Source organism: Zingiber officinale, chromosome 2A (assembly GCF_018446385.1).
Source record: "Zingiber officinale cultivar Zhangliang chromosome 2A, Zo_v1.1, whole genome shotgun sequence".
NCBI classification, from domain to species: domain Eukaryota; kingdom Viridiplantae; phylum Streptophyta; class Magnoliopsida; order Zingiberales; family Zingiberaceae; genus Zingiber; species Zingiber officinale.
In genome coordinates, this window is record NC_055988.1 from 173,814,496 (window position 1) to 173,883,722 (window position 69,227).

The 69,227-nt window shown below is 38.4% G+C and overlaps 8 protein-coding genes across 13 annotated transcripts in view; 4 read left to right on the forward strand and 4 right to left on the reverse strand.

Annotated features, from left to right (window-relative positions):
- The first annotated feature begins 5,064 nt into the window (after positions 1 to 5,064).
- Positions 5,065 to 6,079, forward strand: LOC122040300 (protein LURP-one-related 5-like). Its single transcript, XM_042599627.1, has 2 exons — positions 5,065 to 5,502; positions 5,571 to 6,079. The coding sequence occupies exons 1-2, from the start codon at positions 5,239 to 5,241 to the stop codon at positions 5,988 to 5,990; spliced, it is 684 nt and encodes a 227-aa protein (XP_042455561.1). The 5' UTR covers positions 5,065 to 5,238; the 3' UTR covers positions 5,991 to 6,079.
- Positions 6,080 to 7,984: 1,905 nt separating this feature from the next.
- On the forward strand, positions 7,985 to 19,586 carry LOC122043364. 2 transcript variants are annotated; one of them, XM_042603940.1, is made up of 10 exons: positions 7,985 to 8,199; positions 8,418 to 8,584; positions 8,694 to 8,758; positions 9,072 to 9,112; positions 9,433 to 9,521; positions 9,597 to 9,710; positions 10,463 to 10,540; positions 10,629 to 10,694; positions 18,982 to 19,062; positions 19,165 to 19,586. In XM_042603940.1, the coding sequence occupies exons 1-10, from the start codon at positions 8,055 to 8,057 to the stop codon at positions 19,270 to 19,272; spliced, it is 954 nt and encodes a 317-aa protein (XP_042459874.1). In that variant the 5' UTR covers positions 7,985 to 8,054; the 3' UTR covers positions 19,273 to 19,586. The 2 variants fall into 2 exon arrangements, with proteins under 2 accessions (XP_042459874.1, XP_042459875.1); XM_042603941.1 differs by having other exon boundaries at positions 7,988 to 8,199; positions 18,985 to 19,062.
- A 22,374-nt stretch (positions 19,587 to 41,960) lies between these two features.
- On the forward strand, positions 41,961 to 47,011 carry LOC122043362 (membrane-embedded CAAX protease MroQ-like). Of its 4 annotated transcripts, none has more exons than XM_042603936.1 (10): positions 41,961 to 42,256; positions 42,486 to 42,577; positions 42,968 to 43,075; positions 43,172 to 43,254; positions 43,738 to 43,871; positions 44,756 to 44,805; positions 44,882 to 44,974; positions 45,741 to 45,832; positions 46,181 to 46,287; positions 46,797 to 47,011. In XM_042603936.1, the coding sequence occupies exons 1-10, from the start codon at positions 42,014 to 42,016 to the stop codon at positions 46,836 to 46,838; spliced, it is 1,044 nt and encodes a 347-aa protein (XP_042459870.1). In that variant the 5' UTR covers positions 41,961 to 42,013; the 3' UTR covers positions 46,839 to 47,011. The 4 variants fall into 4 exon arrangements, with proteins under 4 accessions (XP_042459870.1, XP_042459872.1, XP_042459873.1 ...); XM_042603938.1 differs by having other exon boundaries at positions 42,114 to 42,256; positions 42,477 to 42,577; positions 42,942 to 43,075; XM_042603939.1 differs by having other exon boundaries at positions 42,114 to 42,256; positions 42,477 to 42,577.
- Positions 47,012 to 50,274: 3,263 nt separating this feature from the next.
- LOC122043365 lies at positions 50,275 to 53,068 on the forward strand. Its single transcript, XM_042603943.1, has 9 exons — positions 50,275 to 50,599; positions 50,687 to 50,874; positions 50,952 to 51,133; positions 51,209 to 51,493; positions 51,567 to 51,625; positions 51,707 to 51,743; positions 51,854 to 51,925; positions 52,126 to 52,450; positions 52,527 to 53,068. The coding sequence occupies exons 1-9, from the start codon at positions 50,488 to 50,490 to the stop codon at positions 52,911 to 52,913; spliced, it is 1,647 nt and encodes a 548-aa protein (XP_042459877.1). The 5' UTR covers positions 50,275 to 50,487; the 3' UTR covers positions 52,914 to 53,068.
- Positions 53,069 to 53,374: 306 nt separating this feature from the next.
- LOC122044285 lies at positions 53,375 to 53,851 on the reverse strand. The gene has a single exon (XM_042604798.1). The coding sequence runs from the start codon at positions 53,849 to 53,851 to the stop codon at positions 53,375 to 53,377; it is 477 nt and encodes a 158-aa protein (XP_042460732.1).
- Positions 53,852 to 55,922: 2,071 nt separating this feature from the next.
- Positions 55,923 to 59,475, reverse strand: LOC122043366 (probable monogalactosyldiacylglycerol synthase 3, chloroplastic). Its single transcript, XM_042603944.1, has 8 exons — positions 58,962 to 59,475; positions 58,365 to 58,537; positions 57,670 to 57,831; positions 57,441 to 57,582; positions 57,144 to 57,368; positions 56,984 to 57,046; positions 56,817 to 56,891; positions 55,923 to 56,436 (listed from the first exon to the last, which is right to left on the reverse strand). The coding sequence occupies exons 1-8, from the start codon at positions 59,289 to 59,291 to the stop codon at positions 56,176 to 56,178; spliced, it is 1,431 nt and encodes a 476-aa protein (XP_042459878.1). The 5' UTR covers positions 59,292 to 59,475; the 3' UTR covers positions 55,923 to 56,175.
- Positions 59,476 to 65,525: 6,050 nt separating this feature from the next.
- On the reverse strand, positions 65,526 to 67,798 carry LOC122043367 (glycerol kinase-like). The gene is made up of 3 exons (XM_042603945.1): positions 67,470 to 67,798; positions 66,204 to 67,398; positions 65,526 to 65,996 (listed from the first exon to the last, which is right to left on the reverse strand). Exons 1-3 carry the CDS (start codon positions 67,604 to 67,606, stop codon positions 65,751 to 65,753), a joined length of 1,578 nt encoding a protein of 525 aa, XP_042459879.1. The 5' UTR covers positions 67,607 to 67,798; the 3' UTR covers positions 65,526 to 65,750.
- Positions 67,799 to 68,307: 509 nt separating this feature from the next.
- Positions 68,308 to 69,227, reverse strand: part of LOC122043368 (probable glycosyltransferase At5g25310) — a 1,901-nt gene continuing 981 nt past the window's right edge. For both annotated transcript variants that reach the window (XM_042603947.1, XM_042603946.1), the window contains exons 3-4: positions 69,146 to 69,227; positions 68,308 to 69,078 (exon numbers count right to left, since the gene is read on the reverse strand). The exon at positions 69,146 to 69,227 is cut by the window's right edge and continues 264 nt beyond it. In XM_042603947.1, coding sequence (XP_042459881.1) covers positions 68,401 to 69,078; positions 69,146 to 69,227 — 760 coding nt within the window. In that variant the 3' untranslated portion in view covers positions 68,308 to 68,400. The remainder of the gene's footprint in view (positions 69,079 to 69,145) is intronic.

The window sequence follows — 69,227 nt, forward strand, 5'->3', positions numbered from 1 at the left end:
TGAAGAGAGGACTTATACAAGTATTCCTAGATTGAAAAGCCCTTTTGAATCCGAATTTTCTTAAATTTGTTTCTAGCTTTAAAAATCCTCATAAAAAAAATCTGAAAATACATAAGAAGCCTTATACCACAGGTGAGGGGAAGCTTACCTTCTTTGCTTAAGTTTCCTAGAGTTGAGAACTTGCTTGTGGACCTTTCTTCCTTGCTTGCTTTGCTCGGCACCAATGGAGGAAGAAGTGGCTAGGTCTTTTGGTGGAGGGGAGGAGGAAGAAGAGGAGGCTTCTTCCTCTTGTGTTGCTCGGCAACAAAAAGAAAGAAAGAAGGGGGAGAGTTGTTGCTCTCGGCAACAAGAGGAAAGAGGGAGGGAGAGTGCTCGGCACAAATGGAGGAGAGGAGGAGAGTGAGTTGAGGATGAAGCCCCCCCCCCCCCCCCCCTCCATGCCTATTTATACTAAAGTGAGGGGAGGAAAACTTGACTTGATTCATCCTCCTCATTTACTTCTCCTCTTAATGAGAAAGAATATGCTAGAGAAATGTTTCTTGAGTTTCTCTCTTTTCTTTCTCTTAATTTCTCTCCTTTCTTTCCTTTAATTATAATTCCCATCTCTCCTCTTACAATATTCACTCCTATCACACTTGGTTAACACATGCATGCATCCACAAGAGAACCAAGGATCAAATCCTTCTCCTAACATATTTTTGTACAAAATAATTCATGTATATGCATTATGCATACATGCATATATAATATCTCATATTTCTTTTGTTTACATTAATTCCTTGCATTATAAATCATGTATAGAACTTTATATTCTCAACTTTATTTTCTTTCATAAAGTTTTTTAATCATCTAAATCCTTCCCATCTTAATATTTAACTTAGAATATCTACACATTCTTTTCACTACATTCGTACTCTCATTACCCTTACTTTCTTATCTAGGCTTTCTAGGGGTGTTACACTGGCATTGTTCTGCCGTTCGGCTAAACATGTAATATTTCGCCTACTTAATTTTCCGCTCTGATATTAGAGATCCTTCGCTATGTATCGAGCAAGTACTTTTTGGCTCTGGGCCGAGCGGAACGTAGAGACGATTTAATGACATTGAGGGTGAGTTTCTGGGGCAATTGTATTCTCTTTATAGGCATTCCCCGCTCGGACGTTTATAGACGTTGGCTCGTCTCTCGATATTTAACGTCGGAGCTCGACGGTCTTCCGCTCGGACGTTTATAGACGCCGGCTCGTCTCTCGATATTTAACGTCGGAGCTCGACGGTCTTCTGCTCGGAGGGTTTATAGACGCCGGCTCGTCTCTCGATATTTAACGTCGGAGCTCGACGGTCTTCCGCTCGGAGGGTTTATAGACGCCGGTTCGTCTCTCGATATTTAACGTCGGAGCTCGACGGTCTTCCGCTCGGAGGGTTTATAGACGCTCGTCTCGATATTTAACATCGGAGCTCGACGGTCTTCCGCCGGACGTTTATAGACGCCTGCTCGTCTCGATATTTAACGCCGGAGCTCGGCGATCTTCCGCCGGAGGGTTTATAGACGTCGGCTCGCCTCGATATTTTACCCCGGAGCTCGCCGGTCTTCCGCTCCGGGGGTTTATAGACGCCGGCTCGTCTCTCGATATTTAACGTCGAAGCTCGACGGTCTTCCGCTCGGAGGGTTTATAGACGCCGGCTCGTCTCTCGATATTTAACGTCGGAGCTCGACGGTCTTCCGCTCGGACGTTTATAGACGCCGGCTCGTCTCTCGATATTTAACGTCGGAGCTCGTCGATCTTCCGCTCGGAGGGTTTATAGGCGCCAGCTCGTCTCTCGATATTTAACGTCGGAGCTTGACGGTCTTCCGCTCGGAGGGTTTATAGACGTCGGCTCGTCTCTCGATATTTAACGTCGGAGCTCGAAGGTCTTCCGCTCGGACGTTTATAAACGCCGGCTCGTCTCTCGATATTTAACGTCGGAGCTCGACGGTCTTCCGCTCGGACGTTTATAGACGCCGGCTCGTCTCTCGATATTTAACGTCGGAGCTCGACGACCTTTTTAAGGCTAACTTTAATACAGCCGCTCGGCAACGATATCTTTCTCCCAACTCGGATAAAGTACTCCCGGTCGAGCGGCTTGGGGCCTTCGTCCTCGAGCGTTTGGCTCGGATACTACACATTAGGGAGATAGGCCGCTCGGCAAACGCATTTCCCATCTTTTGAATTAATTTTGCTTCCTGCATTACAAGGGTACGGGCGACCAAAATATATGCAAAAATAAGTTACATTAGTGCACCTCTCACCCAGCTCGATAAGGCTGGAGATGATTCGCGCTCCATGACCGGTCCAGTTGACGTCCGTCTTCATCCTTCAAATAATAAGCGCCCGAGCGGAGCTATCAATAACCTTGAAGGGGCCCGCCCATGGTGCCTCTAGCTTGCCGACGTCGCGCGACCGGCTTGACTTTCTTCTAGACGAGATCGTCGACCTGTAATGATCTGGGGATTACGCGGCGGTTGTAGTTTTGCTTCATCGGCTGTCGGTACGCCATCAGCTGAACGGACGCCTTGGCTCTTTCTTTTTCGACCAAGTCCAGCTCCATGTTCCTCCGCTTGGCGTTGTCCTCATCATAGATTTGGATCCGAGCGGATTCAACTCCGACTTCAACAGGAACGACCGCTTCGCCGCTATACACCAAGGTGGAAAGGCGTGACGTCCGTCCCTTCCTTTGGAGTCGTTCGGATGGCCCATAAGACGCCCGGTACTTCATCTACCCAACTTCCTCCCAAATGATCGAGCCGAGCGCGTAAAATGCGAAGAATCTCCCGATTGGCTATTTCGGCTTGACCGTTGCTTTGGGGATAAGCCACGGACGTGAAGTGTTGCTCGATGCCGTAGCTTTTGCACCAATCCTCTAGCATCTTCCCTGTGAATTGTCGCCCATTGTCGGAAACCAATCGGCGAAGAATGCCGAACCGACAGATGATGTGTTGCCAGATGAATTTTTTGACCATCTGTTCGGTGATCTTTGCTAGCGGCTCGGCCTCTACCCACTTGGAAAAATAATCGACCACCACTAGCAAAAATTTCCTCTACCCGATCGCCATCGGAAATGAACCAACAATATCCATTCCCCATTGATCGAACGGACATGAAACGGTTGATGCCTTCATTTCCTCTGCCGGTCGATGGGAGAAGTTATGATACTTCTGGCATGAAAGGCACGTAGATACTGTCCGAGTGACGTCTGCTTGTAGGATTGACCAAAAATACCCGACCAAGAAAATCTTTTTAGCCAACGATCATCCGCCCGGATTGATCAATCCGCGATAATTTCTCATTAGTTAGAAGCGCTGGTAACGGACGTTCAACAACCCAACATTTCACGTTTGTTATCATATTAAAAAAAAATACTTTGTGGTTAGGAACACTTAATCACGAGAGGAGACGCCCTCTCGCTGATCAGGGCATGTGAAAAGGATAATAATGATATTTTGATAACGTGGTTCCCTAAATTGCCAATTATATATTTTTTTTGTCACGTGAAGTCTCATGTGAAGTATGGTGCGGGTACGTTTCGTGTTCTGGGTCCCATCAACCGGTGAAATTAGTTGGAGCGTCTCCCCTCATATTAAAAATATCATTAAAGAAAGAATATTTATGAAGACAATAAAAGGATATCTGTTTATTAAAATTATCAAAACGATTTTTCAAATGACAAAATTAGGAAATTTCTAAATCGCGCGTAATACTTGGAAAATGATGACATCCGTTCTACCACTTCGGTCAACTACATGTTCCAATTCTTACCCTGAGAGCCATATTTAAAAGATTAAATATAGAAATTATTTATATGGTTTTAAATTCGTACCATCTCAATATCTCATTATTATCTCCCCACCCCTTCTCTCTCTACCCATATCTTTCTCTTCCTTCCTCTCAAAATCCATATATTTAGACTCTTATCATTTTAAAAATCCTGATTAATTTTAAAAATTCATATGATGTGAAATTAATATAATATGAGTTTTTTTAAATTAATCAATAAATTTTGACTAAAATTTATTAATATATCTAAATTATTTAAATTTCTATGAATTTATAGACATATGATAGAGTTAAATGAAAGGGAGATAGATATGATATGAAATTTTGATTTTAATCAATAAACACTATGAGGCTAACAAGGAGGTCAATATCAACTTGATCTTAATCTACTTTCAAATTAGGTTAAACGTCTCTAGGAGTAAACTAGGACCAAGTTGAGCCTATGATATTCCTTGATAAGAAGCAAAGTTTAACATCATATATATTTTCCTCTCACTCAATCTTATTTGATGGGTGTAATTTTGTAGAAATATAAACAGTCTAGATCTATCAATGAGTTTCAATGAAAATTCACAGATCGATAGAGATTTTAGATTATATCATTTCAGATTCTGTAAATTTTTGATGTGATAAAGAATTTAAATATACTTTTTATTATTATTTTTGAGTTTTTCTAATAGTAATTTAAAGAAAAATGATAAACTCAACTAATACTTAGATCCATCTTGATCTGACTCTATAATTTTTTTTTATTGGTCATCAGAATTAATGATTAATGATAGTGGTGGTGTTGATTTAAAAGTTTTGTTTCACGGAGATGAGAGAAAGAGAGAGATTTTATTTTTACAAGTGGATATAGTGGAAAAGAGTGATACATAAATAAATTTTATATTCAATCATTTAAATATGAACCGAATGATGTAGAAATTAAACTCTGCAGTTGAATGGGTGCTGGTGATTCTCAAAATATAATGGGTGATTTAGAAATTTCCCAACGGTCATTTGGTAAATAATATTATATTTAGTTTTAATATAATCTTCTACTATATGAATACTGTTCCACTTATTAAGTAAATTAAGAATCATTTCGAAAATAGAAAGTATAATTGTCCACATCGAACAAACTTAAATAGGTGGAATATCGACGGATACTCGCATCCCTTCTTGCGGTTTCACCGTCCACAAATTTTCGACCCAGAATTGGTTCAACCCCGAACCGGTTTTAAAAAAAAAATCCGGTTGAAGTGGATTCAACACCACTACACTCGAAGACTAGCGACTCATTTCACAGCCTCATATCCCTCTGCTGCTGCGGCGGCGGCAGCATCGTCCTCTCTGCTTTCGATTGTGCTCTTGATCGGTGGCACAAGCTCCACCTTGCTCTTCCTGCGATCATCCGATCGACGCACCTCGCTTCCCTCCGGCCATGGAGAGTGATTTGAAAGCGTCTGAGGTGGCTGCGGGGGCTGTCGTCGGAGAGAAATTTTGCAGCCAGGCGGAGCGGGAGCTGACGGTCCGAAAGACCTCCATCTTCTTCTACGGAGATGGCTTCGCCGCCTACGACCACGCCACTGGAGATCTGGTCTTCCGCGTCGACACCTACGCCCGCAGCGGCTCTCCTGCTTTCGCCGATCGCCAGATCCTGCTCATGGATCCCTCCGGCGATCCTATCCTCACCCTCCGCCGCAAGGTCCGATCCACCTATCGATTGCGATTCTAGTTTCAAATCGATACGTATTTTCTTTCCCTTTTTTTCAGTGGCCGAGCTTGCATCAGCGGTGGGAGGCGTTCCTGGGGGAGAGGCAAGAGGGGCAGCGGCCCCTTTTCGCGGTGCGGAGGTCCTCCATCTTCGGCAGCGATCGTAGCGGATTCGTGGTGGAGGCGGACTCCAACGGGTACCGAATCGAGGGGTGCTTCGCGAAGCGGTGTTGCCGGGTGATCTACGAGGGCTGCAGCGGTGGCGGAGGAGGAGCGGCGGTGGTGGCTGAGATTAAGCGTAAAGTGGATACTTTGTCGCACGTGATGTTTGGGAGAGACGTGTTCTCGCTCTGCCTTCATCCGCACTGCGATTCTGCCTTCGCGATGGGTCTCGTCGTCGTCCTCGACCAGATCACCGGCGAGGAGTCCGAAGAAGAAGAGGAGCAGGTCGATTCTCCGATAGCAGAGGCCGCTTGTTAATGTTAATAGAGAATTATGGTAAATTACAGGGACTTAGTTGATAACTCAGACAATGTTTAATTATATTTGAATTTGAATGTTTTTCTAAATGATTTTTTAAATAATGTTTTAGGATTTAAATTTTCGGATTTGGTACAAAATTTTTGAATCCGAACCAAACAGAATTTGAGAAAAATAAATAGCTTTTTAAGTTAAAATTGATTCAAGGTTTTGAAGTAGAGAGTTAGATATGTGTTTCACCCACCTATTGCCTAACTCTTGTACTTAAGTAAGAATTTCAAGGACAAGCATCGAGCTCGATGATTGAACCTTGTTTATTGAGGTGCGAATTAATTAGTAATTTATTTATTTAATTTTTATTTTAGCTAATTGTTTGGACCCATTAATTCTTAGGATGAGTAGTCAATTATTAGGTTAAATCTAAAAACACTATTAATAGACGGTCAAACATAATTTGTTATAAGGAAAATGTAAATTGGAAATCGAATTAATTAGTACTTTCATAGGGCAAAAATCATATATTCAGATGCATTTTTCATATTATAAATATAATTTTATAATGGAAGAAAATTAAAAGTAATATATTTTTTTAAAGTTAGGTACTGATTATCTAACTTATTCTAATTCAATAGCTTGTTACTAGTGATAAGCTATTGACTCGATTCTTATCTGAGTAGCTAAAAACAGACCATTACATCATAGTCCAGAGCTAAAATATCACTTTTGATATCTTAAATATTTTTTAGTTTTGATTTAACGTGAAAATGTCTATACCAAGAGATAAAATTAATCTCGTGAAATTTTAAACTCCTCGTTTTATTTTCTACCAATATTGAGAAGTGTCAGATTTTATATTGTTCAAATTTATAAGGTAAGATTGTAAGTTAAATCGCATTTAAAATGAATTAAATCAGTAGAATAATTATTCAATTTGTTTTTTAAATGAGCTCGAGCTTATCCATTTAGATGTTATATTTGATTGTTTAAAATATTAATATTTTAAGATGTATTTGATTGGTGAGTGAGTTTAATATTATAAATTTATTTATTTTATTTTTTATTTGTAAGTTTATTTAATTTTATTCATGGATGAGTATGCTCTAAAGTTAAAAAAAGACGATAGAATGATTTTACGGTTGATTAGATGAAAACTCTTTGTTTAGTGTCAAGTTGGAAAGGAGTCCTCGCGTTGATTCTTCGACACGTAAGTCAGTCCTTGGTTTAAAAAAAATAGTAGAAAAACTATAGCAATGAGCGTGTTGAATAGTAAAATATCACATATTTCTATTTGTAGATGGAAACCTCATTTTATATTGTCATTGTAATGTCTATGCATGCATCACAAGGCATATGCATATTTTCCAAAGCTTCCTAAAAATAGATAAGTGAGCACGTAAATTTTTGACATAAAAAGGTAAAAATTTCTAAAGTACGATTTGCATACTAGACATATTCTGTTGTTGACGACGTAAACTTCCAAAAAATACGATGAAATATGTACATAGATCCCAGTGTAGACCGTACGAGAACTGCTCGATAGGGACACCCCAGCTTAGTTGTACTGAATAAAAATATCGCCTTGTCCTTGACTCAACTTTTCTGTTGTCGAAGGACTATATTTTGTCTGATCGGATATGCCGTCCGATCAACAAGGACGGTGCACTAGAAAATTTACTATCTATTTCTTAATCTCACAAGTTTTTGAACGGATGGCTACACAGACGATCACATCTCACCAAAGTTGAAAGTCCGTTCAGCCAGCTTCACCCAATGTGTGATCCTAACTCTTTAACTACTTTCACTTTAACTTTCATGTCGGCTAATCTTTCTTATTTCCACTCATGTTTTAGTGGAGCACTTCTTCGTTATCGTATCAATGGATATTATTTATTATTTATTAATAATTTATATGTTTTTAAAATCATAAACACTGATAAATTAAATATATATGTTTAAATTTATTTTGCAGAATATTTATATGACCGGTGGGGCCGGAACCTGTTCGACATTTCTCTTTTTTCTTCGAGGTATTTCTCTTTCCCTACGGAAGTAGATCCCAATCGAATGCCGAGAGTTCTAAGTTTCTGCCGATCCAAATCAATCGCAATCCTTATTTGGATCTTCACCACCATCCTCTTCTACCTCACCCTTCGAATCTCCATGGAGAACTCCAATTCCTCTCCGGCGCTCATTGCATCATCAGATTCCGGTAACTACTCCCGATCATTTGTTCTACGTTGGAGTGGAACTCATAATTTTATTTGGGGGTTTTTTACGGCGGATTTCAGTTCTGTTTGAGTGAGTTATTGGAATTGTTTGCATAATCTTATTAGTTTGTGATCCGAAGAAGTCAAAGTCCTCGCTTTTCCTCATTTCTACTAGGTTTCTTTGGGAGAATAATGGTACTTTTTGGTGTGCCTGGATTAGGATCTAGGATGTCGATCTCGGAGGGGCGGAAGCTTTTGTACGATAAGATGGCTCGAGATTTGGACGAGCACGGCGCGGCATTTTTGAAGGGCGGAGAGACTTCGCAATCACTTTCGATTTCGGAATTGTTTGAGCTGAAAAATGGTTCTGTTACTCCGGTTTTGAAGGTGCAGCCTCTACATTTGGGCCTTAGTTGAGCTGGCTTCTTGAAAAACAGTATTGACCTTTTTTCACCATCTATCTCAACGCCCTTTCGCATTCATTTTCTTTTAACAGAAGGCAGATCCACCAGTTCGAGCAACAGTGCTTTATCTCAGTAGTGAATACTCGATTCCGATCTCGTATGTACTTTTTTCCCTCATAAGGATTCCCATTCAAAAAAATATATTTCTTTCAAAAGAAATATATATATATATATTTTATCAAATTTGGAAAAATCAAGCAAGTCAAGATATTATGATTAATGATTAATGATGCAAGTTAAATTCTTTAGATTCTGGACTGACTTTACCATTCTGTTTACTAACAAGGGAATTATTTGTCTTTATTTGAATTTTCTCTGCTTTGATTCTTGATTTAAAGTGTGCCAAATTTAGTGCAAACAATAGGTTAGTTTCTTCCTAAACTAATTCTTTGGTGTATTGGTTCTGGCAGGAAAACTGTCAGAGAAGTCTTTCTTCCATACTTCGACAGTGGTAATTAACCTAATTTACAGCCATTTTGCAATGGTTAGAATTGATTTACGCAAGCTAAAAATATCCCTGAATCATGTTCAACTTTTTCACTCGTTGATTCCATTGCTTGTATCTAAATTCGAAGTGTCATTAGAAGGCTATGTTTACACTATTTGACTCCATAATTAATGTCACTATCCATCTGAAACACCACACTAAAAGCTGCAGGCGTTTGCTGTATATTATGGCCCTAATGTCTTGTCAAAACTGAATGTTTTATATTTTATAAAATTTACATTTCTTGGTGTCATGTAACCAACAATTAGCTTTAACTGTTTCAGTTATCTGGTTTCAAAATATGAGCATTTACCACTCGAGTATGTTTCATGCCTCTCATCATCTGAAACCTGTAATTGCAACAAATGACCAGGTACTAGAAACTTATTATGATCCTTGTGCATATCTGCAAAAATTCTTATATTGATATCATGCATATTTTCTTGAGATTGAAGCTGAGGCAAATAGTATTAAAAGTGTTGCGAAAGATGTATGTCCCCTGAAGATTATCTTGGATAGAGTTGTGTTGACATCAACTGGTGTGCTACTGGGATGCTGGCAGGTCTCTCTCATCCTTCTTGTTCTTCGCCTTTCATTATGAATCCTGACATATTTTTAAAATATTTTCATGGACAATGTTAATGCAATTTTTTGTGAGCTATGTAAACTTCATGATAATTCTGGTCATATGCATGTGGTGTTTCATCTAGAGCTGCTGCTTATACAGCTAGACATCGCTCCTTGCAATTTAGTTTGGGTGTTGCTCTTTATGCCTTAATGATGCATTCTCATTAATTACTGGTATTTACGTTTGATGTGTCTCAAGCCATTCTTCCTAAAGTGCTTAGGTCACAATGAAGCTTACCAAAATGTTTGTAGTGTTTTATATCAAAGTTTGATAAAATTATCTCTGTGTTATTGTTAACAGTATGCATACTTGCAAGAACAATCATCAAACAATTTAAAAAATAATGCAAAACTAAAAGGTGCAAAGGTAACTTCTGCCATAAATCACACAAACTCCCTTTTAGCAAAATAATTTGCAATCAGCCTATCATTCAACCTTCTAAAATTTAGTGCTTAATGCATTCTTTCTTTTTTTTCCAATTGTCAATCTCTATTTAATAGATTCTTGAAAGTCTCTATGAAGGATCTTGATAGATCAAGTGATGGATGGGAAAATTACTAATGCCTTATCGTTTTTCTTATAAAATGGACTACTTTCTGCGGCTGCAATTATTCCTTTTATTACTTATGAGCTAACCTTTTCTTTTGATTTATCTTATCTACCTTTCTGTTCTCGTAAACTGCTAGGTGGTCTCAGGCACTGATCCTATAGTCATTCGAGAAAAACTGAGAGCTGCTCTTCCGCGTGCACCTGAGAAACAACTTGTAAGAAGATAGGCGTTTGTTTTAGTCTAATGATTGGTTCATTCTATTTTATCATTCCGTCTTTTACATTTTTTTTTTCATCGTACAGTATGAGTCTCTTCTACTTCACACTTCATTTGCAAGAATTCTTGGGCACCCCAAAATCTTATATGAGGTAACACAATGTTGGTTTACGTATCAATCTTATGGAGTTACAGTGTTTTGTCCGTTCTCTGCTACATTGTATTCCAATGAAAGCCATCAGTCTGATCTGGACGTCTTTGTTGAACGCCACTATAATCGGAAGCAAATTATTAGCTTGAAACAAATCTGCTATTACCTAATTTGACAATTTGGAATAAATATGCTACTACCTAATTAACTACTAAATAAATCTGCTATTGCCTATTTGGTTACTGTCCAAATTCTGCTACTGCCCAAATTTGCTACTGTTATAAGTAGAAATAAATAAAGGTCATTTATTTATTTGATTTCTTGTTTCCTTTAGGGATTGTTTTTTTCCTTGTTCTCCTTGAATAGTCCATGTAATTAACTCCTTATAAAAGGAGTGCTATTATCAATGAAGAGGGGAGAAAAAATTGAGTAATTGGCATTCTGTTTAGGACGAGTCTTTCCTCCTCCCTTTCCCCCTTTCGTGTTGCATGGCCAAGTACGGATCCGGATCTCGACCTGTGACTCGATCCTATACTCGGGACCATATCAACTTGGTATCAGAGCTGATCATCGGTGACACGGATCCGATCGCATCCAAACTCAATGACTTCATGGAGAAATTGACCTCGCATTAGTAAGTTTTTATGGAGCAAATCACCTCCCGCCAGCAAGGACTAGAGGAGCAGATTGCCGAGATTTCCTGTACTGTTCAAGATGCTAGACGACGACCTTTGGCCACTGCCCTACCAGCGCAGAGTATGACCCTTCTAGAGGCTCGGGGGTCAGACCTGAACTGCCAACTAGCGGCACCATGGCTCTGCGATACTCAAAGATGGAGTTCCCCACTTATTCTGGAGAAGGGGATTCGCTGAGCTGGGTTAAAAAATGCAAAAAATTCTTTACCAACCAAAGGACTATAGAGGCTGACAAGGTTGGCCTTGCTGCCTTCCACTTGGTAGGGGAAGCCTAACTTTGGTTTGATCAGGTAGAGCAAAAAGAGCCAGAGATGACTTGGAAGCAGTTCAGAGACCATTGTCATATCCTCTTTGGCCCGCCTCTAAGTAACAACCCTTTGGAAGAGCTAGCAAATCTGAAGCAGGCTCTGTAGAAGACTACCAGCGTCAATTTCAATCCCTCCTCGCCCGAAACTCGGACCTCCGACCCCGACAACAGGTTGACTTGTTTATAGCAGGGCTAGTTGAAGATCTTCGTATTGACATTGAGCTACAGAAGCCTGGAAACCTTGGCATTGCAATGAATATGGCCAGGGCATTAGAACGGAAGCAATGCTTCCATCGAGGCGGGTGCCCACTGCGTACAAATTGGGGCGGAATCACATCCAAGTTCAACCCTAGCAGTAGAGGCCCTCCCGTAGCAAAGACCAAGGCTATGGGGGACAACAGCAAAGGGACTCCACCTACCTCATTCTTCAAGCGTCTATCCCACGCGGAGATGGCAGAACGAAGAGCTAAAGACCTCTGTTTTAATTGCGACGAGTCCTACTCCACGGGTCACAAGTGTAAGCACCTATTCTGGATTAAACTACCGGATGATGATAGTGAAGGTGAGGAAGAGGGGGAGATGCACCTAGAAATTTCCCTCCATGCTATCAGTGGGGTTAGAAACTCACAAACAATGCAGTTGTTGGCCGCATCACATGGGATACCTGTCTCGGTATTGGTGGATTCAGGAAGCACACACAACTTCGTGTGTGAAGGGCTAGTGTCGGACCTGAAGGTGGAGATCCAAAAGCAACCGGGCCTGAAGGTATGTGTTGCCAACGGAGAGTGCGTGCCAAGCTTAGGCCTTTGCAAGTCGGTACCCCTACAAGTGGGCAAAGATACCTTCTCTGTTGATCTCTATATGCTTCCGTTGGAGGGGTTTGACATGGTTTTGGGAATTAAATGGCTGCGCACCCTAGGCCCCATTATATGGGACTACTGTTCCCTGACGATGAAGTTTGCCTTGGCGGGCAAGGAGGTCCTTTGGCGTGGTCGCTTGTTGGAATCGAAGCTAGGTACAACCATGATACGTAGCGAGGAATTCATAGGGAACAAACCGGAGTCATTGCTTGAGGATTACGATGACTTATTTCAAGAACCTGCAGGCCTCCCTCCACCTCGTAACTGTGATTACCGTATCACGCTCTTGCCAGGACAAAAGGATGAGATCGAGCGACAATGCATCCAGATGCTCATCCAGGGTATCATCATCCGCCCTAGTAAGTCGCCTTTTTCGTCATCAGTTCTTCAGGTTAAAAAATAGGATGACTCGTGGCGTTTCTGTATCGATTATCGTGAGCTCAACAACCGTACGGTTAAAGACAAGTTTCCCATTCTAATAGTGAAGGAATTACTTGACGAGCTCCATAGGGCGCAGTACTTCACCAAACTAGACTTGCACTCCGGATACCACCAGATTCGGATGGACTCGAGGGATATCGAGAAGACAGCCTTTCGTACCCACCATGGACACTTTGAGTTCTTGGTCATGCCATTCGGCCTCACCAACGCCCCGTCAACCTTTCAAGCACTAATGAATGAAGTCTTCTAGCCATATCTCCGTAAGTTCGTTTTGGTTTTCTTTGATGACATCTTGATCTACAGCCCCACGAGGGATACTCACTTGGGGCATTGTCGGCTTGTCTTTGAATTGTTAAAGGCTAACCTTTTATTTCTAAAAAAAACCCAAGTGTTTCTTTGGTCAGTCCCAAGTATCCTACTTGAGTCATGTTATCCATTCCCGAGAGGTCAAGGTGGATCGCAACAAAATCCAGGCGATTGAGTGGCCAGACCTCAAACTTGCAAAGCTCTCAGGGGATTTCTCGGACTAACAGGTTACTACTGCAAATTCATCCAGGCTTACGGGCAAATCACAACCCCTCTCATGAGTCTTCTTAGGAAGAATACATTCCAATGGTCCCAAGAGGCTGAAGAGGTATTTGGGCAAATTAAAGAAGTCGCTATCAGAAGCACCAGTGCTTAGTCTGCCTAATTTTTCCGAAGAATTTGTAGTGGAGTGTGACGCTTTAGGGAATGGATTTGGAGCAGTTCTTCAACAACTAGGCACCCCATTGCTTTCTTCAGTCGAAAATTAGTAGAGCATCATCTCAAATTAGCAACATATGAACGAGAACTCATTGGTTTGGCCAAAGCCGTTATCCATTGGAGGCCGTACCTGTGGGGTCACCACTTTCTGATACGAACATACCATTATAATTTGAAGGCGGGCCATTGGATTAGCAAGCTGATGGGCTTCGACTTCCGGGTGGAATTTAAGGCGGGCCATTTGAATCGGGCCGCAGACGCTCTCTCCCGTTGTCACGAGGAGGAACCTATTATAATGACTCTTTCTATTCCCTGTGCAGAGATCTTTGATAAGATACGAAGCGAAGTGAACTCTAATTCTGAGTTGTTCAGGTTACTACGCCGAGTTCAAAGTGGAGAGGAGGGGCCCGAGTGGGAAACTCGGGATGGTTTAATTTACTACAAGGGTCGGGTTTTCCTTCCCGGCAAATCTCCGCTGCTTCCCACAGTGATCGCAGTTTTTCATGAGGCGGGGCATGAGGGGATACAGAAGACATTACACCGCCTTCGTGCCGGCTTCTATTGGCCAGGTATGAAGCGGGATATCTTGACCTTTGTGTTACCTGTCAGTGCAACAAATGGCAGAACTTGCTACTAGCAGGTCTACTTCAACCTCTTTCCATCCCTGAACAAGTATGGGCAGACATCTCCATGGACTTTATTGAGGGTCTTCCGAAGGTGAAGGGTAAATCAGTCTTGTTTGTAATTGTGGACCGTTTATCCAAGTATGCTCATTTCATTCCCCTAGCCCATTCGTATACAGCGATCTCAGTGGCTGTGATCTTCTTTACTGAGATATTCCGCCTCCATGGAATGCCTGAATCTATTGTTTCTGATCGTGACAAGGTTTTCCTTAGCTCCTTTTGGCGGGAATTGTTCTGACTTTGTGGAACCAAGCTATCTTTTTCTTCAGCCTACCACCCACAGACTGATGGACAAACGGAGGTGGTTAATCGTACCATTGAAATGTATTTGCGTTGCTTTGTTGGGGATCAACCGCATAAATGGCTTGAATGACTTTCATGGGCCGAGTATTGCTACAACACATCTTTCCATACTGCTTTGGGGGCTACACCATTTCAGCTAGTGTATGGACGAGAGCCCCCTCGTCTCCTATCTTATTCTGGAGGTTCTACTCGTGTTGCTGTAGTAGATCGCACCTTGATGGAGAGGGATGAGGTGCTTCAGGTGGCGAGGGCACGTTTACTGCAATCCCAACAGCGGACCAAATTGGCTTTTGACTCCTCTCACCGTGAATTGAGTTTTGCAGTGGGTGACTGGGTCTGGCTACGCCTACAACCGTATTTGTTAGTGTATACTAAAAGCCTAACTTTTTGTAAACATCTATTTTGAAATAAATGAATCGCATTGGTCAAATGTCTACAGTTATTTGCTAAGTGTAGTTGTTCAATTAATTTATATTGTAGATAACATGGTGTGTGGTGTCACACATAGAAGATCATGTTATCAGTTCTTTATAAATTATAAACAGTTGCTCACGACTAAGATGGAAAAGAACAAACCGTTGGAATAGTCGTAGTGTAATTAGGTATTAGTTTATCTTGACTAATAAATTACACTAGTACACTCTAAGTGTATTGAGTATGACCATTTAATTTAAGTTCTTTTTATACTGACTTAATAAAAGAACAAGACCTTAGTTATTATGGATGTGTGTGCTCTTAATCCTAATATAATAACAAACACATATATTTAGTATTTATTTCTTTGACTTATTAAAGGGTGAGATTTAGCTCGATAAATCAATAGGCCCGATAAGTTGGGAAATGATATTACTTATAGTGTGTGTTGTTGATTATAGAAGAAAACTGTGTCCTAGTAATCTAGGTTGATAATGCTCCCAAGAGGAGCTTATAAGGATTGTCATGTTAACTCTGTAGGTGGACTTAGTCCGACATGATGATAAAGTTGAGTGGTACTACTCTTGGACTAAGATATTAATTAAAGAGAGTTGTCAGTAACTCATTTAATTAGTGGGCATTCGACATCTTAAACACAGGGAGAATAACACACTCATAATAAGAAGAAGTCCAAAATGTAATTTGGGATTGGTGCGGTAGTTCACTAATAATTCTTTAGTGGTATGAATTATTATTGGTGAAATTAAGTTGGGTGTTCGGTGCGAACACGGGAAGCTTAATTTCATTGGGAGACCAAAACCAATTCCTCCTCTCGATCCCTATCGCAGCCTCTTATTTATAAAGTATTATACCCACCTATACCCACCTTTATACCCATCCTAAGGTGGCCGGCCAAGCAAGCTTGGAACCCAAGCTTGGGCCGGCCAAAGCAAATAGGATGAGCAAGTTGTGTGGCCGACCCTAGCTTGGAGCCTAAGCTTGGTGTGGCCGGCCACATCAAATTAGAATAATTTTAATTTTTTAAAATTTTCTTATGTGGATTCCATGGTTTTAAAAGAGAGTTTAAAATTTAAATATTTCCTTTTATAGCTTTCTACAAAAGATTAAGAAAAGATTTGATATCTTTCCTTATTTGTAGATTGAAAGGAAGATTTTAATTTTGAGAAAACTTTCCTTTTTTTAACCATGTTCATGTTTAAAAGAGAATTTTAAAATTATAAATTTTTCCTTTTATAAGTTTCTACAAAGGATTAAGAAAAGATTTGATATCTTTCCTTATTTGTAGATTGAAAGGAAGATTTTAATTTTGAAAAAACTTTCCTTTTTTATAACCATGTTCATGATTTAAAAGAGAGTTTTAAAATTATAAATTTTTTCTTTTATAAGTTTCTACAAAGGATTAAGAAAAGATTTGATATCTTTCCTTATTTGTAGATTGAAAGGAAAATTTTAATTTTGAAGAAAACTTTCTTTTTTGGAAATCATTCACATGTTTAAAAGAAATATTTTAATTTATAAAATTTCCTTTTATAACCAACTATGAAGGAAAAAATTAATAGAGAAATTTTTATTAAAAATTTCCGGAAACAAATTAGGAAGTTTTAATTCTCGTGTTATTAAAACTTTCCTTGTTTGGAGCTATGAGGTGGCCGACCATGATATTTAAGAAAAAGAAATTTGTTTTAATCAATTAAATTTTCCTTTTCATGGCAAAGAAAATAAGGAAGTTTTTATTTAAATTTTCCTTATTTGCCAAGACCAAGGAATATAAAAGAGGGGGTAGAGGTGTCTTTATGAGACACAACTCTATTCTATTTTCCTCCCTCTCTTCCTTGGTGGTGGCCGGCCCTGCACCTTGCTCTTCTCCTCTTCTCTTCTTCTTTAGTGGCCGGTTTCATCCCTCTCTTGGAGCTCTTGTTGGTGGCCGGTTCTAGCTAGGAGAAGGAGAGAACGGAGGTTTTGTTTCTAGCATCCCTTGGAACTTGGTGGTGGTGGCCAAAATTCTTCATCCCAAAGAGAAGTGCTTGGTCGAAACTTGCAAGGAGGAAGAAGAAGGACTTGGGTGGTTCTCATCTCGATAGATCGTTGCCCACACAACGTCCGAGATTAGAAGAGGAATATGGTAGAAGATCAAGAGGTCATTGCATACAAAGAAAGGTATAACTAGTAATTATTTTCCGCATTATACTAGTTTTTCTTTGTATGAATTTCAAATACAAGAGACATATGATTTTAGATTTTCGGATTTGTAATTCGAAGTTGTGTTTCGTTTCTTTTATTTTTCGATCTTGATTCGATTGTTCGTTTTGGTTAAACCTAGAGTTATATAAGGAAATTAAATATTAGATTTCATTGAAAGACTTTTTCTAGGAAGTGGTGGTTGCTCCCATATCCAAGAAGGTCTAGTGCCTTGCCATGTTTAACTTGGAAGTCAATTTCTGAAATTAATATTTAATTGAATTTATAACATAGGTGGATTTGGATTAATAATGTTAAGCATCGTTTGCGATCCAAGTTTAAACCATTAAGAACAGATAAGTTAAATTTAGAATTAATAATGTTAAGTTCTGTTTGCGATTCCGAATTTAATTTCTAAAGAATACAATACGTTGTTAGGAAAGGTTCAACACTTGTATAAAATTTTTGTACAGTGGAACCAGTACGATCTTCCTAGGACCAACCAACAGTATCGTCAACTATCGGTGGCTCGCCAACGTCATCACAAGTTGCTTCCCAAATATTTCGGTCCATTTCAAGTGGCGACACGCATTGGGTCTATTGCTTACAGACTTGATTTACCGCTTGATAGCCGCATCCTTGATATTTTTCACGTCTCATTGCTAAAGCCATATAAGGGCTCTCCACCAGATAATGCGGGAACCTTACCTTAGATGTGTGAAGGCCAAGCTCTACCTGTTCTCCAGACAATTCAGAGGGACACAGGAGTACTTAGTGCATTGGGCAGGTTTCTCCATTGAAGATGCCACTTGGGAACCAGCCGAGAAGTTCCTCTCCGTCTACCCAACCTTCAAGCTTGAGGACAAGCTCAACATTGAGGAGGGGAGTGATGATGTGGATGCCTTTGTTGGACGCCACTATAATCGGAAGCAAATTACTAGCTTGGAATAAATCTGCTACTACCTAATTTGACAATTTAGAATAAATCTGCTACTACCTAATTAGCTACTGAATAAATTTGCTACTGCCTATTTGGTTACTGTCCAAATTCTGCTACTATCCAAATTTGTTACTATTATAAGTAGAAATAAATAAAGGACATTTATTTATTTGATTCCTTGTTTCCTTTAGAGATTGTCTTTTCCGTTTTCTCCTTGAATAGTCCATGTAATTAATTCCTTATAAAAGGAGTGTTATTATCAATGAAGAGGGGAGAAAAAATTGAGTAATTGGAACTCCGTCTAGGATGAGTCTTTCCTCCTCCCTTTCCTCCTTTCGTGTTGCATGACCAAGTACAGATTCGGATCTCGACCTGTGATTCGATCCTATACTCGGAACCATATCACAGTCATAGTCTGTTACAGTGAAATTTCCCTTATACCATACCACGGTCAACACTGAATTTGTCTAAAAATTAGACCAAACATAGATCAAGTCAGAACTCAGAAGCTTTGTTCAGAATTGCTGGGTTGCTATAGAATACAGCGGGTGTCTCTGATTACAAGTGCCTGATTTCATTTGGTCATGGAGAGATTGCTCGCTCAAAGTTCAAATTTGATATTATCTCACAAAAATTTCTCATCTTAAACTCATTTCTTCAGTTGTATTTCCCTTGATAATCTACTTTTGCCCTTTTGCAAAGAAGCCTGAGAAGCCATCTGATAGCCTCCAGTTGTTTCATGCGCTAGTGGATCAGCTCAACAAGAAACTTCAAGGTTTCGAGGTAAAGCTACTTGCACTTCGACAAAGATCCTGTGTGCTAAATTTGTTGTTTGCTACTTAAGTTTATGTTTACCTGCATTTCTGCTTATCATTCTCTGTTCAGGCAACCGTTTGGGAGCTTTGGTTTGTCGAAGAACATGATGTGCTTGCCTTAGCATTAGATGGAAGAATGAAGATAAGGAAATTCCCTCTTGGTTGCAAACAGAATTAAGACATGCAAGCTTTCTGTTGAAGAACTTCCCACATTCTATGAACTTGAGATTCTGAGACAGCAACCTTCTGCCTTATCCTACCTCAAAAGGATAAACCAAGTTCAAGCTGATGAGAAAAGAAGAATGCATTCTTCAGTGAGAGGCATAGATAATCAAAATTTTTCTCAGCTGTGCTGTAACTTCACATAGTGTCAAAATACAGTGTGTTTTTAAGTAGCTTCACTGGTGGAAACAAACTGAATCAAATCTAGTCAAATAGTATGTGTTGGATAATCTTTTGCCAGAAATATTGGAAGTAATTATTGAATTGAAATTATATAAATTTAATTTTAATTTATCTGTTGAGATGACTTGAGCGGATAATTTTAGATTGCCAGTGAGATTGGTTCTGTTAAGCTTCTGGTGGTCCGAGTTGTAGAGTTGATGCGATGCGTAGTTGAATCGCGAGTTGATCACCGAATCGGGAAGAAAATTTGTTGATTAAGATACCGAGGTCTGCGTTCAACGCAGTTTCCTTGAAATAGATTCGTTCCACTTCCGACTGTGCTTCGAGGTTCTCTCGGGTTGTTTGTTTCCCAAGATATAACGATAAAACCATGCACGCAACTAAGAATTGATTGTTCATGGCAAACTGAGAATACACCCGAGTGCTATCACGAGTAGTTCAACTGAACGGATGTATAGCTAAGAGAGTTTTGTGGGAGAACATAGGTGGATAAATGCTCACTTCTGACTCTTCCTCTTGTTTTCTCTTTCGCTTATTTTTCGCTACTCTCTATCCTTTGTTCAATATCCAGTATCCTTATATAGGAGTCCTCACCTTGCTTATAATGAATGACCAAATTATAGTTATTTAATGCTGGGTTTAATGTTGCCATTAATAGGTTTAATGTCTTCATTAATGTCGAGACGTTACAGAATCATTATTAATGAGTTTAATGTGATCATTAATGCTGAGACATTATGAAGTCACCATTAATGAGTTTAATGCCGTCATTAATGTCGAGACATTACGGAATCGTCATTAATTTCATATTAATGCTTTTGTTACCCTTTTGAGTATGTAGCAAAAAGAGATTTGGTGGCAAAATGTTAGTTTATTTACTTGGCAAAATCATGCCTCGACCAGTTAGGCATTCAATGTGTGCAGGTCGTACTCGCATATGAGTCAACTTTGGTTCAATACAATTCGGACCCTGGATTTGCACCCACCCCTGCGCACCCATGCATGAGAGAGTCTCTCCCTATGCATATATTTACAACATCAATGCATGCGCTATAATTTAAACCAACAATAAAGCCAAAAGACTTTTAATGTGAGACTAACAACTCATGCGCAATAGAATTTTTTCGTCTCCACCTCTTTATTACATTCACATTTTCAACAATCCCCTACATGAATAAAATACATGGTATGTGATAACATTCAACAATTGAGTCAAGTATAAGATAGGTAGATTTTATCCTTTGAATCTTCCCTTGTGAAGATCTATTTGTATACTGGCTGACAGTAGACATGATGTCATTGAATTGTTTTGCCATTTGTGTAAGTATTGACAAACCTCATCCAAGACTCTTCCCGATACAACTCAGTTTTTATTAGTGTGTGTTCATTCTTGGCCATGAACATGCCTGATTCTATAAGAAGCTCTAAGAATTGTGCTATTCTCTTCGAAGTGACCCCACTTTTTTCTCACACAAGTGATGCCTCGAGAGTAGTCATCTACTCTTCTTAATCAGTAAAAGTTTACTGGTTTACCCTGGTTCAATCATTATTTTATTGGGTTATCCCTCATAGTGTCTCTAGTCAGTGTAAATTAGTTGTTCCTTTGAATCTAGTTCTTGGGATCTCCAGTCAGTATATGTTGGGTGTCCTCTGCACTGATCACTGATAATGATATCAAACTCATTCCTCAAGATGAGCTTGCAAATAATTTTTGATTTAACCCTTTGGTTAGCGGATCTATTAGGTTATCCTTTGACTTCATATAGTCAATAATGATAACTCTCGTTGAGAGTAGTTGTCTAATGATATTATATCTATGACGTATATGCCTAGACTTACCATTATACAGACGACTTTATGCCCTGTTAATTGTTGATAGACTATCACAATGTATGCAAATTATCGGCACAAGTTTTGACCATCTCAAAATATTTTATGAGAATTGCCGTAGTCATTCAGTCTCTTCACCACATTTATCAAGAGCTACAAACTCAGATTCCATCATGGATCTGGTTATTACAGTTTGCTTAGAAGATTTCCAGGAAATGATTGCACCTCCCAAAGTGAATATATATCCACTCATAGACTTAGAGTCTTATATGTCAGATATCCAACACATCGCTATATCATTCTATCACAGCAGGATATCTCGTATAGTGCAATCCATATTCACGAGTATACCTCAAGTACCTCAGTACTCTTATTATTCCTTTCCAGTGCTCAACACTGGGATTACTTATGTATCTACTAAGTTTACTTATTGCGTATGCTAAGTCTGATTGTGTATAATTCATCAGGTACATTAGATTTCCAATTCCCCGAGAGTACTCTATTTGAGAGATACTTTCACTTTGATTTTTCGATAAATGTTGACTCGTATCTATCGATGTTTGTGCCAACACAGTATAACCCTTGGTGAATTTATCAAGAATCTTGTCCACATAATGAGACTGACTAAGAACAAATCCTTCTATTGTTTTAAGAATTTTGATTTCTAAAATCATATCAACTAGGTCCATGTCTTTTATGTTAAATCTCGAGTTCAATATATCTTCAGTGGATTTGATTATCTTATTATTACTTCTAATGATAAATATGTCATCTACATATAGGCACAAGATGATATAGTTATTCTTTGTAACTTTTATGTATATACATTTATCACATTCATTAATCTTGACTCCACATTCCTTCATGACATTATTAAATTTCTCATGCCACTGCTTTGATGTTTGTTTCAAGCCATATAATAATTTCACCAATCTACAAACTTATTTTTCTATCCTGGTACAGAAAACCCCTCAGGTTGCTCAATATAGATTTTCTCTTTTAAATCCCCATTTAGAAAAACTACCTTTACATTCATCTAATGTATTTTAAGATTTTATAGAGTGACTATAGTCAACAATACTCTGATGGAAGTTATTCTTGATACTAGAGAATACATATCAAAGTAATCAAGGCCTTCTCGTTGTCGGTATCCTTTGATTACTAATCTGGTTTTATATTTATCAATTGTGTCATCTGACTTTATTTTCTTCTTGAAGATCCACTTGCAACCTAGTGATTTACTTTCCGGAGGAAGATCCACAAGTTTCCAAGTGTGATTTTGTAAGATAGATTCTATCTCAGATGCAATTGTCTCTCTCCAGTGAGGTCCATTATAAGAGCTTACTGCTTCTGAGTAACTTCGGGGCTCACTTTCCAACATGAAAGTGATAAAATCTGATCCGTATATTTTTCTACCTGAGCTCTTTTGCTCCGTCTAAGCTCAACCTTGACTGGTTCATCATCATTATTTTCATCTTGTGTTTCATATTCCCATTTTGAGGAGCTTGCTTCCTCTTGGGTCTTATACGAAAACACATGCTTGAAGAACGATGTATTTCTTGATTCTATTATCGAGTTCTTGTGTATATTCAGCATTTATGACTCATATACAAAAAATTGATACGCGCTGTTATTATGTACATATCCAATAAATATGCAATTAATAGTCTTTGGTTCTATCTTAATCCTTTTCGGATCAGACACTAAAACTTTGGCAAGACACCCCTACATTCATAAATGTTTGTAGAATGATTGTCTTCCATTCCACAACTCATAAAAGTTCTTATCTATTTTCTCCCGGAGCACCTTATTTAAAAGGTAATTAACTGTTAACACAGTTCTCCCCACATAAACTCTGGCAGTCCATAGCTTAATAGAAGAATATTCATATCTCCTTTAGAGTGTGGTTCTTTCGTTTCGAGTTTTGACTGTGCTCGACCATGTTGGCTTCTATAATAGCCTAAGAGAGCAACTTTCTCTCTGAACTCTTTTTGTCTTCTTCGATGGGAAGTCTAACAATGAGTTCCTCCACATTCATCTCCTTCCGCTTGTGTTTTAGGTAGTTCTTGAAGTTCTTCCATCCAGGAGGCAGCTTCTCAATGATAGTAGCCACCTAGAAGGTTTCACTTAGAATCATCCATTCTGAGTGGATCTCGTGCAAGATTACCTAAAGTTCCTGAACTTGGCTGATCGTCATCTTGGAGTCAACTATCTTATAGTCCAAGAATCAACCCATGATGAACTTCTTGATCCTTGCATCCTACGACTTGTACTTCTTGTCTAGTGACTCTCATAGCTCCTTAACCGTTCTCTTCATGCTATACATAGAGTACAACGAGTCGGTAAGGTAGTTGAGGATCTAGTTTCAATAAAGGAACTCAGAGTGAGTCCATGCCTCCATTGTACTAATGGTCTATGTATTAGCATCCTCAGCATGCTGGGAGGGTCCTCAGTCAAGAATCGAGCCAGATTGAGCGTAGTTAAGTAGAAGATTATCTTTTGCCGTCACCTCTTGAAGTTTAATGCATGGAACTTCTCTGGCCTTTTTTCATTCGTGGTTGATTGACATAGTTCTAATCGGGGCAGAGGGGGTCTTTATGTGTTGAGTCTGTTGTATCTTAACACTTTGTTCTGTGGCTATTTCAATAAAACAAAATTTATTTTAAGATTGTTGGACAATCTTGTAGGTCCGGGTAGGTCTGCTAGAAGGGGGGTTGAATAGCCTGAAAAATAAATCAAGACCTTTCTTGAACTTTGGACTTAGGTTAGCAGCAATAGTATAATAAAAATAAACAATACAAAAATTGAAAGGAGAGACTCGGAATTTTATTTGGTTACAACTGGGGTGGTTGTTAATCCAAGACAATGGCAGCACTAGAAAAAACTCCTTCGTGTAGGCGGAGAAGCCTCTTACAATCTTTGAACGCTCAGACTATTGTTAGGAAGTTAATACAAGAATTGATTAATTATTTCTTATCTCCAGGGGCCTTTTTATAGCTCCTGAAAATTCTATCTACAGCTTGAGGGTGCCTCCCAAAGGTATGGAGGGCGTCTCCAGCAAGGCGGCACGGATAAAACTTTATCCGCTACGAACGACCACTTTGACCAGGTCGAGGGTGCCCTCAATGCTATGGAGGGCACCCTCTACATCATGGAGGGCACTCTCTATGGAGGGCGCTCTCTATGGAGGGCATCCTTTATATCATGGAGGGCGCCCTCTACCTGTAGCATATAAATAGCTCCTGCTTTCCTTTGGATCTTCCGCTACTCCATTCGCTTGGGTGATTGCGGCCAACCAGAATAGGGCTAACCCGAATCCAATTTCCAGCCTTCTCCTTGAGCAGGCTTTCGCTTCGCTTCTCGTCCCTCGAATGCCGCGTACGTTCTTCTTGTCCATCGGTGTACTCTTCCGCGGCACCTCGTCCCTAAGACGCACCGAGCCCGTTGGCTCTCTCTCGTACCGTCCTTCTCGCTAGCCGCATCTTTTTCTCGACTTCCTGTGTTTCTAAGTTCATGCACACTTAGAAATAGGGATTAAATCAAAACATGACCTAATCTAACTTAGTTGATCAGACAAAAATAACCTTGGGGATCCAACAAATCTGTTGTAGGAGATATTGGGAAAAATTACTGAATTAAAATTATACAAAATCAATTCTAACTTATCTGTTGAGATGACCTGAGCAGATAATCTCAAGCTGCCAGCAGGGCAGGTTCTGTTAAACTTTCGGTGGTCCGAGTTGTGGAGTTGATGCGGTGTGTAGTAGAATCAGGAGTAGATAGTCAAATCAGGAAAAGAATTCGCTGACTAAGATACCGAGGCATGCGTTCAACGTAATTTCCTTGAAACAAATTCGTCTCACCTCCGACTATGCTTCAAGATTCTTTCGGATCGTCTGTTTCTCGTGATACAACAGTAAAACTACGCACCGGTTGTTCATGGTGAACTGAGAATGTACCCGAGTACTATTATAAGTAGTTTATTTGAACGAATGTATGACTGAGAAAGTTTTGTGGGAGAACATGGGTGGACAGAGGTTCGTTTCCTGCTCTTCCTCTCACTTTCTCTTTCGCTTATCTTCCACTACTCTCTATCCTTTGCTCAAGATTCAGCTCCTTATATAGGAGCCCTCACCTTGCTTACAATGAATGACCAAATTATGGTTGTTGAGTTTAATGTCGCCATTAATGAGAACATCAATGCATGTGTCATAATTTAAATCAATAATAAAATCAAGAAACTTCTAATGTGAGACTTGTTAGGATGTATACTAAAAGCCTAGCTTTTGGTATAAATATTTATTTAGAAATAAGAATCACATTGGTCAAGTGTCTACATTTATATATACCAAATGTAGATATTCAATTAATTTATATTGTAGATAACATAATGTGTGGTGTCATACACAGAAGATCGTGTTATCGGTTCTTTATAAATTATAAACAGTAGCTCACGACCAAGATGGAAAGGAACAAACCATTGGTAGGTCGTAGTGTAATTAGATATTAGTTTATCTTAACTATATAATTACACTAGTACACTTAGAGTGTATTGAGTAGGACCATTAGAGGTTGTTTCTTTTATACTGACTTTATAAAGGAACAAAGACCTCAGTTATTATGAAAGTGTGTGCTCTTATCCTAATATAATAACAAGCACATATATTTGATATTTATTTTTTAAATTTATCAATGAGTGAGATTTAGTTCGATAAATCAATAAGCCCGATAAGTTGGAAAATAATATCACTTATAGTGTGTGTTGTTGATTATAGAAGGAAACTGTGTCCTAGTGATCTAGGTTGATAATGTCCCCAAGAGGAGCTCATAAGGATTGTCATGTTAAATCCTGCAAGTGGACCTATTCCGACATGACGATAAGGTTGAGTGGTACTACTCTTGGACTAAGATATTAATTAAGTGAGTTGTCAGTAACTCATTTAATTAGTGGACATTTGACATCTTAAACACAGGGAGACTAACACACTCATAATAAGAAGGAGCCCAAAATGTAATTTGGGATTGGTGCGGTAGTTCAATAATAGTTCTTTAGTGGAATGAATTATTATTGATGAAATTAAGTTATGTGTTCGGGGCGAACACGGGATGCTTAATTTCATCGGGAGACCAAAACCAATTCCTCCTCTCGATCCCTATCGTAGCCTCTTGTATATAGAGATTTATACCCACCACATATCCACCTTCTTACCCAACCTATAGGGGTCGGCCTGTTGGCGCAGTGGAGGCCGGCAAGAGGGGGGCGAATTGCTGTAAACACAAAAATAAAATATACCCTCCTCGTACTTTCAACTCAATTAGTGCAATAGTGATAAAATAGTAAAGCAATAAAAACTAAATACAGAAAGACAGAGAAGACCGGGATTTAACCTGGTTACAACCAAGACGGTTATTAATCCAGGGCGATGAAGTGCTCAGTAGAAAAATTCTTCTTCTCTGAAGGCGAAGAAGCCTTTTACACTTTGGAAGCTTAGAACTATTGCTAGGAATGACTACACAATGATTGCTCGAGTTGTTGTTGAATTCCTAGCTCCAGGAGCCTTTTATAGCTCCTGGAAAGTCTATCCCGAGGGTCCAAGGCACCTCCAACAAGGTTCAAGGCGCCTCTAGCTCGGTCAACGGATAAAACTTTATCCGCAGTGCAAACGGTCAAAACAGACCTGTTGAAGGCGCCTTCAACAGGGTTGAAGGCGCCTTCATGATGGAGGCGCCTGTAAGCCTGCTGGAGGCGCCTCCAAGATGGCAACTCCATTTTTCAGCTTGGTTTCATCAGCTTCCGACTTTCCGTTCTTTTGGGTGATTGCGGCCAACCGGAATAGGGCTCACCCGAACCCAATTCCCGGCCTTCTCCTCGAGCAGCCTTCCGTCCCGGCTTAACGTCCCTCGAATGTCGCGCACGCTCTTCATGCCCACCGGAGTACTCTTCCGCAGCTCTCTCATCCTTCGGACGCACCGAGCCTGTCGGCTCCCTTCCCGTGCCATCCTTCTCGCTAGCTGCGTCTTCCGCTCGACTTCCTGTGCTCCTAAGCTCCTGCACACTCAGACACAGGGATCAAACACAAAGCAGGACCTAACCAACTTGGTTGATCACATCAAAACACCACGGGGTCCAACAATCTCCCCCTTTTTGATGTGCATCAACCCAAGTTCAAGTTAGGGTAAAAATAGACATAAAAAGTAATTTTAAAGGAAATTACTAAACTAACATATTAAGCATAAAATTTACAATAATTAAAATTGCAACACATTTTTAAAAAAATAGGTAAAATTCATTTTCCTAATTCTCCCTTAAGTTGTACTTTGCTCTCCCCCTTTGATCACAGCAAAAATGGGGTCCTAATTAGAGGGAACCTTAAAAAAAATTCTAAGTAAATGAATTTTCAAATAGATTCCAGAAAAAATATTTCTACCCAAAATTCTAAGTTAAAAAAAAAATTCAAGTAAATGAACTTTTAGAATTTTCTAAAAGAATAATTTAAAAATAAATTCTAAGGATTTTCAAAAAAAATTTCAAGTCAGAAAGCAAATTAAATCTTTAGAATTTTTCCAGGAAAGAATATTTCTAAAAATGAATTTATAAACAAAATTTTCAAAAATGTTTGATTAAACTTTCAAAGCATTATTTAATTCTAATTTTTAAATATTTTTTCAGAAAGTTAATTAAACCTTTCATTTCAATATTTCAGCTTCCAGGTCATGGCGAGGCACTAGGCCTTCTTGGTTATTGGAGCAACAACCACTTCCTTGACAAAGCTTTATAAAGAAATTTACTATTTAATTTTCTTCTTTGAAAGCGCTAAGTCTAATATTTCAACTAAGATCAAATATTATGATTTTTAAATTTCCATTTTAACTTCTCATAAGTTCTTAATTCACAGTTTTTTAGAATTATGACAAAAAATATTGAGCATGCAAAAATTATACATTTTCTATTGTTAGTTTGTCAAAATCTTTTAATTGACAAATTGTGTCTTTTAACTCAATATTATTTAATAGTTTTTTAGTTTTTAATTCAAAATATTCTTTCGACGAAATAATTTGTAATTTATGAAAACCTTTCGGCAATATTTCAATTGAATCAATTAATTTGCCAAGAGGTGGAGACCATACCTGACTTACCTTATCGGCAGTTGATTCTCCCTCTGTTATGTTGTTTTCATCTTCTGATGTTTCTCCCCCTTCATCGATGTTCATTTGTGATGAGCATCCTAGGTCTTCAAGTTGGAGTTTGGTTACTGGTTCTGCCTCGGCACTTACCTCGGTTTCGGACTCTTCTGACGTCGGGTCAGTGTCCATCGAGGAGTCGGATTCAACTTCAATTTGTTCTTCGTGGAGTCTTAAGAACTTTTTCCAAAGTTCTTTTGCACTTCGGTAGTCGCCAACTTTAATGAGATCTTCATCTGGTAGTACGCTTAGAAGATGAAATTCAGCACGAGCGTTTGTCATAGACTCGTCACGTTGGTTATTGGTCCAGAGGTACATCTCGAGTTCTTCTTCGTTTGCTTTCTTTGGTGCTTCATAACCAGATTTCATTATTAAATAAATAGAAAAATCAGAGTTAAGGTATACCTCCATCTTTTGCTTCCATGAAGTAAACTCCCCCTCGAATGCAGGTGGGTAGTCACTGTCTCCGGCCATCGTTTTGATCGTTGTGCGTCAGTCGGCGGTTAGTCCTTCTGAGCGGTCTGGCTCTGATACCAATTGTTGGTGCAGCGGAGGCCGGCAAGAGGGGGGCGAATTGCTGTAAACACAAAAATAAAATATACCCTCCTCGTACTTTCAACTCAATTAGTGCAATAGTGATAAAATAGTAAAGCAATAAAAACTAAATACAGAAAGACAGAGAAGACCGGGATTTAACCTGGTTACAACCAAGACGGTTATTAATCCAGGGCGATGAAGTGCTCAGTAGAAAAATTCTTCTTCTCTGAAGGCGGAGAAGCCTTTTACACTTTGGAAGCTTAGAACTATTGCTAGGAATGGCTACACAATGATTGCTCGAGTTGTTGTTGAATTCCTAGCTCCAGGAGCCTTTTATAGCTCCTGGAAAGTCTATCCCGAGGGTCCAAGGCACCTCCAACAAGGTTCAAGGCGCCTCTAGCTCGGTCAACGGATAAAACTTTATCCGCAGCGCAAACGGTCAAAACAGACCTGTTGAAGGCGCCTTCAACAGGGTTGAAAGCGCCTTCATGATGGAGGCGCCTCCAAGCCTGCTGGAGGCGCCTCCAAGCTGGCAGCTCCATTTTTCAGCTTGGTTTCTTCAGCTTCCGACGTTCCGTTCTTTTGGGTGATTGCGGCCAACCGGAATAGGGCTCACCCGAACCCAATTCCCGGCCTTCTCCTCGAGTAGCCTTCCGTCCCGGCTTAACGTCCCTTGAACGCCACGCACGCTCTTCATGCCCACCGGAGTACTCTTCCGCAGCTCTCTCGTCCTTCGGACGCACCGAGCCCGTCGGCTCCCTTCCCGTGCCATCCTTCTCGCTAGCTGCGTCTTCCGCTCGACTTCATGTGCTCCTAAGCTCCTGCACACTCAGACACAGGGATCAAACACAAAGCAGGACCTAACCAACTTGGTTGATCACATCAAAACACCACGGGGTCCAACACGGCCAAGCCAAGCTTGAAGCTCAAGCTTACGGCCGGCCAAGCCTAAAGGTTGAGCCTTAAGGTGGCCGACCAATTGCTTGGAACCCAAGCTTAGGCGGCCGGCCACATCATATTAAAAAGGGATTTTTATTAAAATTATTTCTTATGTGGATATCATGTTTTTAAAAGAGAGTTTGAAATTTAAAAATTTCCTTTTATAGCTTTCTACAAAAGATTAAGAAAAGATTTGAAATCTTTCCTTATTTGTAGATTAAAAGGTGGATTTTAATTTTAAGAAAACTTTTCTTTAACCATGTTCATGATTTAAAAGAGAGTTTAAAAATTAAATATTCTCTTTTATAAGTTTCTACAAAAGATTAAGAAAAGATAGATTTTGGTGGCCGAAACCTAGAAGGAAGAAGAAGCTGCTTGGTGGTTCTCATCTTGGAAGATCGTTGCCCACATAACGTCCGAGGTTAGAAGAGGAATACGGTAGAAGATCAAGAGGTTATTTGCTTACAAAGAAAGGTATAACTAGTAATTATTTTCCACATCATACTAGTTTTCTTTGTATAATTATTTTTGGAAATACCAAACACAAGAGGCATAAAATTCTAGAGTTTTCGAATTTGTTTTCGAGTTTGTGTTTTTTTATTTTGTCGAATTTGTGATTCGATTGTTCTTTTTGGTTAACCTAGAGTTATTTAAGGAAATTAAATATTAGCTTTCCTTAAAAGGTTTTGTCTAGGCGGTGGTGGTTGCTCCCATATCCAAGAAGGTCATGTGCTTCGCCATGCAGTCCTGGAAGCCAATTTTAGAAATTAATATTTAATGAATTAATAACATAGGTGGATTTGAATCAATAGTGTTAAGTTCCGCTTGCGATTCAAATCTAAACCATTAAGAACAGATAAGTTAAATTTGGAATCAATGATGTTAAGTTCCATCTGCGATTCCTAATTTAACTTCTAAAGAACACAATAGGTTATTTAAGGAAAAGTTCGACACTTGTACAAAATTTTTGTACAGTGGAGCCGGTACGATTTTCCTAGGACTAACCAACAAGACTAACAACCCATGCACAATAGAATCTCTTCGTCTTCACCTCTTTATTCCATTCAAATTTCCAACCATATAAAAATATTGTTATTCAAATTCAAGCTTGAAAAGTATATGTGATATCAAAATTTGATTCAAAGTTTGAAAATGCAAATAATTTTGACTGGAGTTGGATTCAAAATGGAATTTGAGTTACTTTGATTTGAGTAAAGTTGAATTATAATTTGACATGATTTAAATTTGAGTTTGATTTAAATTATTTAAATTTTAATTTTGAATATATTTAATGGGATAATGTTTGGTATTTGAAGTTTAATTTTGAATATATTCAGTGGAATAAAGTTGAGTTGTTATTATTATAATTTTGAATGTATTTAAATTAAAATTATATTAAGTGGTAAATGACTCATAAACAAGCTAACAAAATATTATTAGCTCAAATTTGGATAAAAAAATATTCAACATGTTCTCAACTTGAATCTGATAATTTTAAATATGAATTAAATATTTTTTTAGCTAGTTTAAGCAAGCTCGATTTGTTTTCATCTCTAATCTTCACTTTATAACTTTTAAAGAAATTGTCATCTATCTTGTCTTTATTTATTCAAGGTCAAGATCAACTATTCTATGTTAATTAATAGAATATATATATATATATATATATATATATATATATATATATATATATGATAATATATGAAGATTACTGGTGTAATTGTCCATCTGAGAGATTGATGGTCAAAAGTTGACCAAAAGTCAAGTAGGTTAAGGTTGACCAGATATTTGACTGTGAAAGTCCTAATTGAAGGTTAGATAAGGCAAGACCAACGAAAGGATTGGTAGGAGAAGGAGAATTCAAGTGAGTCAATGTTGACTAGACACTTGGTATGGAAAAGTTCTAGTAAGTGAAATTAGGTCAAAAACCCTAGTGAGTGAAGCTAGATAGTGAGGAAGTCCTGATGAGTGAACCTAGACAGTGAAAATCCAGGTGGATCAAAGGATTAACTGGACATCTGGTGAGTGGAAGTTCAAGTATGTCATGGAGAACTAGATACTTGGCACAAGATGGTAAGTCCAAATGAGTCGAAGGAGTAACCGGACACTTGGTGATGAAGTCCTAGCGAATCAAGGTTGACTGGATGTTGGGCAAGAGAACCTTAGACTTGGTTAGACAAATCAAGGTTGGTCAATCAGTTGGGAAATTAATTGAGCCAGAGTCCCAATCGATCATCTGAGAAGTGTCATGAGCATAGGTGATCAAATCGATCAGCTACACCAATTGATCAATTCTTTTCTCATGAAAGCACAGATCGGTTGATTGATTGAGACACTCTAATCAATTAGATGATCGATTAAGGCTGGTTCTCCTGATAACACGAAAAAGAGGCTGAATTGATTTGGAAGGAGTCTAATCGATTCTGAAATTTTTCGCGAGAGCATAGAGGCACTCTAGATTGATCAGTTGATCAATTAAGCCTTCCCAATCAATTGATCAATCGATTGGGATATGACCGTTGCATAGGTTGACGGATAGATTTGCTCGGATCTCATGTGACAATCAATTGGGGGTAAGACCAATCGATTGGGAGCCCTAGATCGCGGAGTATAAAGGCGTAAGGCAGATTCAAACGTGCAACACTTCTCACAACAACACTCACACGATTCTTCTCCGACTTTCTCTGCTATTGTTCGTCGGAGCTTGAGATTGGAAGATAAGGATTGCTGCACTTTCTAACTAGTCCAGAGGCATCTTCAAGCTATAAGAGATCAAACAAGAGAGTTCTTTCATTTGTTTTGTGTATCTACTTCTTGTTTGTATTATACTCTTGTGTGAGCTTGTATGAACTTTCTCCACCTTCGGATTCTTTCCGAGAAGGAGTGTTTTGATAGTGGAGAGTGTGTTCTGGGTGGATTCTTGGATGAGTCATCTCATCTTGAGGTGAATACTAAGTAAATACTTGTGTTAGTATTAGTAAAGTTTTCGCTTCAAATTTTTGTTGAAAATCATCTTCGTCGAAACGAGACGAGCTATTCACCCCCCCTCTATCTCTAAGTGTACTAACAAGTGGTATCAAAGCGAGGCTGCTCTTCACCAGACTTATCGCCGGAAAGGGAAATGAGCTAGAGGAAGAAGAAGAAGAAGTTGAGGCCCTAAAGTCAACAAGTCGAAGATCTCATCTAGAGAGCTAAACTTCAAGATGAATTTCTGAGATGGACTTGGATATGATACTAGAGCGTCTCCACCATTCATATCCGCAAGCTTCAATCTTTGGAAATCTAGGATTAAAATTTTTTTGATGATGGAGATAGAGCAATGGTTTGCTCTAATGGAAGGTTTTCAAGCTCCAACAAATGACAAATGAAATATTCTCAAGAAGAGAAAATGGAGTGAGGAACAAATCCAAAAATATGAGACAAATGATAAAATGACCAAACTATTGATCAATTTATTGCCAAGCAATATTTTGAGCCAAATTGGAGATTATGAATATACCAAAGAGCTATGGAGCAAATTGGTGAAGCTCCAAGAAGAACCATCCTCAATGGAATGCAAAGACAAAAGCAAAGAGGGAAACTCTTTGTTTTATATACATAAAGATTTAAAGGTTGAGAGATACTCAACGTCCGTAAAGGAAGTTGAAGAGGCATCCACCTCAAGAATTGATGGGGAGTGCAATTCATTGATACAGGATCAAGAAGAAGCCTCAACTTCTGGAAATGATAAGGTGGAAGATGGTTCTATCTCCACAAGTCAAGAAGGATCAAATGGATGGAGGATCATGTGCCACTTTTACAAGTAAAAATATAACAATTTCAATTGTTAAAAATAAAAATCATGTCATTTACTTTGAGTGTAGGGAAATAGACATTACAAGAGTAAGTGTTCAAAGTTGACCAAGAAGAAGGGTCAAGTGGCACCCAAGGGCAAGGAGAAGCCAAAGGAGGTCGGCCCCATGGTATGCAAGGGCAAGGAACACATTGTGTATTTTTCTCTCAATCAAAAAGGACATTACCGGAACCAATGTCCAAGGGAAAGAGTTCCGACCAAGAAGAGAATTGGAAGCTTAAGTCAAGGGGGAGTCTCCAAGAATAAAACTAAGGTAGCATTGGTTAATGGTATTCCTGTAAGAAATGATAAAAAAAAATATGCCAGAAATAATCTCTATCATTTTAATGCTATTTATCATGAAAATAAGAAGTATTATAGGATTAAGGAAAAATATGTAGCGTATCATGTTAGAACTACCTTACTTAAGGATAAGAAAGTAGAAAATGATTTAGGCAAGAAATCTAAGAAAGATAGATATATGTCTTAAAAAAATCTCAAAAGATAAATAAAAGTTTAAGCTTGAAGATTTATGGAAGGAAAATAAAGGCTTGAAGTCAAGAATTAGAAAATTAGAGAAGACCCTTAAAAAAATGACTAATGAAGAAAAAGGTGTTGGATCGTAAAATCGCTAGGGGGGGGGGGGGTTGAATAGAGTTCGTCGAAAATCTTGAGTTATAACGAGTTACGCAACAAAAAAGGGAAACAAACAACACAACGCTAACAATGCCAAGTTTTACTTGGTTCGGAGTCTGTGATGACTTCTACTCTAAGGCCCGCGATCGTCGATCACTTTTGTTGGGCAATCACTATCAGTTCATAAATGGATTGCACAGATTGAGTACAAGAACTAAAAATAAAACTATTACCGACAACAAAGAAAACTAACTAAAGCTTGATGTCTAGTTGTCGGTGGAGCGTTATAGCGTCGTCTGAGCATTTTTGAAGCAGTGCGCAGGAAGGAAAGTTGTCACAGATGTTCTTCTAAAGTTGCTAATCGATGACCCTTATATAAGCCCATTCCGAGTGCCTGGACCATGCTAACATGACGATCTCTTGTCGAAACTTCATCCGCGAAGTTTTATACACCTCCGGGCGCCCGGACCCCCTCCTGACGCCTAGACCATTGATGTGGGCTTGGCCAGTCGATGCGCTCCAACTCAGCTTCGAGATAACTTTTCTGGTCCTAGTGCTCGGACCGCCCAGGTGCCTGCGTCTGAGCGCTCAGACTAGATCCGAGCGCCTGGACTCCCTTTTTTCAACCACCTTTTTCCTGCAAAAAGGGTTAGCCCAAGCAAAAAAAAAATGTTTATCTTGCAAAACAAAGTTAGCACAATTACGATAAGAGTAGTAGTAATTAAATCTTATCTCCTTGAGACCAGGATCTAGTTAATGTCTCAGTTTAAGTTTCCTAAATGGACTTAAGCTGGACCAATGCCTATAGTTCCCTCAACCAGGAACACATTCTCACTAGATCTCTCCTCCAGTTGCTTACCTCCACTTGCCAACTGCAATCACTTGACTTGTCTTTGACCCACCAGGTCTTTCCACTAGTTGTCAAGTCTCGCTAACTCAATTAGATTTCGGCCGGTTGTCAGGTCCCGTGGATCCAACCGGACTTCCAGCCAGATATCGAGTCCCATACACCTATCTGGACTTCGCACCAACTATCGGGCCCCGTGGACCTAGCTAGATTTCAGCCTGGTGTCAGGTCCCTCAGACCCGTCAACTCCTGCACACTTGGTAAAACAATTAACCCACAAAATACTCTAACTTTAATTCATTTGTTATTCATTAAAACCTGAGTTAGATTATTAGTGCAAATTGGACCAACAAAAGGGTCCAAGAATAAAAATTTAGGTTAAAAAGAAAAAAATTCACCCAATGATTATAGGGGTTTGGGATACAAACCTAAAGCCAAGAAGCATGTACTTTTATACCATAGAGTTCCATATAGTTATGAAACTAGCCCTAGGTCTAAGAGTTAAGCTAAAATTGCAAAGAAAGCAATCCTTAGAGTTGACTTTGAGGAGACTAGTGTGATTAAAGCTTCTAACAAGCCTAAGAAAGTTATCAAGAAGGTTATAAGGGAAGTTATCCCTGGAGTTGACCATGAGGAGTCTAGTGTGACCAAGGCTTTTAAGAAGCCTAGAAAGGTCATTAGAAAGATATTAAGGGAAATTATCCCTAATTAGTACCTAGAACACCCAAGAAGCATCAATAGATTTTGAGTTCCTAAGAGTGTGTTCTCTATACCCTAGATAGGTTTAGAGAGTGTCAACTCTAATTGGAAGGGTAGTTAACACAACCTTTGTGAAGTTGATACTTTAAGGCATTTTCAAGATTTTGCTACACCTTGAAATAAAAGATTAATGTTTACTTTTAGGAAGAGTAAAATATGATAAAATTTGAAGAATTTGACCTAATTAAATTGACACAATTATGTTAGAAGTCAAAGAAATGTTATGTTGGGAGTTTGACAATTTCTTTGGGAGATAGGGCAACCAAGGATTATTTTTAAATTTAGCAATTAGTTAGTGATACTTAGATAAATAGTCTAGATATTTCATTTATGCTAAAATTACCATGATTGTGTGCTTATCATATGTCATGACGTTATATTTAATATTTATATATGTTTATGAAAAATGTCAAATGTTATATCATATATACATCATTATTCATGATATTTTTTCTTTGAAAAATATGCATTTGATGTATACCATAATCATTTTCATGGATTAGTTTAAATTTCTTATAATTAAGGACAATAACATTAATTATCAAATGACATCCTAGGTGGATGATTAAAATTTAAAATACCTAGTTAGAAATACATGCTCCCTTAGATTAGGGAAAATCGATATCTACATCTCATAAAAACTATAAGTTGACTTGTATGTGTTTTGATGCATATAAATACAAGTGATATGTTAGGAGAATGAACAAAACTCAAGATGTTTATTTAGTGCATCTATTTAAGTTTTAGCTTCATCAAAACACATAGATTGTGTTATTTAATCATAGGGAAAGTAAGTGTACAAGTTATGTTGATTTAGCCCAAAGATCATAATTGGAGATTGGTTTTGAAAAATGATTTTAAAAATATTTTGAAAAACCTTGGTGAAGACTATTTGTTGATAGCAATCACTATTGAATAGTTATACACAAACTTGAGAGAAATATTGAAGTTTTTAATGGTTTCCAATTATGTGTCAATATTTGAAAATAGGGTTTATTTTCATAGAAAACTATGTTTTCATGATAGTATATGAAATAAGTAATTTAAATTTCTTATTTTTTTTTGGGGAAAATATAGAATTATGTAGGAATTGATGAAATTTGGCCGAAAGCTAATTTCAGAAAAAATCAGAAACTTAATCAATATGATGTTTAATCAATTAGTTGATCGATTGAACTGGATTTTCCATGAGCAGAGGCTCACAGAATTGATCAAGTGATTGATTGACTCGGAGTTCAATCGATCAGTTAATCGATTAAAATAGTTTTTTTTCCACAAACAGAGACTTGCAGAATCAATCGGTTGATTGATTGAGTGACTTTAATCAATTAAGCCCCAACTTTAATCGATTAAAAAAGATGATTTTAATTTAGGTAGTCTGATTTCAGTTCATTAAGCCATATTTGGTCACATTAACTATCTCTAACCCTAAGAAATACATTTCTAAGTATTTAAGGGTAGTCTTTTAGTTGAAAACAAGAAAGGATAAGTTAAAAGAGACTAATTTGAACTTTAGGAGAAGATTTGCATTCAAGATTGAATTTTAACTTCATAACTTTAAATTTTGAGTTTTCTAAAGATTTAGGAATTTCAAGTCCTTGTTGGTGCAATGATAGAAGATTGGACTATGTTTTGAAGGGGAGTTACTCCTTAAAGACATGAATTAAAATTTTCAAATAACGAAACAATGGAAGATGAGAAACCTTTATTGTTATAAATGCTCAAGGTTGAGCATTGGAAAGTAATAGAAGATTGAAAAATCTTTTTTATGATAGATAAATGCTCTAGGATGAGCATTTGGAGAAATGAAGGGTATGAAACCTTCATTGTAATGTTGTGAATAACAAGTGAGATTGTGAACAATATATGGACACCTCAGTAGGGGAGAGTTTTTGATATGTGCCAAAGGAGGAGAATGTAGGGTTTAAGTTAGGAAATCTTCATTTATCCAAAGGGGGAGATTACACTTACCCAAAGGGGGAAAATCCTCATGTAAAGGGGTAGAATGAAGGAAACCCTCATTCATATTTTGACATGAAGAAGAAGTTGAGGCTAGTGGATGAGCGTAACTTAAACATATTGTCAAACATAAAAAAGGAAAAGATTATTAGTACAATTTTCTCTAAGTCAAAGTTAACTAGATTGACTAAGTTTGAGTTGGCTCAAGCTTGAGTTTTGATATTTAAATTTTGATGTTTGACAATATATGGAGATTGCTGGTGCAATTGTTCATCTAGGATATTGATGGTTAAAGGTTGACCAGATGTCAAGTAGGTTAAGGTTGACGGGATACTTGACTGGAAAAGTCCAAACTGATGATTAGGTAAGGGCAAGACCAATGAGAAGGTTGGTAGAAGAAAGAGAATTCAAGTGGGTTAATGTTGACCAAACACTTGGTATGGAAAAGTCATGGTGAGTGAAGTCATGTCAAAAGCCCTAATGAGTGAAGCTACATAGTAAGAAAGTCCTGGTGAGTAAAGTCAGACAGTGAAAATCCAGGTGGGTTAAAGGATTAACTGAGAGGGCGTTTGGTTTAGGGGAATAGGAGTGGGGAATGGGAATGAGAATCATTGATTACCATTGTTAATGTTTCGATTATAGGAATATGAATAGGAATAAGGGAATGAATCCTTGAAATTGGGTAATAACTCATTCCCATGTACCTCCCCTTCAATGACTAATTACCCTATTTTCATCAATCAAAATATTCTCTTATTCCAAAAATACCCTTGACCTAAAACTAAAATTTTCTTCCTTAATATCAAATATCAAAATTTATTTATTTATTTATTCTTCATATCACTTCTCTCTCCTTATTCTCTCTCATCATATTTTCTCTCTCATCATTTTATCACACACTTTCTCTCTCCTATCACACTCTCTTTCCTTTTTTTCTCATTACACTTTCTCTCTCATTACACTTTCTCTCTCTTCAATCTCTTCCATCACACTCTCTTCCTTCTTTTTTCATCATACTTTCTCTCTCCTCAATCTCTCCCATCACACTCTCTTTTCTCTTTATTTTTCTCATCACACTTTCGCTCTCATCACACTTTCTCTCTCCTCAATCTCTCTTGTCACACTCCCTCCTTTTTTTTCCTCAACACACTTTCTTTCTCATCATATTTTCTCTCTCATCATCTTTCCCATCACACTCACTGTTTTTTTTTCTCATCACACTTTCTCTCTCATCATACTTTCTCTCTCCTCAATCTCTCTCATCACACACACTCTCTCCCCTCATTTTTTTCTCATTACATTTTCTATCTCTTCATCCTCTCCCATCATAATTTCTCTCACATCATATTTTATCTCTCATCATGCTCTCTTCTATCACACTCTCTTTTCTCATTTTCTCTCATCACACTTTCTCTCTCTTCATTCTTTCTCATCATACTTTCTCTCTCATCATATTTTTCTCTCACAATTCATCTTTCTCTCACATCTAATTTTTTTCTCTTATTTTCCTTTAAGGGTAAAAAAGGAAATATTGATTTATTCCGATAGAAAATATGCAACTAACCAAACATTGCTTTTAAGAGTGATATCCATGCTCATATCCATTCCCATTCCACACTACAATGATTCTCATTCCGATTCTCATTCCCATGCTCATACCAAATGCCCCCTGAATCTTTGGTAAGTGGAAGTCTAAGTAGGTCATGGAGGACCAGATACTTGGCACGAGACAGTAAGTCCAAGTGGGTCAAAGATTGACCGGACACTTGGTGACGAAGTCACAGCGGATCAAGGTTGACCAGATGTTAGGCAACGAAACCTTATACTTGGTTAGACAAAGTCAAGGTTGGTCAATCTGTTGGGAAATCGATTGAGCCAGAGTCCCAATCGATCATTTAATCGATTGGGAAAGTGTCTAATTGATTGGGGCTACACCAATCGATTGGAGACTTTTCTCATGAGAGCATAGAACGTGGTTGGATCGATCAGTTGATCGATTAATCTAGTCCAATCGATTAGGTGATCTGTTGGGGCTGGTTTCTCGCGATGACGTGGAAAAGAGGCTGAATTAATTAGGAAGGAGCTCAATCGATTCCAAAGTTTTCCGTGAGAGCATAGAGGCACTCTACATTGATCAGTTGATCTATTAAACCTCCCCAATCAATTGATCAATTAATTGAGATATGACCGTTGCACAGGTTGATGGCTGGATTTACTCAGATCTCACGTGATAATTAATTGGGGATAAGGTCAATCGATTGAGAGCCTTAGATTGCGAAGTATAAAGGCGTCATGCGGATTCAAACATGCAACACTTCTCACAACAACACTCACACGATTCTTCTCTGATTTTCTCCACTTATTGTTTACCGGACCTTGAGCTTGGAAGACAAGTATTGCTGTACTTTCCAACTGGTCTAAAGGCATCTTCAAGCTACAAGAGATCAAACAAGAGAGCTTTTCATTTGTTCTGTGTATCTACTTCTTGTTTGTATTGTACTTTTATGTGAGCTTGTACGAAGTTTATCTACCTCTGGATTGTTTCTGAGAATGAGTGTTTTTGATATTGGAGAGTGTAATTAGTGTGAATCCTTGGATTGTTCACCTTATCTTCAGGTGGATATCAAGTAAATCCTTGTGTTAGTATTGGTAAAGTTTTCGCTTCAAATTTTCGTTGCAAATCATTTCAACGAAACGAGATGAGCTATTTATCCCCATCTAGCTCTGGGTGTACTAACATATAACACTTTGATATACAGGCCACCTTATGTTACACACTCATGCACATCTAGTATATTTTTTTTTTAAAAAAAAATCTTAGTAGTACAGATCCTCTAATTCACAATCCCTGGTCCCTTCTACAATTTATACGTCAAATCGTGGCTAGAATTCGACCAAAATTGGCTACGATTTCCCTTGGATTCACCTTCTCACCTAAGTTATAGTTTTGGGTTAAGCTAAACCGTCGTCAGTGGGCAGGCCGTCCCCTGCTCATCACCATACAGTCTGCCCACCGCCAGCGGCTTCTGGCCGTTTGTCTCAGCCCAAAACTATAACCTAGGTAATAAGGTGAACCCAGGGAGGGATCGCAGTCAATTGCGGTCAAACTCCAGTCAGAATTCGACTGCAATTGCAGAGCGGATCAGGAGCGAATCAGGAAAAACCAGACCAGAGGATCCCTCCTCAAATTTTAGGGTTTAGGATTTATGTCTTAGGTTTTCAGATTATATATATACATAGAGAGAGAGATGATATGATATTTGATGCCTCCTGTACTATTGTGAGCGAAATCCGACGTGGGCGATCTGATATGGTCAAAACTTAATTTTTTAGTCTTTCTCTCATTGCAATAACTTTTCTATCTTTCCTCTTAAATTAAAATAAAATTCTCTTTCCTCTCCTATTATTACATGCAACAATCACTGTAGTAATGATGTTACAACGTTGTAATAGTTACTATAACGTTATAGAATCAATAGCTGCTACAACCATGTATTAACTACTACAACAGTACAGTAATTATTACAACGGTGCAACAACTGCTATGTTGTAACAACTATTGTATAATAGTTGTTACAACGTATAGCAGTTATTGTATAGTAGTTATTATAATGTATAGGAATTGTTATACAGTAATTGCTACATGTTATAATAGTAATTACTACATGTTGTTGCATGTAATAATAGGAGAGAGATAAGAGAATTTATTTTAATTTAAAAGTAAAAAAGAATAGTTATTATATGTAAATGTGAGAGAGGGATTAAATTTTTTTTTTGGACTGTATGGCTGTCATTCACAGTTGCGTAGAAATCGTGTGTCTGGGATGAAATTATAAAATTTTAAAAATTTCGTGTGTGTTTTTTTTTAAATTTTGAAAGTTTAAAGGGAATAAATATAATTTCCCTTTTAATTAATTGATATATAAAATTTTCGACCCAGGGCGTATTTGATCCGACCCACGCCTCTTCCAGAGAGTTCCTTATCTCTTCTCCATGGCTTCACTTCTCTTTCGTTCACCTCCGCCCTTGGCAGCCCGGCCGAGGCTCGTTGCTGCGACAAGCCGCACGCTGCTGCTGCTCTTCGGTCCTTTGCGCACCTCGTTTCTCCGTGAATCCAAATGGCTGCCGTTGTTTCGTAGCCGCGACAGCAGGAGACCTCTCTCGACTGCCATTACCACCACCTGCTTCTGTAACGCCGATGACAAGTTGAAGTCCGCATCTTCTGATGACTATCAGGTCTGATTCTTCCTTTGCTGCAGAAGCCGGTTCTATTCGTTCTTCCCTTGCCCCTTTTATTAGATCGTCTTTCATGAGATTGTAGTTTATAACCTATTGCACATTATGAAAAGGAGCTTGTTTTTTGTTGGAATTAGAATTCTTTGCTAACAACTTCTGCAATTGTCTGACTAGATTCGTGCAGTCGTATTATCCTTGTGCCTTATGCAGTTTTTGATAGTAATTACAGGATTCAAATGTGAAATGGCTCGTCCTTCGTAGGTGGGATGTGCCATGGAGTTGGCAAACTATCACGCTTACAATGATGGCATGCGGACTAAGGTATGCTGCAGCTTAGTGTTCAATGCTTGTTATGGCATTCATTTGTTGGCAATCTTCTGGTGTACATCATTGATCAATGAATCTTTTTTATAAAATTATTCTAGAAATGTTGTGCCACAATTTTATTCTTGTAATAAAAAAAGAAAAAAAGTTGTTTTTAATTGAATACCTGTTTATGGCATTTGTGTTGTCCTTCTGCTGATGTTCATTACCACACAGTCTTTTGTTCAAAACTATTCTGAAAAATGATGTGCCACAATTTCTCTTTTTGGATTGAAAAAGAACAAAAAATGGTTTAATTGCCTTCCTTTTTGTCACCTTGAGTTGTATTTGTATCTAGTGTTCGTTTGATATTTGTCAACAGATAGAAGTTGAAAATTTTCCAGACAGCTTTGTCCTTACAGGGTTAGTGGAGGCATCACTATTGCCATATCTTGGTTTCCAAGGCAGGGAAGTTAGTTTGGATGAGAAAGCAGAACTTTTGTTTGCTGGGCAATTGTATGAGTGGATATCCTCGATCTTAGTTTCCAAATACATTTTGTTTTGTTTCTGTTTGAGTTGTAGCTCTTATCATATTTGTGTATCATTGGACAGCTCTGTGACAGCAGTTGTGCTAGGGGTGATGTATGGTATCACCAAGAGCTTTGAGCCACTTCCAGATGATCTGTTTTGTTATGGTGAGATCTCATTAATCTCTTGTTTTTCAACATCATATGTGAGCTAAGATCTACATGGTTGTAATACAGTCAATATGCACTGATATCCTCAATTGGTCTAAGAATTGCATTGCAATAAATATAAAAAATTAAATTTTCTCTAAAAAGAACGAAAAGAAATTTTGTTGCTGTTACATGTGAACTTGATATTTTTTTTTCTTTGTCCTTATTATGTTTGGTTATTTTTCTTACTATATTCTTGGCTCATGAGGATTATTTTCCATGACTTAACTATTAGAACTGCTCTATCATTGAGACTTAATCCACAAAATAAGTTGATTATTATGGGTAGCACATGCCTTTTATTTCAAACATTATGGTAGTTCTGGTCTTCACTTGAGTGATGTGCAAAATCGCTCTTCAAATAGTATGAAATTTATGAAAAAGGAATTGAAGCATCCCCGTCAACATAACTATCTGATGGGTATGTTATAAATTTCTCAGATCTCAGGAGACCATTTGAACTACGGGATGGTTGGCTCCTGTGGGCAGGAATCGGTTTCATTGGTGCACTACTTGCTATTGCTCTAACAGGAGTTGCCTTGAATGCCTTTCATGGTGAAAATCCACAACGAGAGGTTAGATGTTGTATATGACCATCTGCTTTGAAGGATAATAAAAATTGTTTTCATTGTATTTTTCTAAATTTTGTTTGACATATTTAATTTCCTTGCCGGTTGTGCAAGAAAACTATGGCAAAGGTAGGTCGGAAGAAGATCTACTTTCTTGATTTAGTAGGTACGTGAGACGAGTTCCCAAAAAAATTTCCAACTTTACACTTTCGTAACACGAAAACCATTTCAAACATTTAAAGGAGACAGGATGAAAACTCCATCCCTGGATGAGCTCTTACTTGGACATCATGGCCCTGATGTTGTTGGGAATAGAATGTTGGTATTTTGGTGGTTCTGAATCCCAACTGAACGTGATTTCCATGGAAAATGAACAAGAGACAGAGAGAGGTAAGTACTATGTTACCATATCTATAGATGGTTACCTCTCCAAACCAAATGCGGCTTGTCCACTTTGGACGTTACAGAAGTCTGTGGGTACAATTGACAATCTCAAGTGGCACCAATATCATTCCTTGGTTTTCTTGCTTATTGCAGCAGCATTTCAATGCCAGCCAATCCACTTGGATTTTATTGGAAGCCACAAATACATTCTTAAAAGTTGCTTGTGATGGATTTCATTATGGATGAGAACTAGTTATGGCACTTTAATCTTCCTGTTAAAATATAATTGTAGCTGGTATTTAATAATATTTGCGATATAGATCTTGATTTTAATGTCATACAGTTATTTTGATGTGTTTCGTGCAGTTGCCAATATTTTGAATATTGTCCTATCAGTCTTAACATCTGGTTTTTTATACAATTCTTTAATGTGCAATATTTGCACTAAAAATTAAGTTAAATTTTAGTTCAAAATTTTCTAAGCTTATTGCATAATTGTGTGCCAGACTGATGCTTTAGTTCGCTTGTTGCCATTGATTGGCTCTTCAGGTATCAGGTATGGCGTTCTGTATCTTGCTTTTTAAATGAAGATTAAGTGAATGTCTGATTATGTAAAATCTGGTTTATGATAGCACTGCATGTCTGGTGGGTATAACTGGTGTTTTAGCCCCAGTTCTTGAGGAGACTATCTTCCGGGGATTTCTCATGGCATCTCTAACTAAATAGTATATTCCTTGTTCCAACTTTCTTTTCATAATACTTGTTAATTCCAACTCCCAATATGTTAGTGATTCAATTGTTGGTCTATCTTAAAGTTTGATCAACTGATTCGTTGTTGTCAGTTGTCATTGAGCTATTAGTTTATGCAAAATGTACATAGATAATTATTCACCATCGACTAATATGAAACTGACAGTGACAGATCAACATTGCCATCTGAAAGCATCACACAATAAGAGAGGAGGAGACACGTCCTACCCTGCCTCATTGTTCAAAAATATACTTTGTTATTCACAACACTTCACATTTTTCTAGTGCTTCATATAGCATCACCAAGTGATATTGTAAACTGCATTTTATCTAGAAACTAATGGGGCATTTGTTTCACAAAAGGAATTGATAAATAATAAGCCGGATTACAGGAATAGTCTATTGTGCTTGCCCAGACCATTTTGCTCGGTCATAATATATATTCTTTGGAGAATTGAACAAAGTAAGAATACATATTTTTTGAAGAATGGAATGGAGTACGAATGGTTATTCCTTCGACTAAGGGAAGAAATAACTAAGAAAGATAATTAGAGAATCACAATTGCAATGGAATTAGAATTCAATGTTTATTTTAGTGATTATAAATATATTATTCTAGAGTTCACAGGGAATAGAAGAGCTAATTCTATGAACCAAACACACCACAAAATACTTTTCTTGTTGTGTGTTTAAAATGTATACTAATTCTCAACTCATATTAATTTTTCATTTTGTATGCAGTCTGCCAACACCAGTTTCTGTGATTATAAGTGCTGCAACATTCGCTCTCGCTCATCTAACTCCTGGAGAATTTCCTCAGCTGTTCATTTTAGGTAGTAATTTAATTTAGTTGGGTGTAGAACCACTTAAGCTAAGTTAACAAAGGGCTTGATGCTTGCATATTTATCAGTATGTGCGCAAACCATGAGCGGCTTGCCAAAAAGATCTTATTAGTTGCAACTGAATACTTTTGGTTATCCAACTATTCCTATGTTTTCTGTGCAAAAACTTACCTGAAACTTCCTGATAAAACTTTCTTGATTTGTTGAATTCCACATCAGCTTAATAGTCCGTATGCTAAAACCTTTTGATGGATTAATAACTGTATATGAGTATGAACTTAATTTACTGTAAGATTCTTTGTTCTAAAAATTGATTCTGTTTGTTATTGCATTTGACAGGGGTGGCTTTAGGTTTTTCATATGCTCAAACTCATAATCTACTAACGCCGATCACAATTCATGCAATCTGGAACTCGGGGGTGATCTTATTGCTTACATTTCTTCAGGTACACTGTACAAGTGGTTTATTTGGCTTTTGACTCTGTGCTGTATATTCATCTATATGGTCCTTCTGAGAATTTGCAAATGAGTGTTATACTATATTTCTATAATGCCCGGGTGGAAAACCAAATGTAGCCGCCTTTTTCGTCAGAATCATGCATCCTTCTTTAGGCAGAATTGTGTGATCTCGAACTGCCTATTGTTTTATTCAAGTTCCAAACTAGATTAAAATAGATGGAAATGTGCTTATAATTCACTAGATGTTTCAAGTTATCGAATACATGTTCGACTGAAGATTAATTCCTTTTCTGAAAATGCACTACTGTGATCCTGTGTATAAAACAAAAAGTTTCCTATGATAATCACATGTTTGATATACTCTGGCTGTCGAAATGTGAACAGATATCCCCTTTTGATAAATCTTGATAGTAGATTGTAAAAGAAGAGATGTCTTGACGACTTTTGCTTCAAAAGATATCGAAGTTGTTTCCTAACAGGGTTCTTATTTGTACAGCTTCAAGGATACGATATACGGGAATTGCTACAAGCACCTTGAAACACTGCCTTTTTGTAATGCTTTGGGCGTTTAAATTGTAAGTATAGTGAGGAGTTAGGTACCCTAATTTGCTGAACACTAGCAAGCAATCCCAAAGAACATATAATTTGTAAAGCAGTGTACAGTCATGGCTTTTTTCAATCATTTGTGATACCATCAACTGAATGCGAAAATGATAGTGTGATCACCACGATATATATATATATATATATATATATATATATATATATATATATAATATATATATATAAAATTAATGATGTGCTATGGATCGTTTGCTGTAGAATGATTTGCAAAAAATTTTGTAAGGTGCCTGGAATTTATCCTGACATCTCGATTCATTTATATATATATATATATATATAATATGATGTGCTACGGATAGTTCATTGTAGAATCATCTGCAACAAATTTTTTAAGGTGTTTGGAATTTATCCTGACATCTTGATTTATTTTTTTTATTTTTTATTTTTTATTTAATTTTTGGTCGCCTGGATTTAGTTTAGGCGTCTTGATTTTTTTTTTACATCTTTTATATATATATATATATATATATATTATATTCAGTGAATATTTATTTATTTTGAATATTATAATTTAAGAGAAAAGTCTGAGCTTAAATCAATTATAACTAAATATTTAAAGTTTAAAATTTTAAATTTTAAATACATATAATATATTTTATGAGTATTTAAAATTTTTAATATTGAATATTATAAATTAAGAGGGAAGTCTAAATTTTATATATGCATTTAAAATTTTTAATATTGAATATTATAAATTAAAAGGGAAGTCTAAATTTTATAGAGAAAATTTTATTGACTCAAATTTATTATAATTTAACTCCTAAAATTTAAAATATTGAACTTTAAATATATATAATAAGTCTCAAAATAAAATAATATTGAAGGAGTCTAAGCGCTTGGATTAATTTCATGCGTCTGACTCATATCATTCATAGGTCCTAGAATTGTTCCAGGCGTTAGAGTTAAGTCTGAATGATTCTGGAGGCAAAAGTCCAAGTAAAATTGTAAAGAGTGTTTCTGTTTTTATTAGAATCGTTTTTGTTTTATCAATAGGGCATTCCATTTCAATCCTAGTTCAGCATATTTTATTTTCTGAAATTATTTTTCAATTTTTATATTATTGTAATAGTTACTAACCCCTTGCAGCTACAATATAGTTCAAATCTTCTACCCTAGATCTCGTGTCCCCATATCCCCTTATCGATCAGACATCTGTGGTACTCTCGTGATATGCACCATATTCTTAAGATATGATATGATTCGTCCGATCAACAAATGAAATAAAGAAGACCCAAGATTCAGAGACAAGAGATTTGAACTAACTACAATATTGATACTTCAAGTTTGACGAAACACCAATCAATTGTATTATAACAGTAATAATTTATAACTTTTATAATAGACACACTTTATTCTCCATTGATATTGGTAACACAAATTAATATCATCTTGTAAGATCAATTGACTTATGATGTAGGAATTATGAGATTATAGTTGCTATAATTATTATTATAGCCATTGTTACAATTGTATAGTAATTAAGGGACATAGCTATTATAATTACGTAACAATTATGATCTTACTCCAATAATGTTAAAAATAAGGATATTCCTGAAAAAGTACAATGTGTAAAGTATATTGATTGATTCATTCTATAAAAAAAATTTTATCAGTAAATCAAAAAATATTTATAGTTGATGATTCATCAATTTAATATTTTTAGTCAATCGTTTATTAAAAAATTTATTTATTAATTTATTAAGTTAGGACTCAATGTTTAGATGTTTAAAATTGAGAGAAGGCGCTTGTCACTGCAACATTGAAGAAAATGTCTTTTTTATTTTTGCTTATATATAATCTATGTGGATTCTTGTTTTTTAGTTCCCTTATAAAAAAAAAATAATTAATTAGGCTGAATAGTAGTTCCGAAATAGTTCACTTATCGAATATCTATACTTAAAGTAAACTGTGGTTAGAATTCAAATTGAACTGTTACACTCTTTTATATATATAATAAATCGTAAAATATTACGGTAGGCGGTAGCTCAGCTGCCAGACCACATCACATGGTCACAGCTAATAATAATAATACATAGAATAAGAAAAGCCTGACCTAAATAATAGCAGTCGGGTTCTCCTTCGTTTTACACCTGGCCTGTGGTTGAACCAAACAAACGGTCTCCATTGTGGGTCCTGAAAGTACACCCGTCAATTTGCTGGGAGCACCACGTAAACTTTCTTAAACACAAAATTTATTAAAAATTTTATAATTTATATAATTTTTTTTTACATCAGCTAGCTATCGTATTAATTTACTAAATTTTAAATTTAAATATTAAAATATTATTTAATTTTAAAAAGGAAAAAAATAAAAGGAGTGAATTAGATAATAAAAAGTAAATATTATATAAAAAAATAATTTAAAAATAAAGACAACTAAATTATAGTAAAATTAATGTATTAGTTTGTAAAAAATAGATATTTAAATGTAATAAACTATTTTTTATTCTAAATTTTAGATTTTAAAAAACGGCCGCTACGGAGACGCTGCCACGCATGGTTCACGTGTCGTTCGCATGGGGCCCGCAAGGCGAAGTACCTGTCGCTGTCTGCTTCGGCCTATCAGAAACGGTGGGCTCTGCTGGGTTCGAAACGTACACGCGCCAACGTCGATGGGGGACCCACCTCTTACCGTCATTTTCCCCGCCTCAAATTCAGGCGGGCAAAAATTTTAAAAATATTAAGGGGTTGAACGAACTTTTCCCTGCCGATAATGATTTTTTTATTAGCAGAAAACATCTCATATTAAAAAACTTAAAATAAATTTCATTTTAATTTTTTTCAAAAAAAAAGTTTTAATGAAAATTACTATAATCTTAATGAGCTTAAAAATAATTTACAACCATTTTTTTATTTATTATTTTATATCCAAATCTTCTCCGGGCCTTATAATAATTAGATTTCATTATCGCTAAACCTATCCACATAACAACTCTCTTGATTCCCAAATCTCACACATTATATAAAATTTAAAAACAATTTTTTTTATCAAATTTAATTTGATGGCAATCAAAGTAATTTTAATCATTCAATCTTGTTCTAATTGATATTTATTAATATCTTTCTATCCTTTAATATTATCTCTCTAATTAGATACTTAGATAAAAAAAAAATCTAATTCTTTCACTATCAAATTTCAAATTACTAATAAAACAAATAATTAATTAATAATTAATAGATACCAACTCGAGTTTTCACGGCCACGCGTTTATTTATTGCGAAATTCCATTTCTGCCCCTCAGATCTGGGCGGCAGGTGTCCAGTTATCTATTTTAAAATGCAGTGGCAAAGAGGTAATTTAGCTAACGCGCCAGTGGCCGTCATGTAAAGCACAAACGGGTCTTTTCCGTAATTAAAGCGACTTTGCTCTATCTCTCTATCTCTCAGAGAGGAAAGCAACAAGAACTCAAGCGAAGCAACCCTGGAACCTGATCGAATGCGCTTGTAGGATCGAGGGCAGCTGCTTTCCCGGCCCCAATTCCGCTCTCCCCTTGCGGTTCCTCCGCCTCTGAGCTCAAAAAGGCGTCGTCTTGGACAGCCCAGAGGAGCTCCACAAGTTGAGCATGGCGGCGCTTTCTAAACCCGCAGAAGCTCTTGTTCTTCTCTTGTTCTTCCTTCCTTTCTTATCTTGCTTCGCTGCTTCTTCCCGTATCGAGCAATTGACGTCCTTATCAGGTATTAATCCTTTCTTGGAGGTCGAAAAGGAAAGAAAAAGAAAAGATTTTGAGCGTTCTGTTTGCTGAGTGTGGAGGATTCGCGTAGGTGGAGGGCTGCAAGATGGGATTTTTCTACCGAGGAGATCCGCCGCCGAGGCGCCGCCGGCTGACGTCGTCGTCGTGGACAATAGCTCCTTCGTCCTGGCTGCTCCGAGGACGCACAGGAAAGATCCCTTGGACGGATTCCATCGATACACCGGCGGTTGGAACATCAGTGAGAAGCACTACTGGGCCGTGAGACTCCTTGACCTCTTCATCTTGTTCTTTCTCTTCTTGATCTGTTCCTTCCATCGCATCTTTGTGTTTGTCAGTCTGTCGGGTACACGGCGGCGCCGCTATTCGCCATCGCTTTGGCGTGGTTTATCGGATTTGGGCTGGTGTTGCTGTTCATTTGCTGCTGGTTTTTCTGCTGCCGCCGCCGGAGTTACTCCTATTCCCGCGCCGCGTACGCACTGTCCCTCATCCTCCTGGTGCTATTCACCTGCGCCGCAATGTAAGAACCCTAGATCTCGCCTTAGATTCGCTTGATTTTGGAAACTCATAACCCGAGTGGTGATGTTCTGTACAGCATCGGATGTGTGGTTCTGTACACAGGACAGGGGAAGTTCCACAGAAGCACTTACAGCACTATGGACTACGTCGTCGGTCAGGCAAACTTCACGGTGGAGAACCTCCGGAACTTCTCAGACAGTTTATCCGATGCCAAGAAGATCACAGTAGATCAGGTGCTCCTTCCCTCCAATGTCCGAGCTGACATTGATGTCATCGCAGCAAGAGTTAACAAGTCGGCAACTCAACTTGCCGATCGAACTTCAGACAACTCCAGGAAGATTCGTCGCGTGCTGGATCGAGTGTAATGATAATTTGAACTTCTTGTTTAGTTTGAAAGAGCATGCCTAAGTTCTATATATTCTTATGCTTTGCAGGAGGTTGGATTTGATCATAATCGCCGCAGTGATGCTTCTCTTAGCGTTTATAGGATTCTGTGAGTATTGCATTTAGGGGGAGAATCTATACTTTTTCAGTTAGATTGCTTACCGATATTTCGATTGGTTTTATCGTGCAGTGCTCTCTATACTTGGATTGCAGTACATTGTCTCCATGTACGTGACAACTTCTCGAAATCTACATGTGCTATCTATAGTTGGATTGCTCATAGTTTCTCAATCGAAGCATAACTGTTGATTTGTTTGTCTTATGTTTATTCGTGCAGTTTAGTAGTTGTCGGGTGGATTCTAGTGACCGGCACATTCATTCTGTGTGGTGTCTTCCTCATACTACACAAGTAAGTTCATGTTCTCTACTTGTTTGATACATACACAAGTAACTTTGTTTATACGAGCTACAAGTATACGGTGATTGCTCGATAAATATTTATCGCATAGTGATACTTAAACGGAAACTTAGGTCTAGAAAAGAATGTGCCGAGAGTATCTTTTAGTTGTTAAGGCACTACATTGAGTGTTTCTATTGGGATCTTACCAGTGTGGTGGCTGATTCATGTGTTGCAATGAATGAGTGGGTCGATCATCCATACGCTCATACAGCTCTCGACGATATTCTTCCTTGTGTCGATGTTGCCACTGCCAATGAATCCTTGACTCGAAGCCGGGAAGTCACATTCCAGCTAGTTAATGTTGTCAATCAGGTGATCGCCAATATTTCGAACGGGAACTTTCCTCCTCAATTGAAACCTTTGTACTTCAATCAGACCGGCCCATTGATGCCTCTTCTTTGCAATCCATACATGCTGGACTTGAATAACCGGCCATGCTTTCTTGGAGAGGTCGACTTCAACAACGCAACACAGGTAAAACGATCGACAACTAGAGAAGTTGCATGTACAATTTTGAAATGATACCAATTTATCTTTGTGATCAATGTAGGTGTGGAAAGGCTATGTTTGCCAAACTATGACTGAATCAGGTTCCGAGGTTTGCACGACGGTTGGCCGGGTAACCCCGAGCATATACAACCAAATGGCAGCTGCTGTGAACGTCAGCCGAGGGTTATACTTGTACGTGCCATTCCTTACACAGCTGGAAGACTGCACTTTTGTGCGCGATACCTTCACGGGGATAAGCCAGAACAATTGCCCGGATCTGGAGAGCAACAGCAAACTGGTGTACATAGGGCTGGTGATGGTTTCCGCCGCGGTGATGCTGTCCTTGATATTCTGGGTGATCTACGCGAGGGAGAGGCGCCACCGCAAGTACAACAAACAGTTTGTCGTCGGATCGGGACAGCCGATGCCGCAAGAAAAGGCGCCATAAGAATGTTTTTTGAAAATATCAAACTTTGTAGCATTGTGATGATTAGAATAGGTGATGAGATTTCATGTATGTGTTAAGATTCTATAGATACGTTCGCCAAGTGCTTAACCATCCGTGACGGTTCTTACAGGATCGAATGGTTCGTTTCATTTTCATTCCTTTAGTTCTAAGAATCAGTGATGAAAGGAGTTTGGATGATGCTTTTTTTTTTTTTTTTTTTTTTGAGAAAATAAAAATTTCATTTCAAATCTTCAAAGTTTACTTTTCTTTTTGAAATATATGAAAAGCCCCTAATAGTTGTATAAATTGCGCCGCGAGTCGTGGAGGGTCCTTTATGTGAAAATATGAACTAGAAGGACTCGACTACGAAGGGCTTGCTTTGTGAAAATATCGGAAATAAGTGTACTAATGTGAAATATTTATGTAATTACATGGCAAGCCAACTGCAACGCTGCTGCTGGTCAATTTGGTTTGAGGTCCTGAAACATGGAGTCCCACCTGATCTCGCCGGCGTGCTTCACAGCCACCGCAGCAGTCGGAGGAGCCACTCTGGCTCCGCCGCCGCCGCCACCGTCCGCTACTACCATCTTCCTTCGCCTCTTCAGCATGTCCCCCTTCTCCGGCGCCGGAGCCGCCACGACGACGATGGCTGAGGAATTCCGGCGGAGCAGGGAATAGCTAAGATACTTGGCTATGGAGCTCCCGGCGGCGGCGAGGAACCTGGTGAAGCGGCGGAGGCCGGAGTACTTCCTCTTCTTGGCGAGCTTCAGGATCTCCAGCCGGTGCTTGGCGATGGAGATTCCCATGCTCTTCAGGAACTCATGGTCGAAGTGGGCGATGTCGTCTTCGCCGAGCTGGTTGCCGGAGAAGAGGAGGGAGAGGTGGTAGACGAGGTCGGGATCGAGGTCGGCGTCGGAGAGCCAAGAGTACCAATCCATGGATTCTTGGAATGGTGGAAGGAGAAGGGAGGTGGAAGAAGAAGCATGGCGTTCGAGTGGAGGAAGAAAAGGTGTTTGATGAAATTCCAATAAAGAAAGGCGGGGTTAGTGGGGGCATTAGTTGGCTTAATGTGTCATCTTCGATGATAGTTCCTTGCTCAACTAAAAAGATGTTCTTTTTTTTTTTCACAAAAATAAAAATTCAAACAATCGGTTCAACTAGTCGAGAACCAACTCAAGGGCAATTCCTCCCGAACTATTCCACGATGGCAAAAGATGAATACATTCGTCTTCAGTATCCCCGTCAATCCGTTCCAGGACCAACACGGAGGAGGTAAATCACGGACGACTACTAAGGGAGACATTTATCTCGACTTTACCAAGACCTCCCGAATGATTCCACGCACTCTGAAAAGGAATAAATCGAACAACCTTCTTAACCAAAGATCTAAGATATTAATCCAAAATAATATTTATAATCATGTCTCTTTATAAAAATTGGATCGATAAATAATTTTGAGTAATCCTCTTGCTTACGAACTTACTTTCCTCTGGAAGAAATCTCTCGCGTAAAAAAAATTTCTCCCTTGCTTGGAAATGAAGATAAAAATTCTAAAAGGATTGACAATTAGTTTATGGATTAGAAAGTTGAAATAAAATAATGTCATATGTTTGCCACTTTATTAAGTGAAAATTAATGTAAATAAATAAAAGGAGAAAAATTAGATCAAAATTCTTAGCACTAAAATTGAATTATTGGGTCAATTAATTTCGCTGAACGTTAGTTGTTGCATTAGGCGTGTAACATGTGTTAGGTGAAGAACATCAACAAAATAATAAAGGTGGATAATAAATTTATAAATAGCAACAAAAAATGACATTAAAAATTGCGTCAACATTTTAATGAACCGCTTAAGTTTTGATATTACTCAAATTATGAAGGTTGTTACATGAGGTATTTGGATCGAAACTCAATGTATTTGAGCATCATTCCCTTATGTTTTGATCATCTGTATTAATGGTTAGAAGTCACAGTAATTTACCTCCTACATATTAGCTTAGGAATAAATTGATGAGGGTGTTAGGACGAACGAATCTCTTTTTGCCAAATGATATTACTCAAATCATGTACCTAATTTTCATAATACCAAATCAAGTACTATATTTTCGAAATAGCCCTCTGCCCTCCTCTTTTTCTATAGGTCTATCAATCAATTTTGAACGAAACTGATTGATGGACTTTAAAGAGATTTTGCATCTAAATTTAATAGTATAAATTGAGAGTATTGAATTAAATTGAGAGTAGTACATCTCTACTCTTAATTTATGTTAATGAATTAAGATTTAAGAGCATAGATATATTAAAGAGGTTTTATGAGTATATTGATTTTGATTTGAAGTGATTCAGGTTCAAAATTGACGGATGAATTTACACGGATGAATTTACATCATTCAAAAATTTATAAATTTGATATTTTTTTTTAGTAAGGAGAGTCTAAGAACCTATTAACAGAACGTATTAACAGTATTGATCAGTGAGTTTTATTATCCTAGATCTTATAATAAATTTATGATAAATTTTATTGAGCCGTCCAAGATTAAAAATTCACTATTATTAATTTAGCTATCAAATTTAAATCTAAGAATATAAATATATAAAGAAAGGTTTACAAGAGTATGTTGGTTTTGAGTTAAAGCTGATTCGAAACTTTTCACTTCAGAATTTTCTTGGTCCGAAACTGGTTAATGACCCGTAGGGGAAGAGGAGGAGTATTTCACAAATATATGTGATTTGGTTATTATAAAAGTTAGGTATATGATTCAGAATTCAGATAATACTGAAACTTATGCAGTAAAATGTTGAAATTTCTTCGTACGATAGAGAGAATGGACTTGACTACAGAAGTTTATCAGATAGCCTTGAATGAAATGATCAGATGAAAAACATGAAACCCAATGTTTCAAGTAACCATGAATGAAATACTCATGGCCTTGGGTCGGGTACGACGGAGGCGCTGGGGCGAACGTTTCACCTTTTACCACAATGAATGAAATACTCAAATGAACAATCTGAAACCCAATGAATAATGATACATATACATGAACATATTTGTCGATACATTTAAGAAATAAACAGCATGCAATTCAAATAAAAGAAGAGAATCTGTCCTAATTAAACAGCTAAAGGATAAACAATCTAGAAACTTAAAAAGCAGATTTAGCACAGGGCAAGTAAACCTGCTTTGAAAACCAAACTATTGACAATAGCTGTACAAGCAGCAGCAGCAATTAGGAGAACACAAGTCGATCGGCATGTATCCATATCACACCGGTTGGCTGAAGGACGATGTCAGGGATTCTGAGATTTGGGATAATGGCCCTTGCTGTTGGGCGAGCTCGTGGATGTCCCTTACAATGTCAAAAACTGCATCAGGTTGAGCCAGTTTGAGGGCATTTTCTGACATTTTCTTGAGCTCCTCAGAGTCAGAGCTGAACCAGCTAGCAACGAGAGTAGCTGTTTCCTTTGAGCTTTTAGAGAATACCCCAGCTCCATTCTCAACGACATAAGGGACATTGCCAACTTCCTACAAGCAAGAACATAGCTTTTGGAGTGATTTTCTCCACCGTTAAAACAAAGATACTCTTCTAAAATATTGGCTTATATGGTTTACTAATGATTGTTGGCTAAGACCAAGGAATTGATCACACATCCTGTAGCATCTGATGGGGAAATGAATACTTCTCCAATTATTTAAAGTTCGTGGTGCAAATAACTTAATGCATGATGGAAGTAAGATGACAGTTACACTTAAATCAATTTCATGGCTTAGGATTTTACTGACATGAAAACTAGGGTCTCACTTTATGTCATCATTGGATCCAAACCATTAATGCTTCTATTTGATAACACTAGCCAGTCTATATCTAGGAACCTTTAGAATCAAACCACTAATTAGAAACAAACCTGTCCGGGAATGAAATCATTTAGGATAATAGGAAGACCCCTTATCAAAGCCTCTGTAATCGTACCAGGTCCAGCCTAAGAAGGCGAGCAACAGGAAAGATCAGCACAGAACAGAATGATTCTAAGAAGAAAAAAAAAGTAGCTACAAAATGACAACAGATTTATACCTTTGTTATAAGGCAATCACAAGCTCCCATCCATTTCTCCATTTGGGTTACAAATCCATTTACCTGTCATCACCAATCAAGTTTTAAGTGAAAGCCAACAAAAAGAAGTTTTAAGTGAAGGCTAAGTTAGATCCCTCTTGATGAACAATTATTATAGTACCTTCACAGGTATCTTCCATTGAATATCCTGTAAAGTAGTCCTCAAAGTTTGGTTTCGGCCACAGATGACAACAAGTTGCCCGATTGGTTTGCCATGCTCATTGTCAAATAGTGATTCACCAAGGGCCTTTGCTGTCTTCTTAACCGGTCCCATTCCCTCACCTCCTCCCATGAGTAGGACCGCAGGAAGCTCAGGATCCATCTGAAATTCTTTTCTCAAATCACTCTGTAAAGAAACAAGCCAACTAAATTTCCACACATAAGTCGAATGGGCAAACCAAAAAACCTGACAACCAACCTTGACAAGAACTGCACGACAGAAAGAAGGTCGAATGGGCAAACCAAAAACCTGGATTTGGGAAGGTTCTAGGCCATCCAGAGAAGCCCTCTTTGCTACTTCCTCAGAAGGGCAATAACATCTATTGACACCGACATGGAACCTGAATAGGTAACAGTGCACCAATTTGGTTAAGGATAATGATGCAGAGAGGTAGTCTGATACCTTGACATGGACACTTAAGACTCACCAGGTGGGGTGGCAGGTGTTGAGATCCGTAATGACGGTAACGAAAACAACTTTTTTCTGAAGGTTCTGCCATTTCAGCACCCACAAAGGGATGTGCTGCATGAGGGGATGGACACTAATAATTATATCAGGTTTATACTTCTTCAAACCAGCTTCCACCTTCCTTCACTCAAAAAATATATATGATTTAGCATGCAGCATTTGTTTACTCAAATTATTCTGAACGTAGAATATTTAAACTTAAATCTTAAATTAAGGTCTAAAGGTGTATCAATCAGATGATGTAAGATCCACAAAGAAGTGCGCAAAACCCACAAGAAACAACTTGGCAAACAAGGACAAGAACTAAAATATAAGCAAATCTGAAGAACTAGCAGAAGCATCAAATATTTAGCAATGAGGATCAACAGCCACAAGTTAAGCCCTCAAAGAAGATAACCGATGAACAAGTATAATTTGGTTGACAAAAGAAGATCCAAAACTCAATTCTAAAGTTTGATTCATCAAATGACTTTGTTCTTTGGTTGACTTAATTAACTAGACCAACTTGTTTATTTTTATTTTTATCTTTCAGAAAAGCATTAATTAGACTAAGTCGCTGACCACGAATATCCTGTGGTAGACGTGTGAGTTGCATTTACGTGTGTACAGTTGACTCAGTATCATTTTGAAGTCATAGGGGACATGAAAACTTACTTAGCATAGAAGGATCCAATGGCGGCGAGATAGAGATTATGAACCCAACGAGGAGACGTACTGTGGAAGGCCACCTTCCAAAGCTGCGCGTGCTTCACCAAGAACTTATAGGACCTTTCCATGTCATTTAGAGGCCATCCGGCGTGCTCCATAAACAAATCCTTCACGAAGACCTGCACCAAGGAAGAACAATTGCACACTCAAAATGAAATCTTCCTAGCAGAAAATGAAATCTTCCTCGCAGACACACACATTGCTTGATCAAAGAAACTTGAAACACGGTCTTGTTATCTCCCGTAAGCAAAGGCAAAAAGAGGGTAAAAAAAGAAGAAGAAACAAATTCTGTTAAGCGGACAACAATTAATAAAGTGAACAAACTAATCAGAGAGAACCAGGATGCAGGACGGCAGGAGATATCAATCAGGCGAACAATTTTCAATTTCTAAAATCGCTAGAACAGAAGTAAGCTAGATCCGACAGCAAATAGGGCCTTTGCGAGGCAAAAATAATAATAAAAAAAATCGAACACCAGCATTCTTAGATAGAATCATCAGAAAAGAGGGGAAAACAACCGCTGACGAAAGGAGCGAGATCTACCTTGTACTCATCTCCGAATTCGATCCGAAACGCGTCGCGGATGGCCTCGGCAGAAGCCCGGTGCCCGCCTCCAGTGTCGCTCATCAGGATGAGCACGTTCTTAGTCCGATCGGCCCCGATCTGGGCCATCTCCATGGTGCCTTCCTCCTCCTCCCAGAAACCGACGTCTCCGTCATCGCCGCGGCCATCGCCACTGTCGGCACCGCCCCACGTGAGGCTCTTCCGCTTCCGCCGCCGCCGCTGCTGCTGGGCCTGGTAAGCGAGCATGGACTGGATCACCACCTCCCGGATCGTCCGCCGCGGCGACGCCACCGACGCCGCCATGGGCATATCCTGAGCAGGAGCAGCAAAGGCGTCAGCACCACCGCACTTGAGCGCGCGCGTGTCGGTGGCAGCGGAGAAGATGGAGGAGCCGCGGAGGGAATCGAGGGAGGAGATCGATCGTCCGATTTGCTGGCGTTGAATCGAGGTCGATAGAGGCCAAGCTGGAACAGCGAAGCGGATACGAAGAAGATATTATTGGGCCGAAGGCATTTATTAGATTCTTTGGATTATTCCCGGAATTTCTGGGACAAAATGTTTCTGTGAGAAAGTATTACAGATGCCCCCTCAAATATATGATATTTTCACTTCACTTTCTTTTAACCTTTAAAGTTTTTAAAATTATAGAAAACAAATTCAAAGTTTTCACTTACTCATGAATACTTGATGATGAACTTAGACCCGACCTCGGGCTGGATTTGAATCGGACTTGACTATGATTCAAAATTGGGTCAACGGGTTGAATACCTGTTGACTCGTTTTCGGTTCAAAAATCATAATCAGCTTGGAAAGATGCTGGGCCGGTTATGGTTCAAGCTTAAAAATACCCTCGAACTAGAGGTTAACCGTTGGTTCGGCCCGTTAGTTTGAGGTTTTTTTTTTTTGTCTGTGGGAACCACTTAGCCATTAGGGATGAATTAGTGTAGTTTTTATTTTAATAATTTTTTTTTTCAATTGTTGAGATCATTTCGTTATTTTTTTTATCAATAATTACAATTTAATATTGGTTACTCTCCAAACTCTATAAATAGAGAGTCTATTTCAATATTTCCACACCTATCTTCTTTACTTTCCTTATTAATTTCTACAATTTGTACACGCTTTCAACTCTAATTCTACACACTTTCAACTTCTACTTTCGAGTTCCGACTACAATAGAAGGAAGCCGAGGGCAAGAGGAAGTTCATCATCTCAATTTCGGAGGGGCAAGGGAATAGTGAATCTGAATATTCAATCAATCGATAATGCAACCGAACAACTTCTGAATTTGACTCAACACCAAAAATATAAGGAAACAAATGCAATTACTTCTAAGGTTTGGGAAGTTCCTTTATTAAAGTCTTCTATTTTTGTAAAATATTTTGAGAAGATAACTCTTTTGTTGATAGAATTACATGTAAAATGTAAGAATTACAATGCTTTCGATAAATTCTAAGCCAGTAGCGACTTTGGGTCGTTGAAACGACATGTAGAAGTAAAGCACCCTACGGAATATGAAATTGACCATTCTCAAATACAATTATCTAGATTTTGATTTTCCATTAGTGGAAGTATTAATTTTGGTTTATTTTTATATTTTGATAATAAATTAAGAAAATTATTAGCTAGATTTATTTCTGTAAAACATCTTTCATTTAGTTTTAGATCTAAATAAACTTTTGAAGATTTTTGTAAAGAATCTCTTAATTTTGTTAGGATATGTAAGAGCGGGGGCGGGTGAATAGCTCGCTTTACTTCTTGAACTTGAATGATAATATAAACTTAAAGTGAAGAACTCTGCAATGCTAATACTTAGATTTACTTGGTATCCACCTGCTTGAGTTGATTAATCCAAGAGTCCACTCCTCACACATGATATGCACTATGAAAACCTCTTTCTCGGAAACAATTCGGAGGCGGAGAAGCATCGTACAAACTCGAGCATGAGAATACAACAAGAGAAACAAAAGAAAAGACAAATGAAATAGAAATGACTTTACAATAATGAAATCTTAGTTAGCTTATTGTCTTATTACTTAAAAATGCCTCTTGATCAATTGAAAATACAACAACAATTCTCCGTCAACCTCCCAAGAATTGGCGTTAGCTTTCCATTCTTCAAACCTTCACGAAAACCCCTTTCCTAGTGTTGATTGATATTTCCTAATTGATTGGTCTTACTTTCATCGATTGTTATGTCAGATCGATCGCTCAAAGCTTATAGAACGGTTCTTTTTCACATGTCTAATCGATTGATGAGTCATATCAATTGATTACCATCTTTTAATTGATTAAGTCAATTGATTCCAAAGATTCTGTTTGTGAGAGAGAAAACTGCCTAACAGATTGCCCAATCGATTCTCGCATTTTCTGTTTTCTCACAAAAAGGTCCCAATTGATTATCCCAATCTATTGGTAAAGCTTGAATTGATTGTCTCAATTGATTCAGAACTTTTCTGTTCGCAAGAGATACGTTGCCCAATCTATTGCCCTAATCAAATATTGGCATTGTCAGAATCGATTGTCCAATCGATTCCAGTATCTTTTGTGCTCTTGCAAAAATGTTCTCAATCAATTACCCTAATCGATTGTTTTGGGTCAATCTAATGCCCTAATCAATTGTCCAACCCTAATACCCAAAATTTGAATTTAGGGTTCTTTTGCCCAACATCCAGTCAACCTTGATTTGCCAGGGTTTTTTTTCAGTAAGTGTTAGTTAACCTTTGACTTATTTGGACTTTCCATCTCATGTCAACTTCTCGTTGGATATTCGATCACCAAATGTCTGATTAACCTTTGACCTACTTGAACTTTCCATCTTGTGCCAACTTGCGATTGGATTTTCAATCACTAAGTGTCTAGTCAACATTTGATCCATTTGGACTTTCTCACCAAGTATCCAGTCCTTCTTGACCTACTTGGATTTTCCTCTTGCCAACTTTCCCGTTGGACTTCCCTTGCTTAACCTTCAGTTAGAACTAGTCACTACGTAGATTTCTCACCCTTACCTAACCTCTAGTTAGGACTTCTCTTACCTAACCCCTAGTTAGGACTTCCCTTGCCTAACCTCCAGTAAGGACTAGTCACTCAGCAGACTTCTCGTCCTTGCATAACCTCTAGTTAGGATTTCCTTTGCTTAATCTCCAGTTAAAATTAGTCACTTGGTAGACTTCTTAACTTTGTCTAACCACTAGTTAGAACTTTCCTTGCCTAACCTTCAGTTAGGACTTTTCCATTCAAGTATCTAGTCATCTCTTGACCAACTTGACTTCTTTATCACACATTATCAAATATCAAAACTCAAACCCAGACCAACTCGAGCTTAGTCAAATTAGTTAAATTTGACCTAAGAACGATTGCACCAACAAATTCATTTGCTAAACGTCTTCTTAGAACTACACTTACTCGTATAATTTAAAAATTAGTAAAATAAGGGGAAAAATTAATTGAATAATTTAGTAAATTAAATATAAAATTTATTTATGTTCCGATATTTAAAGTAATAATTGGCAAACACATTTATATATGGATGTGACCTACTATAGGATTGATAACTCCTGAAATATCAAAAAACAATTATTAGCATACAGAGTTTTTCATGAATCACATAGTACTCACAACATCTCACAATTATTATATTTAATTTTAGAAGAATATGGACTAACTCATAAAATATTTTCAATATCATTTGATAATGTTAGTTCTAATACCGATAGTAATGAAAAACTAAAATTTATATGTCAACCTATTATTGATGGTTTATTTTTTCATATTCATTACGTATATTATATTTTAAATTTATATATTCAAGATAGATTAAAAAATTTAGAAAATTATATTAAAGCAATTAGAATTGTTATTTCCTATTTATGGTCACATCATTCTATAATGAAACAATGACTTAAATTTTATTAAATAATAGAATGATGCATAAAAAAAGTTCACGTGATTTACCAATATATTGGAATCGTGATATACCAATATATTAGAATTCAACATATCAATTATTACAAGATTCATTTCAATATAACGAATTATTATGTTAATTTTTTACACTATCTATATATATATATAATATTCACAACAATGGAATATTTGTAATAGCATTTGTGAAATTTTAAAAATATTTAATGATGCAATCAAACAATTTTTCGATTTTTATTATTCTACCTCTGATTTAATTTTAGGCAATTTTTTGTAGTGTAATATTAGTTTTAAATGAAAATAATACAAATGAATTTTTATCTTTTTTTATTAGCAATGAAAATAAAATGAAAAAAATATTTTTTATATTTTTGAAATTTATTTAGTTGTATTTGCTTTTAGACCCTATATATAAATTAGAAATTTTACCAGAAAGGTTAGGTTTATAGTATGATGTTTTAATTTCATTTAAAGATTTTTTTCTCTCCTAATCCTAATAATATTATATATAATATTAGAAACTATATATATATATGATATTTATAAAGAATATTATATAAAATATTAAATATAATATTTGGAATACAAAATACTAGTAGTAGTAATTTAAACTTATAAAAACATAAATTTTATTAAAAGAACGGACAAAATATTCATGAGTATCCTCAAATTCCACACAAGAACTTGAGAATTATTTTACAATTTCTTTTAGTTTTAATGAAACAAATAGCAAAATAGATTTTAATGTTGATCCTGTCCGCGCGCTGAGTCGACGGACGCTGGGGACGTGGCACGCTCCGCTGTCTCTGGCCGGCGATGAATATCTCCGATGGACCTGCAACGAAACCGAGTCGGAAGGAGTTTCCCGACGACGACCCTCTGATGCTCAAGTCAGGCAACGAGAAATGAGAGAGGCAGCGTAACTGTGGCTACAGTGAGGATTGCGCATACCTTCGTCGATGTATGGGGGTCCTTATATAGGACCTCGGGGAGGCGCGGGCACGCTTCTCGATGCGTGCACGCTTCCCCAAACATACCTTAACGAGCCCATGTCAGAAAAGTACCCCTGATGTCATTCCGCAATTGTCTGAACATATCCCGGATGTGACGGTGGAAGCTTACACCGTATGATCCGGCCGCCAACCCTGCTGCCTGTCGGCGGCAGATGTCTCGAGGATGATGTTATCCCCTGTCTCCTTTGTCCTCTTGCGCCTCCTGTCTGTTCCAGGGCCGAGCGGTTCGGCCGCTCGGCAGGCATATCACTTCTGCCCCGGTTGTAGCTATCGTCCGACTGGGAGGACTCCCGGTCGTATGCTCGGATGAGATTGCTCCTGCCTGTCTTTGTTGCCTTATGCCCCTGCCGAACGGACAGCCCGCTCGACCCTGAAACCTTTTTACCTTGAGCATCGGAAACCCGACCCCTAGTCGGGTTGTCTTTTATTCGCCTCGGGGGATTCCCGGCCGGTCGACCCTCTCAGTCCGGTCGGTCGGGTCTCAGGGTTGAATCTCTTGACCTTTGACATCCACGTGTCATTGACCTTCCGCCAACGAGGGACCCCCGTCCTTACCACCGGATCAAATGTCATAAAGTGATGGTCATAAAAGACTCAAAACTTTTCCGTCCTCTCCTTAATTACCAAAGAAATTTTTGCTTGTCTAATGTTCAGTGTCAGCGGAAACATATTGGATGAACGACGATTGATTTTATCTTCTGACTTATTGGAAGCTCAAGTATTACTTGACAATTACACCATAGAAAAAAAGAAGCCAAGGAATGTAACTTTTAGATGATGAAGTCAAAGAATTTGACACTGAAGGAACAAATACTAAAGGAACAAATGAAAGTAAGTAACAACGCCACTTCATAAGATAAAAGGAGTAAAAGGTAAGAGAACTAGGTGAACTTTGATTCGTCTATACCCTAAGGGATACATATACAACTTAAATAAGTACAAACTTTTTTTAAATAAATTTATAATTTTTTTAATATAATAATCTTGAATTATGACCAACAATAGTGAACCGTAAACCGGAGGTTCCGAACAATAAATCGTAATCGTCTTGGACAATTAAAATTAAGGATCAACCCCTATGCACTATCAAACCGACAGTTCCGAATTGTGGTCCGGTCTAACTAGCCTAGCAACAACATTGAAGAAGCATGAGAGAATAACATTATTTCCATGTGATATATGTCGTAAAATCGATTTCAAGCGGATGTCAAGGAAGTAGCAACAATATCGAATTGATGTTGGATGTGAGTTTATATGGAGAACTTGTTAATCCATATTTTATTATTAATGATGGACTAATAATAGAATTGGATCCAGTAATATATTTATTGGACGTGGTTCCCGTAGAATTAGGTAATTCGAAATCTTTCAGCTTTCCATTTGTCAGGAAAGTATGACACCATCACTCAAATCCCTACAGAAGTTGTTCTTCTTCTTAGGATCAGGATTTCATGCATTTAAGTTCATCATCTTTATATTATTTCATTTAATTTATGTTGTAAACTTCAATGCTACTAGATTATGTGCATGATTCTTTTCGAGTTCATATGGTTGTTAAAATTTCAATATCAGAATTCATGATTAAGAGCACTTCACATCATGCACAAATACCAAACTAGTATCTTACTTACTCACTTCAAGAACAACCTCAATACTGTTTCTCACTTCCCAGGAAAAGAAAATTGAATTGATGTTGCATTATTTTTTTCTCCAAAGTAAATAAAAACAAAAGACTTGTTCCTAATGTATCAGATTCTCCAAGAACCAAAATTTGCAGAAGCCTCATGTTCATAGATCAACAACTAAATGGAACTATGATTCTGATGATAATTTATTCAGAATAGAGATCAGCCAAATCAAAAGTTCTAGACACAGCCTTGTGCCATGATTCATTCCTCTTCTCTCTGTTCTCTTCGGATAGTTTCGGGCTAAAGATTGTCACCTTCTTTTCACGTCTAGAGGCAAATATCTGCTCTTTAGTCCACACACCGATAGCTAGTCCAGCTGCATACGCGGCTCCGAGTGCTGAAGTTTCGATATCTGCAGATCGGACAACTGGGCTACCGGAAAGATCAGCCTGCAGTAGCAGTTAGAGAAATTGTCATTGTTGATACAGGTGCAAAAATAGGTATTAGCAAAGTGAAAGCTGAAAATGGCATGATATTGGCTTTGTTTGAGTGGGGTGTTAATGTGTGGAAACAAGAATAATATGATAAGAACCACCTTTACAGAGTAACAGAAAGAAAAAGTGGCAAAATTTGTAGTGGGGAAAAAAATATTGAACCTGGATTTGCATCAACAGATTGTTCAAGGTGGCGCTGCCATCGACGCGAAGCAACAATTTACCGTCTTTTGTCTTGAACTCACTGTAGCCATAGTCTTCTGCATCCTTGTGCATCGAAGTGAGCACATCGTTCACCCGAAAACATATGCCTTCAAGCACTGCCCGTGCTATGTGGCCTCTGTTGGTGAACCTGGTGATTCCGACGAACGCCCCGCGCGCGTCGTCGCGCCACCACGGCGCCAACAGCCCGTTGAACGCCGGCACGAAGTACACGCCTCCAGAGTTCTCCACGAGCTCCGCAATCGCCTCGACCTCCGCCGCTGTCCGAATGACCCCCAGCGCGTCTCTTAGCCACTGCACGGCTGCGCCGGCGATGCCTATAGAGCCCTCCAGGGCGTAGTCGGTGGCGGCTTCGGGACCCAGCTTGTAGGCAACGGTGGTGAGGAGGCCGTGCGTGGATTTCACAATCTGCTCGCCGGTGTTGAGAAGGATGGAGGCACCGGTGCCGTAGGTGCACTTAGCCTCGCCGTTTTGGCACAGTTGGCCCAGCATCGCGGCGTGCTGGTCTGCGAGGCAACCGGAGATGGGGGTGTTAGCAAGAGGCCAGTCGTCAGCAATAACGCCGACGGTCTCCGAGTTGCTGATGATTTTAGGGAGTATGCTGATGGGGATGCCTAGGGCGTCGAGCGCGGGGGCGTCCCATTCTAGAGTATGGAGGTTCATCATCATGGTCCGCGCCGCGTTGGAGCAGTCGGTGACGTGGAGGCCTCCGCTGCATCCGCCGGTGAGATTCCAAATCAACCAAGTATCGATCGTACCGAACATGGCATCGCCGGAGTCGACAGCATCCCTAACGGTGTCCACGTTCTCGAGGAGCCAGATGATCTTGAGGGCGCTTAAGCAGGCGTTGATGGGGAGGCCGCAGGAGGGGGCGAAGTGGTTGCGGCCGCCGGGGAGCTGGGTGATGAGGCGGTGGCATATGTCGTTGGTACGGCCGTCCATCCACACGACAGCATTGAAAAGGGGATGTCCGGTGGAGCGGCTCCACACCACCGTGGTCTCCCGCTGGTTAGTGATGCCGACGGCGCGGAGGCCGGCGCCGACGTCGTGACCGGCTGCCGTGGCCTTCTCAAGCGCCTTCTCCATGCACACCCGCACGCTCTGCAAGATCTCCAGCGGGTCCTGCTCCACCCATCTGCAAGCAATCATCCCACCTCCGTGATCGACGGATCGACCCAAACACCAACGGGATCAGGAATCACATACCCGGTTTCGGGGTAGAACTGGGTGAACTCCATTTGGTGGCTGGCCACGGGCTTGGCGTGACGGTCATAGATGATGAAGCGAGTGCTAGCGGTGCCCTGGTCGACGGCTCCTATGAAGAAATCTTCGGCGCCGGCCATGTCCGTTGCTTCGATCTACCAATAATCCAATTTCTAAGAATCCGACGACGATCTGTAGCAACAAATCGATAGATTTGAGACTTCGATCTGTTTGCAAGATTCAAAACCTAATTTTTGTCGATGGAAAAAAGACGAAGAGGAGATTCGAAAAAGGGGGATCAGAGTTGAGTGTGGTGGAGGCAAACGGGTAGCCGTAAGACCATTGAAATAGGAGGGACAACAAATCATACTTTAATTATTATTTATCTTTATATTTTAAATTATTATTTTTTAAAATTATATTTATTGTTAAAAACTATTTTTAATATTAATCGAAAATTGATGGAATATTAATTAAATTAAATATGGACAAGGGTATTTTTGAAATATGTGGTGTCATTCTTTTATATTTAGTTATCGAATAAACTTTTAATTTTTAAATGGAAAAAAATCTTAAGAAAAACTTCAGATAAAAATAAATTCTCAATCATGGTCCGATTGAAAATTTTAGAAATTTCTTGGTTAAGGTTTTGGTTTATAATTTATTAAGGAGTTTGCCAAATAATAAAATATTTGAAATTAATTTAAATAAATATTAAAAAATAAAGCCATCTAAATTATAATTTTTAGAACAAAAAATGCTGTTTTTCTAAATGATTTTCTTTAAAAAAAACTACGTTAATGATTTACGAAATTATAATCTAAAATTTGTTCTACATTAATGAAAAACAAGAATTTTTTAAAAGACAAGGACAAATAGATAGATATGACAATTTATCCCTAAATTGTTTTTTTTTTAAAAAAGGGGAATATTATTAGAGAATCTTGATGTTGAGTCGCCGGAGCCACACGGAGTGCAGTATCATATGGAACACGTCGAACCTCTTCGCCGGCGAGTTCAGCACGAAATGCCTCTTCACGGCCTTCACCCCCTCCCTCAGCCTCCTCAGCTCAACCACCGGAACCGCCTCCAGTATCTCCCTGAGCCTCGGCAGCTCCTCCACCGTCACCGCCACCGAGAACGACTCCCAACTCAGCACGTCGCTGAACGGCAGAACGTAGCTATCCGACACGATCACCGGCACGCACTCCGCGTACACTGCCTCCACCACACGCGGGCTCGCCACCTCGTACCCGCTCGGGCACAGGCAGAATCGCGACTGCAGCAGGAAGGAGTAGTAGTCTTTGCCACCGGGGCCGCCTGGGAGGTACTCGAATACCGGCATCTCCGGGACCTTGCCCTTCCACAACCGGAGGAGCTCCTGGCGGATGGCTCCGTGGCGGCCGCCGGCAAAGAACGCGAGGTAGGGCCGGGCGGTGAGCCCGGGAGCCACCGGCTTATGGAGCTCCTCCGGGAAGAAGCCGGAGTAGAGGTTGATCTCCGGGATGCTGACGTCCTTCCTGGGATTGAAGCCTTCGGAAGTATTCGCGTTGCAGAACGCTAGTATCGAGTTCTCGTACAGCTCCCGGTGGCCTCTCGACGCCATCGGCCCCTGCAAATCATGCTTCATCATAATTCAAATTCCTCTGTTTCGATTCCGCAGTTCGAGTCGTACGTACCCAGTCGTGGCAGGAGAGCATGAAGTGGTCGGCGCCGGCAGAGCGGTTCCAGAAGGGGTGGTTGGAGGCGACTGAGCGGACG

Excerpts from the sequence above, each read along its gene's own strand:
- LOC122043367 (XM_042603945.1), bottom strand. The coding sequence starts at position 67,606 with ATGGCCGGCGCCGAAGATTTCTTCATAGGAGCCGTCGACCAGGGCACC. Across the intron at positions 67,399-67,469 it reads CAGTTCTACCCCGAAACCGG|ATGGGTGGAGCAGGACCCGC; the intron begins GTATGTGATTCC and ends GATTGCTTGCAG. Across the intron at positions 65,997-66,203 it reads ATCTGTTGATGCAAATCCAG|GCTGATCTTTCCGGTAGCCC; the intron begins GTTCAATATTTT and ends CTGCTACTGCAG.
- LOC122043362 (XM_042603936.1), top strand. The coding sequence starts at position 42,014 with ATGGCTTCACTTCTCTTTCGTTCACCTCCGCCCTTGGCAGCCCGGCCG. Across the intron at positions 43,872-44,755 it reads GTGAAAATCCACAACGAGAG|ACTGATGCTTTAGTTCGCTT; the intron begins GTTAGATGTTGT and ends ATTGTGTGCCAG. Across the intron at positions 46,288-46,796 it reads TATTGCTTACATTTCTTCAG|CTTCAAGGATACGATATACG; the intron begins GTACACTGTACA and ends TTATTTGTACAG.
- LOC122043366 (XM_042603944.1), bottom strand. The coding sequence starts at position 59,291 with ATGCCCATGGCGGCGTCGGTGGCGTCGCCGCGGCGGACGATCCGGGAG. Across the intron at positions 57,832-58,364 it reads ATTGGATCCTTCTATGCTAA|GAAGGTGGAAGCTGGTTTGA; the intron begins GTAAGTTTTCAT and ends TTTTGAGTGAAG. Across the intron at positions 56,437-56,816 it reads ATGATTTCATTCCCGGACAG|GAAGTTGGCAATGTCCCTTA; the intron begins GTTTGTTTCTAA and ends TCTTGCTTGTAG.
- LOC122044285 (XM_042604798.1), bottom strand. The coding sequence starts at position 53,851 with ATGGATTGGTACTCTTGGCTCTCCGACGCCGACCTCGATCCCGACCTC.
- LOC122043365 (XM_042603943.1), top strand. The coding sequence starts at position 50,488 with ATGGCGGCGCTTTCTAAACCCGCAGAAGCTCTTGTTCTTCTCTTGTTC. Across the intron at positions 51,134-51,208 it reads CTATTCACCTGCGCCGCAAT|CATCGGATGTGTGGTTCTGT; the intron begins GTAAGAACCCTA and ends TGTTCTGTACAG. Across the intron at positions 52,451-52,526 it reads ACTTCAACAACGCAACACAG|GTGTGGAAAGGCTATGTTTG; the intron begins GTAAAACGATCG and ends TGATCAATGTAG.
- LOC122040300 (XM_042599627.1), top strand. The coding sequence starts at position 5,239 with ATGGAGAGTGATTTGAAAGCGTCTGAGGTGGCTGCGGGGGCTGTCGTC. Across the intron at positions 5,503-5,570 it reads TCCTCACCCTCCGCCGCAAG|TGGCCGAGCTTGCATCAGCG; the intron begins GTCCGATCCACC and ends CCTTTTTTTCAG.
- LOC122043364 (XM_042603940.1), top strand. The coding sequence starts at position 8,055 with ATGCCGAGAGTTCTAAGTTTCTGCCGATCCAAATCAATCGCAATCCTT. Across the intron at positions 8,200-8,417 it reads CATTGCATCATCAGATTCCG|GATCTAGGATGTCGATCTCG; the intron begins GTAACTACTCCC and ends TGCCTGGATTAG. Across the intron at positions 19,063-19,164 it reads AGAAACTTCAAGGTTTCGAG|GCAACCGTTTGGGAGCTTTG; the intron begins GTAAAGCTACTT and ends TTCTCTGTTCAG.